The sequence below is a fragment of the Hylobates moloch genome, unplaced genomic scaffold (assembly GCF_009828535.3).
Source record: "Hylobates moloch isolate HMO894 unplaced genomic scaffold, HMol_V3 SCAFFOLD_5, whole genome shotgun sequence".
Taxonomy (NCBI): Eukaryota; Metazoa; Chordata; class Mammalia; order Primates; family Hylobatidae; genus Hylobates; species Hylobates moloch.
This window is the reverse complement of record NW_026652280.1, coordinates 76,650,656-76,713,632: the sequence shown is the minus strand read 5'-3', so window position 1 is coordinate 76,713,632 and position 62,977 is coordinate 76,650,656. Positions and strand designations below refer to the sequence as shown.

Sequence of the window (62,977 nt, the reverse complement as noted above, 5' to 3'; positions counted from 1 at the left end):
GCTTATCCACCATGATCAAGTGGGCTTCATCCCTGGGATGCAAGGCTGGTTCAACATATGCAAATCAATAAATGTAATCCAGCATATAAACAGAACCAAAGACAAAAACCACATGATTATCTCAATAGATGCAGAAAAGGCCTTTGACAAAATTCAACAACCCTTCATGCTAAAAACTCTCAATAAATTAGGTATTGATGGGACGTATCTCAAGATAATAAGAGCTATCTATGACAAACCCACAGCCAATATCATACTGAATGGGCAAAAACTGGAAGCATTCCCTCTGAAAACTGGCACAAGACAGGGATGCCCTCTCTCACCACTCCTATTCAACATAGTGTTGGAAGTTCTGGCCAGGGCAATCAGGCAGGAAAAGGAAATAAAGGGTATTCAATTAGGAAAAGAGGAAGTAAAATTGTCCCTGTTTGCAGATGACATGATTGTATATCTAGAAAACCCCATTGTCTCAGCCCAAAATCTCCTTAAGCTGATTAGCAACTTCAGCAAAGTCTCAGGATACAAAATCAATGTACAAAAATCACAAGCATTCTTGTACACCAATCACAGACAAACAGAGAGCCAAATCATGAGTGAACTCCCATTCACAATTGCTTCAAAGAGAATAAAATACCTAGGAATCCAACTTACAAGGGATGTAAAGGACCTCTTCAGGGAGAACTACAAACCACTGCTCAATGAAATAAAAGAGGATACAAACAAAAGGAAGAACATTCCATGCTCATGGGTAGGAAGAATCAATATTGTGAAAATGGCCATACTGCCCAAGGTAATTCATAGATTCAATGCCATCCCCATCAAGCTACCAATGACTTTCTTCACAGAATTGGAAAAAACTACTTGAAAGTTCATATGGAACCAAAAAAGAGCCTGCATCGCCAAGTTGATCCTAAGCCAAAAGAACAAAGCTGGAGGCATCACCCTACCTGACTTCAAACTATACTACAAGGCTACAGTAACCAAAACAGCATGGTACTGGTACCACAACAGAGACATAGATCAATGGAACAGAACAGAGCCCTCAGAAATGATGTTGCATATCTACAACTATCTGATCTTTGACAAACCTGACAAAAACAAGAAATGGGGAAAGGATTCCCTATTTAATAAATGGTGCTGGGAAAACTGGCTAGCCATATGTAGAAAGCTGAAACTGGATCCCTTCCTTATACCTTATGCAAAAATTAATTCAAGATGGATTAAAGACTTAAATGTTAGACCTAAAACCATTAAAATCCTACAAGAAAACCTAGGCAATACCATTCAGGACATAGGCGTGGGCAAGGACTTCATGTCTAAAACACCAAAAGCAATGGCAACAAAAGCCAAAATTGACAAATGGGATCTAATTAAACTAAAGAGCTTCTGCACAGCAAAAGAAACTACCATCGGAGTGAACAGGCAACCTACACAATGGGAGAAAATTTTTGCAACCTACTCATCTGACAAAGGGCTAATATCCAGAATCTACAATGAGCTCAAACATATTTACAAGAAAAAAACAAACAACCCCATCAAAAAGTGGGCAAAGGACATGAACAGACACTTCTCTAAAGAAGACATTTATGCAGCCAAAAAACACATGAAGAAATGCTCATCATCACTGGCCATCAGAGAAATGCAAATCAAAACCACAGTGAGATACCATCTCACACCAGTTAGAATGGCCATCATTTAAAAAATCAGGAAACAACAGGTGCTGGAGAGGATATGGAGAAGTAGGAACACTTTTACACTGTTGGTGGGACTGTAAACTAGTTCAACCATTGTGGAAGTCAGTGTGGCGATTCCTCAGGGATTTAGAACTAGAAATACCATTTGACCCGCCATCCCATTACTGGGTATATACCCAAAGGACTATAAATCATGCTGCTATAAAGACACATGCACACATATGTTTATTGTGGCACTATTCACAATAGCAAAGAGTTGGAACCAACCCAAATGTCCAACAACGATAGACTGGATTAAGAAAATATGGCACATATACACCATGGAATACTATGCAGCCATAAAAAAGGATGAGTTCATATCCTTTGTAGGGACATGGATGAAACTGGAAAACATCATTCTCAGTAAACTATCGCAAGGACAAAAAACCAAACACCGCATGTTCTCACTCATAGGTGGGAATTGAACAATGAGAACTCATGGACACAGGAAGGGGAACATCACACTCCGGGTACTGTTGTGGGGTGGGGGGAGGGGGGAGGGACAGCATTAGGAGATACACTTAATGCTAAATGACGAGTTAATGGGTGCAGGAAATCAACATGGCACATGGATACATATGTAACAAACCTGCACATTGTGCACATGTACCCTAAAACCCTAAAGTATAATAAAAAAATAAAATAAAATAATAATAAATAAAAAATAAAAATAAATTAAAAAATAAAGGTAATATCTAGAATATGTAAGGAACTCAAACCACTCAATAGCAAAAAATAAATAAATAAATACAATTTTAAAATGGGTAAAAGATCTTAACAGACATTTATCAAAAGAAAACGTACAAATGGCTAACAAGTATTTGAAAAAATGCTCAACGTCACTAATCATCAGGAAAATGCAGATGGAAATCACAAATAGATATCACTCCACTCCAGTCAGAAGGCTACTATTATCAAAAAGATAAAAGATAACAAGTGTTGACAAGAATGTGGAGAAAAGGGGAACAATTACACGCTGTTGGAGGGAATGTAAATTAGTACAACCATTATGGAAAACAGTATGGAGGTTCTTCAAAGAACTAAAAATAGAACTACCATACAATCCAGCAATTCCACTACTGGGTGTATATCCAAAGGAAATGAAATCAGTATGTCTAAGAGATAGCTGCACTCCCATGTCTACTGCAGCATTATTCACAATAGCCAAGATATGAAGTCAACCTAAGTGTCCAACAATAGATGAATAGATAATATAACAGATGAATGGATGAATGTGATATATATATATGTACATATATATATACACACACACACACAATGGAATCTATTAAAAAGTCCTGTCATTTGTGACAACATTGAGAGGACATTATGTTAAGTGAAATAAACCTGACACAGAAAGAAAAATACAGCATGTTCTCACATGAGGAATTTTGAAAAGTTGTTCTCATAGAAGCAGAGAGTAGAACAGTGGTTATCAGAGACTGGAAAGGGTAACAGAAGGGGAGGAATAGGGAAAGGTTGGTCAACAGTCACAATTTGATACTCTATTACATACAGAGTAATTACCATTAGCAATAATGTATTATATATTTCAAAATAGCTAGAACAGTTTGAATGCTCTCACCATAAAGAAATAATAAATGTTTAAGATGATATATGTCCTAATTACTTTTATTTGATAATTATACAATGTATACATGTATCAAAACATTGCATTGTGCACCATAAATATGTGCAATTATTATGTTTTAATTTTTTTTAATTGAGACAGGGTCTCACTCTGTTGCCCAGGCTGGAGTGCAGTTGCACAATCATGGCTCATTGCAATCCCTGCCTCCTGGGCCCAGGTGATCCTCCCACCTCAGCCTCCCGAGTAGCTGGGACTACAGATGCACATCACCACACCCAGATAACTTTTGTTTTTGTTTTTGTTTGTTCATTGGTTTGTAGAGACGAGGTTTCACCTTGTTGCCCAGGCTGGTCTCGAACTTCTGGGCTCAAGCAGTCTGCCCGCCTCTGCCTCCCAAAGTGCTGGGATTACAGGTGTGAACCACTGTGCCCAGCTAAAAAAATTTTTAAGAATTTATGTGTCACTCCAGGAAGGGGAATATCACACTCCGGGGGCGGATGTGGGGGGGGGGGGGGGAGGGGGGAGGGACAGCATTAGGAGATATACCTAATGCTAAATGACGAGTTAGTGGGTGCAGCAAAACAACATGGCACATGGATACATATGTAACAAACCTGCACATTGTGCACATGTACCCTAAAACCTAAAGTATAATAATAAAAAAAAAAGTGTCACTCTTCTCTAATAGGTTCTGGAGGATACTTCAGATTATCTGGAATCTAACCCAGGGCTGGTAACGTTTGTTGTAAACATGAACTCATCCATTAATTATGTCAATAAATAACATATTCCATTGGTATATCTTTTTTTTTTATTGGAGTCTCGCTCTGTCGCCTAGGCTGGAGTGCAGTGGCACGATCTCAGTTCGCTGCAACCTCCGCCTCCTGGGTTCGAGCAATTCTCCTGCCTCAGTCTACTGAGTACCTGGGATTACAGGTGAGCGCCATCACACCCAGCTAATTTTTGTATTTTTAGTAGTGACAGGGTTTCACCATGTTGGCCAGGCTGGTCTCGAACTCCTGACCTCAAGATCTGCCTGCCTTGGCCTCCCAAAGTGCTGGGATTGTAGGAGTGAGCCACCACACCCGGCCTCTGCTATCTCTTTTTAGACATCATGTAGTGCTTTCCCAGTAGGTATTTGACTTTTGTACCCTTACATAAAGGTATAAGTTTTCATACAACTTCATACATTCATGCTTCCAACAAGTATGTATGGAGGGCCCACTATGTCTGCTGGACTTAGTGCAGGAGATATAGTGTGATAATTAAGAAAGTCTCTGCCCTCAGGTAATGTCTAGTCTTGCATTAAAATTCTGTCAGACCATGTGTCCCAAGTTGGCATTCAAAAAACATCTCCGGTGGCTCTGCCTATATCGACCTCTGCAACCTGGGCCTTACTTGCCGAGCATTTCCATTTTCTGGGCACTGGATGGCACATTGCGGCCAAGAGCTCCTGCCTTTGAGGAGTGGCTGTTTTAACAGGAACCAGATGGTGAGAGAAACACAGTTGCCTGAAGTTTAATTTTAATGTTCTGTGAATACTTTTTTTCCCTTTCATGCTGCAGGGGATCTGGGCCAAGGACTGTGAGTGGTGAAGAGGAAGAGAGAAATGAAAAACTAAAAATGACAAACAAGGGAAGCAATGATACATTCTCACTTGAGAAGTAACTGAGAAGACATTGCTGGGGGTTGCTGGGGGTGTATGCAAATGAGATGTAAATGTGACATCCACGCCAGCTCAAAATTTTAGGGCCTTTTTATTTTAAATACTTGGATGTGGGACATTGGAAATATTCTCCTGGAGTCTACTGTGCCAAGTTATTGACTGCTAACCTCTTGCATTCTCACTATGTATTTGATCTTGGCTGAAATGTTTCCCCATTCTGGCCCTTTGTATCTCCTCTCACATGACAGAGTTGGATACATAGTCTTTAAGTTTTCATCCAGCTTTTACATAGGTACTTAGAGAGTAATAATTTCCTTTGCCATCAGTATTTTCAAGAAATCAGCCCCAGAAGTTGAACATTCCTACAAGGCCTAATCATGGTGAAGATTTGGCGGGGGAGGGGGCAGCGGAGGGTGGGGTGGGGGATGGAGGAAACAGAAAAAAAGAATGTTTTGGGAAAGAATTAACTATACAGGTCAGAATAGGAGAGACTGGAAAAGATGGGGCTGGCCAGGTGCAGTGGCTCATGCCTATAATCCCAGCACTTTGGAAGGCTAAGACAGGCAGATCACTTGAGGTCAGGAGTTCAAGACCAGCCTGGCCAACATAGTGAAACCCCGTCTCTACTGAAAATATATATATTAAAAAAAAATTAGCTGGGTGTGGTGGCACATGCCCATAATCCCAGCTACTCAGGAGGCTGAGGAAGGAGAATCACTTCAACCCAGGAGGTGGAAGTTGCAGTGAGCCAAAATCAGGCCACTGCACTCCAGCCTGGGCAATAGAGCAAGACTATGTCTCAAAAAAAAAAAGAAAAAAAGAAAAGAAAAGGTAGGGCTGTGCCCAACACAAAGTTGTGAGAAACTCCCCATGATTTTTTAGGATCCACAGAGATACAGAAACCATAGGTTATCTGTGTCTTCTTGGCAGGTGCACCTAACACAATGCTCCTTACATATTAGGTTATAAAATTTGTTTAATTTTTGAACTGAGAAAATTTCATAGAATTTATTTTCTTTGTAGCTAGTAAATTCTCTAGTATTAAAGGTGTCTGAGCAGAGACTTGATGCCCACCTATGGAGGATGTTGAAAAAGGTGAATCATACATTAGTCAATGCCTTTTAGAGTGGTCCCCAATGTCACTTGAAGCCCTGTGATTCTACATTTCTATAAAGTTTAATCAGATTAGATTGAATTGAATCCCCTCGAACTCTCAAATTTTAGGCCTAGCTGCCCCTAAGTCTAAATTTTTTTTTAAGATGGAGTTTCGCTCTTGTTGCCCAGGCTGGCGTGCAATGGCATGATCTCTGTTCACTGCAACCTCCGCCTCCCGGGTTCAAGCGATTTTCCTGCCTCAGCCTCCCAAGTAGCTAGGATTACAGGCATGTGCCACCACGCCTAGCTAATTTTGTATTTGTAGTAGAGATGGGGTTTCACCATGTTGGCCAGGCTGGTCTCGAACTTCTGACCTCAGGTGATCTGCCCACCTTGGCCTCCCAAAGTGCTGGGATTACAGGCATAAGCCAAAGAGCCTGGCCCTGAGACCTAAGTCTAAGTCCTCTTGTAGCCTTCTCTTGCACCAGCACCAATCAATGTTTGGTTATCCCTCCCATCTCCAATCCCCAATCTTTCATTTGGAGCCTAATCTGGGAAAAAAATAACAACCTATCAGATTCTTTTTTTTTTTTTTTTTTTTGAGACGGAGTCTCGCTCTGTCACCCAGACTGGAGTGCAGTGGCGCAATCTCGGCTCACTGCAAGCTCCGCCTCCCAGGTTCATGCCATTCTCCTGCCTCAGCCTCCCGAGTAGCTGGGACTACAGGCGCCCGCCACCACGCCCAGCTAATTTTTTTTTTTTTTTTGTATTTTTAGTAGAGACGGGGTTTCACCGTGGTCTCGATCTCCTGACCTCGTGATCTGCCCGCCTCGGCCTCCCAAAGTGCTGGGGTTACAAGCGTGAGCCACCACGCTCGGCCTCTATCAGATTCTCTTATCCTGTACTCTTCCTGAGACACCATCAGTCAACTTTCAATTCACTTGTTGGTTCCTTTCATTTCTCCCAAAATCATTTCTTTCAGCCAGTTATTTATTGGTTATCACTTCAGCCACATATTTATTCAACCGATAAAAATTTATTGAGCACCACTGTGTATCCTGTTATGTGTTTGGAGCTATCTAGAATACTGAACATGCAAACAGGCCGGGCACAGTGGCTTACACCTGTAATCCCAGCACTTTGGGAGGCCAAGGCAGGCACATCACTTGAGGTCAGGAGTTCAAGACCAACTTGGCCAACATGGAAGAACCCCATCTCTACTAAAAATACAAAAATTAGCCAGGTGTGGTGGTACACACCTGTAATCCCAGCTACTTGGATGGCTGACGCAGGAGAATCGCTTGAATCCAGGAGGTGGAGGCTGCAATGATCCAAGATCATGCCACTGCACTCCAGCCTGGGTGATGGAGTGAGACTCTCAGAAAAAAAAAAAAAAAAAAAAAAAAGAACATGCAAACACTTTGGTCCCTGCCCTCCATAGAGGCTAAACTGCCACATGTTTAGTAATTTTCAAAATGAGCTTAAGGCAGTTTATTACCAAGAGCTAAGTGGCATACCCAGTGTGAAAATGCTGTAGGATTTCGGAAGAAAGAAATACTACTTTCAGTTAGGGTGGTCTGGAGAAAAGGAAGTTTAAATTAGACATCTAAATATGGGAAAGATAAATCTTGACTGGGAGGAACAAGAAGAAGACAGGAATTAGAGCAGTGTGTTACATGCAAGGGTCTGACTGGATGGAGCACAGGGGAAATCCACGCTGGCAGACATGGGAGATAAGACTGATATTTTTTATACAGAGTAGGAGGCAGCTATAACCATGTTTCTGAAAGCTGTCATCCTCAGCATTACAGTCCTGGAGGCTGTGACCCAGCCACATTAACACTAGGGGCTATTTACGACTGAAGTAGGAAATACGAAGTCATCAACCCTGAAAGCCTCATTCCAGCTACTTCCTACACACAGAACCTTCCCAGGAATGAAGCATGTGTTGGCAGCAGCGAGCATCATTTGCAGAAAGGTCAGCAATCAGCCAGCTGGAAGGGAAGATGGGGTGGGACGTGGAGGCTTGAGTGAGAGGGTAGATGTAGGTGGAAGGTTGAGGTGACAGACTGTGAGAAGGGTGGAGAAGAGGAGATGTACCTGAGATATCGTTAGGAAGCACAGACATGTTGAGATAAAATTACTTGCAACTTCCGTCTGCAGCACTGTGCTATTTCAGCACCCTTGTGACTGGACAGCACTTTCCCCCCTTGGCCACTCTGAGTCTGTTATGTGATATCTTCTTCCAATTCTACTTCTGATTCACCTTTTCCGTATTCTTTCCAATGGCCATCTCCTCTGCCCTTTACCATCCTCAGCAGGCTGCCTGAATGAATTACTGTCATCTCCTTGGAGATGCCTGCATTTAGCAACCCAAGGAAAATCTATTCTACTAGGATGCAATCAAATAGGTTGATTTTTTTGTCTTTGTTTCCTGGAAGACAAAACTACATTTGGCAATTTTAGTGAGTCTAAATTGCAACCCATAATCAGTATAAGCTATCATTCACTGGGAGCTTACTAGGTGCCAGGCACTATGCTGATTTACATACTGTGCATGCTATTTCTTGTTTGGTTCTCACAACATTCCTTGTGAGGTAGGAATTTTCAACTCCTCTTTACATAGATGAGGAACCTGGCAATCACAGATATTATGTAGCTTATCCAATAACTATACCACCAATAAATATCAGAACCAGGATTTATACCTGGTTTAAGTGATTTCCAAGGCCAAAGTGTGGACGACAGGATTTTAGGTGAAACACAAGTTAACAAATTTATTTCAATAGTTATTGTATTAGTCTGTTTTCACACTGCTATAAAGAGGTGCCTGAGACTGGGTAATTTATAAAGGAAAGAGGTTTTAATTGACTCATAGCTCAGCATGACTGAGGAGGCCTCAGGAAACTTACAATCATGGCAGAAGGCAAAGGGGAAGCAAGGCGCCTTCCTCACGAGGCAGCAGGAATGACAACAAATGCAGGAGAAACTACCAAACACTTATAAAACCATTGGATCTTGGCCGGGTGCAGCGGCTTATTCCTGTAATCCCAGTACTTTGGGAGGCCGAGGCAGGTGGATCACTTGAGATCAGGAGTTCAAGACCAGCATGGCCAACCTGGTGAAACCCCCTGTCTACTAAAACCACAAAGATTAGACAGGCTGGTGTGTGCCTTTAGTCCCAGCTACTTGGGAGGCTGAGACAGGAGAATCGCTTGAACCCGGGTTTTAGTGAGCCGAACTCATGCCACTGCACTCCAGCCTGGGCAACAGAGCAAGGTTCTGTCTTAAAAAAAAAAAAAAAAAAAAAAAAGGATCTCATGAGAACTCACTCACTCACCATGGGGGAAATCGCCCTTATGGTTCAATTACCTCCACCTCGTCTCTCTATTGGGGATTATGGGGATTACAATTCAAGATGAGATTTTGGGTGGGGACATAGCCAAACCATATCAGTTATACATTTATTTTAGTATGCATTAAAGATACAATTGTTGCATTGCATCCATGGATTTTAAAGAAATTGGCAGGTCTAGCCTGCCTCCCTCCCTCCCTTCCTTCCTTCCTTCTTGCTTTCTTCTTTCTTTTCTTCCCTCTGTGGCCCAGGCTGGCTTACACTCAGCTCGCTGCAGACTCCCTGCATCCGGCTCCCGTGGTTCTCCTGCCCTGGCCTGTGGGCTGTCTGAGATTGCCGGCGCACGACGCCACCCCTCACTGGTTTTTCTCCTTTGGCTAGAGGCGCGGTTTCGCCAGGTCGCCCGGGCTGGTCTCCAGCTACTCACCTCGAGTGGTCTGCCCACCTCGGCCTCCCGAGGTGCTGGGACTGCAGACGAGTCTCGCTCACAAGGTGCTCCGTGTTGCCTGGGCTGGAGTGCGGTTGCGTGGTCTTGGCTCGCTGCAGCCTCTGCCTCCCAGCCGCCTGCCTTGGCCTCCCAGGGTGCTGGGATTGCAGCCTCTGCCCGGCCGCTGCCCCGTCTGGGAGGTGGGGAGCGTCTCTGCCTGGCCGCCCAACGTCTGGGTTATGAGGAGCTCCTCTGCCCGGCCGCCCCGTCTGGGAGGTGAGGAGCGCCTCTGCCCAGCCGCCACCCCGTCTAGGAAGTGAGGAGCGTCTCTGCCTGGCCGCCCGGTCTGGGAAGTGAGGAGCACCTCTGCCTGGCCACCCCGTCTGTGATGTGGGGAGCGCCTCTGCCCGGCCGCCCCGTCTGGGAGGTCTACCACAGAGGCCAGAAGCAATGTGGGGGCTGGACGTGGTGGCTCACGCCTGAGTCCCAGTACTCTAGGAGGCTGAGGCGGGTTGATCACTTGAGGCTGGGAGTTCGAGACCAGTCTGGCCAACATGGCGAAACATATGAAAAATGCAACTGACAAACCAACCAACCAATCAAGCGACAACAAAACAGGTCTACCCTGGAGTCATACTCTAATTTTTTCTATTTTCCTCCCTTTCTGATCCTTTATCCCACTTTCTTTTTCTTCCTCTTCCTTCGCCTTCTTCTTTGTCAAATAGAGGATTGAGTTATTATCACTGATCCATAAAAAGTCCCTCTCTCATTTATTTTCTTTAATTCCCACCCCCATTTCTATTCCCCGTCTTCCCATGTGCAACCTTCCTAATATGTTTGATATGCATCTTTTTGTTTGTATGTACTTTTAGAAAATGTTTATTGTTTTGTGTGCAAAAAAAAAAATTTTTTTAAATAATAATAATAATAATAATAATGGTGATGAAGGCCAGGCACAGTGGCTAACGCCTGCAATCCCAGCACCCTGGGAGACCGAGGCTGGTAGGTCGCTTGAGCTCAGGAGTTTGAGACCAGTCTGGGGAACATGGTGAAACCCTGTCTCTACTAAAAATACAGAAAATTAACCGGGCATGGTGGTACGTGGCTGTGGTCCCAGCTACTCAGGAGGCTGAGGTGGGAGGATTACTTGAGCCCCAGAGACAGAGGTTGCAGTGAGTCAAGATCATGTCACGGCACTCTAGCCTGGGTGACAGAATGAGACTCAATCTCAAAAAATAAAAACATAAATAATAAATAAAACCATTTTTAAAAAACATGAGAGAGCAGGGAAGGAGTTGAAAAACTATTGCTCACTTATCTCTCATACATTCTTTCTAAAAGAACTGTAGGCTGGGCGCAGTGGCTCACGCCTTTAATCCCAGCACTTTGGGAGGCTGAGGTGGGCGGATCATGAGGTCAGGAGTTTGAGACCAGCTTGACCAACATGGTGAAACCCCGTCTCTACTAAAAATACAAAAATTAGCCAGGCATGGTGGTGCACACCTCTAATCCCAGCTACTTGGGATGAGGCAGAAATTTAAAAATAATAATAATAATAAGTACTGCATTTATTCACTCCAAGAAAATTAAAAGCTAAGGCCCAGAATGTGGCAAGGCAAGGGTTAAAAAGAAAAAAAAAAAAGAACAAGTTTTCCTGTGCCTAGCAAGCTCATTTCAAGGACAGTTATAACGCTGTCCGAATAGCCAAGGCCAAAGGAATGGGCTCCAGACAGCGCCCCCTTCCAGAGCAAGGTTGAAGGAGAAAAAGAGAAAGATGCTTTTACTGTTACTCCTTTCCCAGGCTTCTTAAGCATGATTATGTTTTACAAATGTCTGTATTTAGCGAGTTCTTGTTTTTCTTTCAACGCAGCTACAAGGTCACTAGCTACACAAGGTCACAAGTTATGTTATGCTATAGATTATGTGACCTGTCACTGTATGATTAACTGCTTTTGTTTTGCTTCTGTAAGGCTGCTTATAAAAACCCTGCTCAGTCTTTGTTTAATGCTCAGTTTTTTGGAAGTGAGTCCACAGAGCTGGCGCATGTCTAAAATAAACAATCCTCCTGTTAAAAAAAAAAAAGAAAGAAAGAAATTGGCAGGTCTAGACTTAATTTTTAAATGAGTTGGATTTTTTAAATATTAAGTTAATGTAACAACTAGCATGAAAATTTGGCAAAAAATATGACTTTTGGAAAACACTGTACTAGGCTAGACTTTGCATATTATTGAGTGATATTTCTGAGAATTTACCCAATCCCCAATCTTGCAAATGCCACAAAGGCACACTGATATGCAAATGCCAGGGGTTCAGCTAAATGGACTCACTAGGAAAGTGACTCATTGCAAACGCCAGTGGGGCAGTGCAGGTGGTTCAAATTCATAGCTCAGCAAAATTGCAAGTTTTCTTTCTGAAAAATCCTCAAGGTTAATTCGGTGAGTTCTTAGAGTCCCTTGTAATCAGCTCTCACCAAGTACCTATTCCTACTTCGTCTATATTGATGTCTTCCCAACCTGGAATTTTGGAACTTCTGGAGATCCATAAAGATAATAAGAGAGGTATCTTAGATCTACTCTTAATATCTCCAAAAGCTGATGAAAGTAACACTTCAGTAAAGCAACACAGGCTAATTAAAACATCAAGTGTTGCTGTTTATAGTTGGAATAGCATAATCTCTATGCAGTAATTCTAGTTTTTTTTTTTTTTTTTTCTTTTTTAGAGACGGAGTCTCACTCTGTCGCCCAGGCTGGAGTGCAGTGGGGCGATCTCGGCTCACTGCAAGCTCCACCTCCCGGGTTCACGCCATTCTCCTGCCTCAGCCTCCTGAGTAGCTGGGACTACAGGCGCCTGCCACCATGCTCAGCTAATTTTTGTATTTTTAGTAGAGACGGGGTTTCACTGTGTTAGCCAGGATGGTCTCGATCTCCTGACCTTGTGATCTGCCCGCCTCAGCCTCCCAAAGTGCTGGGATTACAGGTGTGAGCCACCACAGCCAGCCTAGTAATTCTAATTTTTTAATTTTTATTCAAAGCTTGGTTGGTAGTCTTTAATTTATAAAAATGAGAGCTGCTCAGGTAAAGTGGCTCATGCCTGTAATCCCAGCACTTTGGGAGGCCAAGACAGGAGGATCACTTGAGACCAAGAGTTCGAGACCAGCTGGGCAACATGATGAGACCTCATCTCTACAAAAAAAATTTTAAAGTTAGCTGGGCATGGCGATGCATGCCTATAGTCTCAGCTACTGGGAAGGCTGAGGTGGGAAGATCGCTTGAAGCTGGGAGTTAGAGGCGGCAGTGAGTTGTGATTGCATCACTGCACCACAGCCTGGACAACAAAGCGAGACCCTGTCTCAACAACAACAAAAAATGAGAGCTGCATTACATTAATAAGTGTGTTTTCGGAGGCGGCCACAGTATTTCAGTGTATGAAGTTTACAGAATATACTGCTTTGAGGTGAAAGGAGAGGGCCACTCTTGTAAATGATTCCAGGTTTGTTATCTGTTAATGTCCTATTTTGTGCTGCACTTTGCTCTATCCAAGGATTTTTTGTATGTAAGAAACAGAAAACTATCCAAGTTAAGCTCAAATAAAGAGGAGGTGTACTGCAAAGACAGCGCTATCTTTCAGATGCTAAGCACATCAGGCTTCCTGGGACTTGGATCTGGCTTGTATCTGGGAGGCTGTCAGGGATGGAGCCTCCATGCATCTCCCTCTTACTGGAGATGAATGATGTTGTATCTCTGCTTCTTCTTGTGTGCCTTTCCCCATCGCTTCACTGCAGTGTGGCCCCCTCTGCTTAGCCATGGTTTCTGCTCCCCACTAATGCAGCTTACACATGGTTCTGGTTGCCATGGTGCCAGCCCCTAGCCTGATTGAAATGGGCTTCTGAGGTTAGCCACCACAAGCACATTTGTTCCCCAGATTCCTGGGAAAGACCAGTTTGGAGATGTCTATTCCTGGTTCAATAAGCCATGCCCAGAGAGGGAGCCATGACATGGTACCCTAGACTATATCTAAGTGGCAGCCTAGACTATATCTCAAACTGAAATGAAAGAGCAGTTCCCAGAGAAAGGGGCTATGGACAGGCAGGCATCCCAACTCACATTCACTATGTGCTTTTATTTGCAAAAGATATCAAGTCTTCTTGGAAATGGTCACTATATAAATCTTAAAGAATAGTAATTAATATTAACAAGGAACTCATCAGATATTTATTGAGAACCTGTTACAGGCAGCTCTGTGGATGCTACAGTCTGGTTAGGAGGGAAAAGGATATATACACACATAAAGGAAAAGTATGTAATTATTGACGTAAGTGTGGCCCCACCAAAAGGTAAGACAGGAAGTCACTAAAGGGAGGAACCAGAGATCAGAATTGCTTCCCAAGCCCAGCACTTCCCCCTGTCAACCTGTTCTTACTGTTTCACCTGGCGGTGACCACCTTTCCTCTCCACCTCTCTTTAACCTGCATCAATGTAAACCCTACCAAAAAATCTTTCCTGATTAAACCAGCCTGAAGTAATTTCTGCATTCTCCCACCTTTCATAGCACTCTAAGCACTTCTTTTAGGGCACTTAAACCTTTCTGCTGTTCATTATATAATCATTGAAGTACATGTAATATCTCTTCTACCAGACTGTAACCTCCTTGATAATAAAAACCATGATAGTCAAAGGACCTAGGGCAGCTCCTTGCACATGGTAGGCATTTAATTAGTACCTATCACATTAATTAATGCATAAAATACCTGCACATAAGCATGAATAAACAAACAGTAGGTACATGTAGGTAGGATTTGAACATGTGCTAGAGAGAGGATATTCAAAGTAAGGTAAGAGAAAGTTTGTTTATTTATTTATTATTTATGGAGGCAGAGTCTCACTGTTGCCCACGCTGGAGTATGGAGGGCAGTGGTGCGATCTCAGCTCACTGCAGCTTCCGCCTCCTGGGTTCAAGCAATTCTCATGCTTCAGCCTCCTGAGTAGCAGGGATTACAGGCATGCACCACCACCCCCGGCTAATTTTTGTATTTTTAGTAAAGACAGGGTTTCTCCACATTGGCCAGGTAGGTCTCGAACTCCTGGTCTCAAGTGATCCACCTGCCTCGGCCTCCCAAAGTGCTGGGATTACAGGTGTGAGTCACCACGCCCAGCCAGATAAGAGGAAGTTTATGTTTTTCCTTCATAGTGACAGCAGTTTACATATAGACACCAAATTCATACAGGGCACCTTTTTTTGACCCTCACCAGGTATCAGTGGATTAAGTAACCATGCTTGTCCTTCTCACCAATCTAAGCCCACTGTTACAGACTCAACAAAAATGTCTACCCTTTCTCTCAACTGCATCAAACTATAGAGGCTTGATAAGCCAGTTGCTCTTTCCCAGGCCCTTTGTGGCTAGAACTGATCATATGATCTACATGTGGCCAATGAGCTTTAGGAGAAATCAGCCAGCTGGTTCTTGGCTTCTGCAGAAGACATTTCCTGACAAGCCCACTGCAAAACTTCTTGTAAACAAAGAATAAATATTCTTACAGCTTAAGTCATCTTGCTTGAGTTTTCTGTCACTCGTAGCTGGACAAATGTAATAGACCCATCTAACAAATATTCCATTAATTCAGCAAGTTTTTCTTTTAAGCTCCTACTAAAACCTAAGCCCCTATTCTCTTCTCACCTTACACAGGGTTTGCCATCCTCCCAAACACTCTATTCTTTTTTCTCTCTTTATCTATTGGGAAATATTGGTCCTCCCTCTCCTCTATTTTACATTTTGTGGGTCCATAAGAAAACACCTGCTTAATTAATTCATTCTATTCCAAAATAGAGAAGGAAGGCAATTAGAGTTAATCTGTGCTTTATAAACTGACATACCTCTCAGGTGAATCTTTACAACCACACTTTGTGGTATTTTACACTCATTTTGCAAAGGAAAACTTAGGCTAATTGTAACTGAGGTAAACGTGATGAAGCCAGATTGTCTTTACCTGTTTAATTGCAAAAGCCATGCTCTTTCAACCTCCTTGGGCTCTCTCCCACCTACTCTCACTTCCATATAAATTGGTTTCTTTGGGCTTATGCTGTTTAAACAATAACAAAATACACATATTCACCTCCATTTCTATGTCTGTATTTGTCCTTCACAGTCAGCACTTGGTTATCAGCATCCATGGGAAGACAGCAGTTGCACAGACACCCCAAACATAACTCAGTCTCAGAAACCCACAAGGTAATTTGTTTTGATAGCAGATTTTCCTTCTAAGTGCTTGTGAAGGCTAACACTAAGAAAAACTGGAGCTTTCTAAATACTCATCCAACGATGGCAAAGGAAAAAAGCCCAGGCTGAGAAAGGCAGCCACCTGGTAGGGTTAGAAATGACAGCAAGTGGGGGCTGGGCGCAGTGGCTCACACTTGTAATCCTAGCACTTTGGGAGGCCAAGGTGGGAGGATCACCTGAGGTCAGGAGTTCAAGCCAGCCTGGCCAACATGGTGAAACCCCATCTCTACTAAAAATACAAAAATTAGCCAGGCATGGTGGAGCATACCTGTAATCCCAGCTACTTGGGAGGCTGAGCCAGGAGAATTGCTTGAATCCAGGAGGAGGAGGTTGCAGCAAGCCGAGATCACGCCACTGCACTCCAGCCTGGGCAACAGAGGGAGACTGTCTCAAAAAATAAATAAATAAATAAAATAAAATAAAATAACAGAAATGACAGTAGGCGGGGTAGTAGGCCCCATGTAGACAGTGGGAAGTTAGCTACACAATTATATGTTCAGACTCTGAACTCAGAAATTAATACAGATCAAAAGAAAAGCCATGCTCTTTTGACTTTTTCTAAGGAAATGAGGAAGAAGAGGAAGAAACTAGCAGCAGCTACAATTTACTGAGTATCTGCAATGTGTTCCTTTTCTCTCACAAGTAGTCTATCATTTAACTCTTACAGCAAGCCTGGAAGTCAGGAACCATTACATCCTCTCTCTCTTTGAACATAAAGTTTATCACTTTAACCATTCAAATATACAATTTAAGTATATTGCATACAATATACATTGTAAATAATACAATTTAAGTGCATTCACAATACTGTGCAAGCATCAACACTGTCCCTTTTCAGAATCTTTCATCATTTCAAACAGAAACTCTGTACCTATTAACAACTTCCCATTCCCTCCCTTCTTCCCCCAGCCTCTAGTCTACTTTCTGTATCTATGAATTTGCCTCTTCTAGGTATCTTGCATGTATTTGTCTGTTCTTGCACTGCTATGAAGAAATACATGAGACTGGGTAATTTATAAAGAAAAGAGGTTTCATTTGCTTACAGTTCTGAAGGCTGCACAGATAGCATGGCTGAGAAAGCCTCAGGAAACTTTCAATCACGGCAGAAGGTGAAGGGGAAGCAGGGATGTCTTACATAGCTGGAGCAGGAAGAAGAGAGGTGCCACGCACTTTTTTTTTTTTTTTTTTTTTTGAAATGGAGTCTCTAGGCCGGGCGCAGTGGCTCACGCTTGTAATCCCAGCACTTTGGGAGCCCGAGGCGGGCAGATCACGAGGTCAGAAGATCGAGACCACGGTGAAACCCCGTCTCTACTAAAAATACAAAAAAAAAAATTAGCCGGGCGTGGTGGCGGGCGCCTGTAGTCCCAGCTACTCGGAGAGGCTGAGGCAGGAGAATGGCGTGAACCCGGGAGGCGGAGCTTGCAGTGAGCCGAGATTGCGCCACCGCACTGCAGCCTGGGCGGCAGAGCAAGACTCAGTCTCAAAAAAAAAAAAAAAAAAAAAAAGAAATGGAGTCTCTGTCACCCAGAGTGCAGTGGCACTATCTCAGCTCACTGCAACATCTGCCTCCTGGGTGCAAGCGATTCTTATGCTTAAGATTCCCGAGTAGCTGGGATTATAGGCAGGTACCACCACACCCTGCTAATGTTTGTATTTTTAGTAGAGACAGGGTTTCACCATGCTGGCCAGGCTGGCCTCGAACTCCTGACCTCAGGTGATCCACCTGCCTCAGCCTCCCAAAGTGCTGGGATTACAGGTGTGAGCCACTGTGCCCAGCCAGATGCCACACACTTTTAAACAACCAGATCCCATGAGAACTCACTCACTATCACAAGAACAGCAAAGGGGAAGTCCGCCCCCATGATCAAATCACCTCCCACTAGGCCCCTCCTCCAACACTGGGGATTACAATTGGACATGAGATTTGAGTGGGACACAAATCCAAACCATATCATTGTATAAGTGAGATCATGCAACAGTTGTCCTTTTGAGTCTGGTTTACTTCATTTAGCATAAAGTGATGGTTCACCCATGTTGTATGTAACCAGATACATACTATATACAGTGGAACACTCTACAGTAAAATTATAGTTAAAATGAATGATGAACTATAACTAGGTTAGCATTGGCGGGGCATGGTGGCTCATGCCAGTAATCCCAGCACTTTGGGAGGCCAAGGTGAGAGGATTGCTTGAGGCCAGGAGTTTAAGATCATCCTAGGCAACAAAGAGACACCCCATCTCTATTTTTTTAATAACTATATTAACATCCTGAAAAGTTCTTCAAAATATTATGTTGAGAGCAAAACAGCAAATGGCAAACTAATATGTAAACTCCGGGATTAAATCATAGTTCTTCCACTTTCTAACTGTATATAACTGGAATTTACTTCTCTGCATTTCCTGTTTTCCATCTGTAAAATGAGAATAATAATTGAACCTAACATTGATGTCAAGGAACTAAATGGACTTAATATGTGTAAAGGCCTTAAAAGAGTGCTGGCACAAATAAATGCTCTTTAGTATTATTACTTAAAGATTCACATAGGTAGTAAAATATGGAAAGGTAGACTTGCTAAGAAAAATTATTCTAAACATGGAAATAATGGGAAAAGGTGTGGGATGTCCTTTCAATATCATATGGGGACATTATTTAATAGATTTAATAGGTCCACCAAGGGTAATTCAGGAGAATATACTTGATTTGACTCACTGCTTCCTATTGATTAAAAGTCTCAAATTTAGTGAAATTACATGTTAACTTATACATTTTTGTTCAGTAGAGATGCAAATAATTTCTGTCTTATAGAAAAGATAGCCCTGAAGTTTACAGTTTATTGCCATATAGGACAAGAACCACTTGAATATCCAAACCAACATCTTACTGTTTTAATTTTTTTTGAAAATTCTGCTTTCCTGCACTGAAGGATACAAGCCAAATTTATGATAATAGTTGTCTCTCTAGCAAGGGAGAGACATAGGACTCGGGTAGAATACATAGGGATTTCAGTGACCTGTAATGGGTTATCTATCTGATTAAATATTTATGTAGGGCCAGGCACGGTGGCTCGCGCCTGTAATCCCAGCACTTTGAGAGGATGAGGCAGGAGGATCACTTGAGGTCAGGAGTTTGAGACCAGCCTAGACAACATGGTGAAACCCCGTCTCTACTAAAAATACAAAAATTAGCTGGGCATAGTGGCACATGCCTGTAATCCCAGCTACTCGGGAGGTTGAGGCATGAGAATCACTTGAACCTGGGAAGTGAAGATTGCAGTGAGCCAAGATCACACCACTACACTCCAGCCTGGGCAACATAGTGTGACTCCATCTAAAAAAAAACAGAAAAAATCTTGTAAACTGGGCACAGTGGCTCATGCCTATAATCCCAGCACTTTGGGAGACTGAGGTGGATGGATCACCTGAGGTCAGGAGTTTGAGACCAGCCTAGCCAATATGGTGAAACTCTCTCTCTACTAAAAATACAAATATTAGCCAGGCATGGTAGTGGGCACCTGTAATCCCAGCTACTCAGGAGGCTGAGGCAGGAGAATCGCTTGAACCTGGGAGGCGGAGCTTGCAGTGGGCCAAGATCACCCCACTACACTCCGCTTGGGCGATAAAGCGAGACTCTGTCTCAAATAAATAAATATGTATGTAGGCCAGGCATGGTGGAATGTGCATGAAGTCCCAGCTATTCAAGAGGCTGAGGAGGCAGGAGGATCACTTGAGCCCAGGAGTTTGGGGCCAGTCTGGGCAACATAATGAGACCCCATCTCTGAAAACATTTTTTAATACAAATAAAAAATAAACATATTTGAAACATGGATAACAAAAATATTCATGTTAAGTCGAGTGGTAGACACATTTAAATCTTTGTGTTTTCAATTTAAAAAAAATTACCCAAAAAATCAAAGTAGCAAAGTACTGAAGCCTCTTGTTAGGGCAAGACAGAAAGCTCTGTGCATTCATTTATGCCAAATTATTGACCAGGCACTCTTCAAGAGGATGATGGGACCATGTAAAGATTTGTAGACTGGAATCCAGGAGACATGGGCTACAATTTTGAGTCTAGGACTAATTATTTGCATGATCCTGGGTAAGTCACTTCTCTTTGAACACCAGTTTCATTTCCTGTTGAGTGCTGAGCTGGGCATGGTGGCTCATGTCTATAATTCCAGCAGCACTGAAAAATTATACGCATACCACTCCACTTATGAATTTTTTTTTTTTTTTTAGTCAGGGTCTATCTGTGTCGCCCAGACTAGAGTGCAGTGGCACAATCTCAGCTCACTGCAACCTCCACCTCCTGGGTTCAAGAGATTCTCTCACCTCAGACTCCCAAGTAGCTGGGTCTACGGGTGCACACCACCAAGCCAGATTAATTTTTTTGTATTTTTAGTAGAGATGGTGTTTTGCCATGTTGGCTAGGCTGGTCTCGAACTTCTGGCCTCCAGTGATCCACCCACCTTGGCCTCCCAAAGCACTGGGATTACAGGCATGAGCCAGTGAGCCCAGCCTCACTTACGAATTGTCTTTAACCCAGTTCCAAACTGAAAAAAAACTTAAGTATAAGGAATTGCAACAAAGTTTTAATTTTTCTATGATGCGTCAATGTTTTTAAAAATTACCATTAAAAGGTTCAAATATATACCAAAGCAGACAGTATAATAAACTGACCTATCAACTCAGCCTCAACATTTATCATTTTATAATCAGTTCTTGCTTTATCTTTCCACTCTTCCCAGCCAGATTATTTTAAAGCAAATTCCAACGTTCTATCATTTCCTGGTGCTTTTTTAAAAAATGTCCAAATGAGTCTTTTTTTTTTGATTCCTCTACTTTGCTGGTGCCCCAAGCATGTTCTTGGTCTTCCCATGTTCGGGACTCCAATCCTGCCTCAGGCACTGCTGTACCGTCACATCTCAGCTGAGAGCCCACCCGACTGGATATTCTGTAATTCTCTTTAGCTGGAACAATCCATTATTCACAGAACCACAATCACCAGCACTCCAGTAGCCTCAGCTGAGCTCCTCAAGATGCAGTCTCAGGACAGCAGAGTCAGCTGACACAGGGTAGGGAGGAACCCACCCTCCCACCACCTCAGAGAGGGAGGAAAGGAGGAGAGAAGCAACAACTGGGAGATAATCAGTCTGTGTGTTTGCTCCTGGTAACAAATCCCTTGGCTCCTCCTTATGCCCATCAGCATTTCCTGTGCTTAGAAGTTAGCTTCATTTCTGGAAATATCTTTTTTTTTTTTTGTCTTGTTTTTCCCTTGGATTGCTTTTTTTTTTTTTTTTTTGAGATGGAGTTTCGCTCTTGTTGCCCAGGCTGGAGTGCAACAGAGCAATCTCGGCTCACCGCAACCTCTACCTCCTGGGTGCAAATGAGTCTCCTGCCTCAGCCTCCCGAGTAGCTGGGATTACAGGCATGCACCACCACGCCCAGCTAATTTTGTATTTTCAGTAGAGACGGGGTTTCTCCATGTTGGTCAGGCTAGTCTTGAACTCCCAACCTCAGATGATCTGCCCGCCTTGGCATCTCAAAGTGCTGGAACCACAGAAGTGAGCCACTGTACCCAGCAGCATTTTTTTTAAATATCATATTTTTTCATTGCTAATATAAACTACCCATTCCATTAACAAAGCCCCTAGTGCCTCCTCCAATGAGTCCCCAGTGGGTGAAGCCTAGAGAGCTTCCTGGAAGGGCCCCAGAGTCCCTGCCCTAGTGTGCTCCCAGCTACCCTCAATGCTCTGTCACTGCTGGGACCCAGCCTTGGGCAACAGTGATGAAAGTTTATGACGCGAAAAGGGACTTACCTCTAGCCCTGGCCCTAACCCTAGACCACGCTCAGCTCCTCACCAACCTCTGAACTCAGTGTCCCCAATTTGTTTGATCAGTATTGAGGCCCACAACAGACCCTCAATGTTCAGCAAAGAAGGCCCCTTGGGTCATTTAGTCAAAAACCGCATAAACTGTCCCCCAGGTTCCTGTAAGCTCCCAAGGGACAAGATGACTTTTCCTCGTTCAGGTTTCAGAATCCAAAGAGGAGGCAGGAAGTCTCCTACCTGCTGGTGCTAAGCCTTTCTACTGCCAAGAATGGAATGACAATGGCCAGGCATCATGGCTCAAGCCTGTAATCCCAGCACTTTGGGAGAATGAGGCAGGGGAATAGCTTGAGCCCAGGAGTTCGAAACCAGCCTGGGGGGCAACATAGGGAAATCCTGCCTTAAACTAGAATGACAAACTCCATCTCCTCAAGGAGATCCTAACCCCCCTAACCCCCCTGTGCCTCAAGACCAAAACAAATGCCCAAAATCTAGAGGGAGGGATAATCTCTTCTTCCCTGAGGCCTGAACCTCCCAAGTAGGGAGATGGTGTGTTTCAAGGACCTCCCAGAGCTCTAAGCCTCCAGAGCCACCAGGGATCAAGAGGAGATGAAGCCAGCTTTATAAGCTCTGGGCAGGACCAAGATGCATCCGTAGCTTCAGTCCTGAAAGCCACATCCTATTTGCCTGAGCTGTGTGTCTTACCAAGCCTGAATGTGTGGCTACCCCAGGAACAGCTTTAGAGAGGAGAAACTGAAGATACAGGCTGGAGTGGAAGGGAGTCCCAGAACTACCCCCACGTGGTTGGCCTGAGAGAATCTTGAGTCCTCCGCATCTTGAGGTATGTCAGGCTGGGGAGCACCATCTGCTAAGGTTGGTATTTTTCTATTGCAAATCTTACTGAGTTCCGCCAGAGCTGATTCAGAAGGCTGAGGTTGCCTGTTCTCTTCCCCTTCCCTTCAAAATCCACACCCACCCCATCCCTTACTCTGTCAGCCTGTAAGCATTTCCTGAGATCCCATGGTATTCAACAGTCTTGAGCAATGTTTTCCAGCTCCCCATTCATCAGGTACGCATAATCTCACTTGGTGGAAGTTAATGTATATCAAGTACCTACCTTGTTTCCAGAAGTGTGCTGAGTACAACATTGACACGCATTGTCTTTCAATCCTCACAGAAACTGAGGCTCAGAGAGGTTAAGTAACTCTGCCAAGTTTCCTGACCCCTTCCAATGCACACTTTTGCCCGGTAAATGTTTACTGAGGTTAATTCCTAGCTCCAGGTCATCGCACTTCCCCATCTCCTCCACCTAACAACACCTTTCTCATTCCTCAAGGCTCAGCCCCGTGCCTCCTGGTCCTGAAGCCTCCCCAGAGCACCCCAAGCTGCAATCACCCTTCCCTCAATGGGTTCCTGCTGGCAGTGGGCTCCACCCAACTTCACTCGTTTTCATGGAAGCAAGTGTGTCTCTTAACAAAATCTTAAGATCTTAAATGGCCACAGCCGTGTCTCATGCTATTGTTTAAATACCTTGAACAACTATGATGGTTTAAATACTTTGAACAACCATAATTGTTTAAACTCTTTTGAACAACTGCAATTGTTCAAATATTTTCAGATTATAGTAGTTGTTCAAATAGTCACTGACAGCTTGTTATATAGCTTAAAACAGTCTTTGCTCTCAGAAGTTATGTCATAGGGAAGAAAAACAACACCATGCAGGAGGGAAGACAGACTTAGAAACATTGACAGACCCTGTTACACAATTCTAAATATGTGTGTGAGTAAAAATCAACTGCCAGATGACAACAGCACACAAAACAAGGATTCAATGGGGAACGGGAAGTCTTACTAGAGGGACGGAGGGATGGCATTGCAGGATTATAGAGGAAGCCGAAAGGGATGATAGAGGAGACCTGGAGGGATAATAGAGGAGACCTGGAGGGATGATAGAGGAAACCTGGAAATACTCTGCACTTGAGAACCTCAAAGTACACCTGGAAGGCTGTTGCCGAGGTCACAACAATTGAGAATTATTAACAGGTGTGTCTCTGAAGGAATCAAATGGCCATGTGGAAGTTGAGATAGGAGCAGTGGAGGATTAGGAGGGAATGCAGTACTGGGCCATGAGAAGATGGTGGAAGAGAGGGATTGGGAAGGTAAACAAGAAACATTATTTGCTGTATTCCAGGAACTCAGCCTAAAAATATGGCCTGGCATGGTGGCTCATGCCTGCTATCCCAACACTTTGGGAGGCCAAGGTGGGCAGACCACCTGAGGTCAGGAGTTCAAGACCAGACTGACCAACATGGTGAAACCCTGTCTCTACTAAAAGTACAAAAATTAGCCAGGCATAGTGGCGAGTGCCTGTAATTCCAGCTACTCAGGAGGCTGAGGCAGGAGAATTGCTTGAACCCGGGAGGCAAAAGTTGCAGTGAGCCGAGATCATGCCACTGCACTCCAGTCTGGGTGACACAGCGAGACTGTCTGAAAAAAAATTTTTTTTTCAATAATAATAATGCTGAGTATGACTTTGTAAATGTGTGTGCCTAAGGGACTGGTCTGTCATCCTATCAGAGAAAAATGAAAGCAATAATACTCATTGTAGATCAGAGACTCGTGGACATTTAGATTTGAACAGAAGGAAACCCCTAAGAAAGGTAGAAAAAAATAAGCGTAAATGATATATGGGGCATCTGGGTGGAGAAACTGGGGCACAGGCCAGGAGGCTGACTGTGCTAGGTTGAACGTCAAGGCTGAATCACGGATAGGATTCTGCCACACCACCAGGACCCTGACTTTTGAGATCGCATATTCTGACCTTTCCAGTAAATAGACGGTCATTCTGTAAAGAGCATGGAATGTTTCTTGAATTCTCCTACAGTCACATAATCACAAGCCCATCTCTGGAAGGGAGGGAGGAGAGGCAGCAAGGGCGGAGGCAGGGTCTTGGAGGTTTCAGTAGCTGGCTAGTTCTTCTAAGGCCACAGTCTTCAAATGAGGGTTGGTAGCCCTGAGGGTAAGTGAAGACTCTTCAAAAGGTTCACAGGCAAGACCTTCTAAGGGCACCGGTTTCCAGAACCTCAATGTCCATATCTATGTTTTCCTAAAACTGACATGCTTGAGAACACCTCTGTGATGAGAATGCTGGACTCTCTCTCATCTCCCCCTTCACAATTGCCTTTCTCCCACTTTTGAAAAGAAATGCATGCTTTTTTTTTTTTTTTTTTTTTTTGAGATGGAGTCTTGCTCTGTCCCCCAGGCTGGAGAGCAGTGGCTTGCTCTCAGCTCACTGCAACCTTCACCTCCCGGGTTCAAGCAATTCTCCTGCCTCAGTCTCTTGAGTAGCTAGGATTATAGGCACACACCACCACGCCCAGCTAATTTTTGTACTTTTAGTAGAAACAGGGTTTCACTATGTTGGCCAGGCTGGTCTCCAACTCCTGACCTCAAGTCATCCACCCTCCTTGGCCTCTCAAAGTACTGGGATTACAGGCATGAGCCACCACACCAAGCCGAGAAATATATGCTTCTAACCCATGCTGAATCTTATGAGAAGGCATCTCACCAGCATATGCAAATTTCCAGAATACCACACGAAGATATAATTTGATAACTAAGTATTGAAAAAGTAAATAGAGATACTGCTTAGTCTAGAGCCTGTTAGCTAGGCTTGTTCTCTCCTTTCGAATCAGAGGTTTCTGCTGCAGACATGCCCCACCAGACCCTTAGTGAGACAAAGAAGAATCCGAGTTTGATATCCTGCTTCATATTTATTGGAGCTGGGAGTACTGGAGCAGCACGGTATGTCTTGTGTCCGGCATTTTTCAGTCCAGATGTTAGTTGGGCCAGAAACAATAACCCAGAACCCTGGAACAAACTGATTCCCAATGATCAATACAAGTCCTACTCAGTGAATGTGGATTACAGCAAACTGAAGAAAGAAGGCCCAGATTTCTAAATGAAATGCTTCACTGTAAATCTGCTTCGAATTAGGATCTTCTAGACGCCATCCACACACCTTTCCACTTAATCAGGAAATATTTCTCCTCCGCAAACATGAAATCATGCTGGTGTACTTCATTGGACATTACACTGATGAATAAATAAATGAAACGTGAAAAAAAGAAAAGAAAAAGCAACTAACTTTAGAATGCCTATAAAATCCCTTTTTTTGGCTTCTTGTAGAAGGAGTCTTATACTTAACTCGGTGTTTGATATAGTTTGGATGTTTGTCCCCACCAAATCTCATGTTGAAATGTGGTCCCCAGTGTTGGAGGTGGAGGCTGGTGGGAGGTGTTTGGGTCCTAGGGGCTGATCCCGTGAAAGCTTCCTGAATTCCTGACCAGAACAGATGCTGGGGCTATGCTTTTCAACCTGCAGAATCATGAGCCAAATAAACCACTTTTGTTTATAAGTTACCTAGTCTCAGATATTCCTTTATAGCAACGCAAAATAGACTTGCAGAAAGTTGGTACTGAGAAGTGGAGTGCTGCTATAAAGATACCTGAAAATGTGGAAGTGGTTGTGGAACTGGGTAATGAGCAGAGGCTAGAAGAGTTGGCAGGGCTCAGAAGAAGACAGGAAGATGAGGGAGAGTTTGGAACTTCTTAGAGACTGGTTAATGGTTGTAATCAAAATGCTAATAGAAATATGGACAGTAAAGGCCAGACTGACGAGGTCTCAGAGGGAAATGAGAAATTTATTGGAAACTGGAGTAAAGGTCACCCTTGTTATGCCTTTGCAAAGAGCTTGGCTGCCTTGTGTTCATGCCCTAGAGATTTGTGGAAGGTTGAACTTAAGAATGATGACCTAGAGAGCTGGGTGCAGTGGCTCACATCTATAATCCCAGCACTTTGGGAGGCCAAGGCAGGAGGTTTGCTTGAGTCCAAGAGTTTGAGAATAGCCTGGGCAACCTAGTGAGACCCTGTCTCTAGAAAAAATTTAAAAATTAGCCAGGCACGGTGGCACATGCCTGTAGTCCCAACAACTTAGGAGGCTGAGGTGGGAGGATCTCTTGAGCCTAGGAGGTCGAGGCTGCAGTGAGCCATGATCGGTGCCACTGCACTCCAGCCTGAGTAACAGAGTGAGACCCTGTCTCAAAAAAAAAAAAATGATGATGACTTAGGGTATCAGGTAGAAAAAATTTCTAAGTAGCGAAGCATTCAAGATGTGGAATGGCCGCTTCTAACAACCTATGATCACATATGGGGGCAAAGGAATGACTTAAATCTGAAACTTACTAAAATGTTAGTGCAGTGTAAAAATTTGGAAAATCACAACCTGGCCATGTGGCAGAGAAGAAAGTAGCATTTTCCGGAGAATCCAAGAGGGCTGTGGAGCAACCACTTGCTAGAGAGATTTGCATGAGTACAAGGGAGGCAGGTGCTAATATCCAAGACAATGGAGAAAAGGCTTTGAAGCCATTTCAGAAATCTTTGAGGCAGCCTCTTCTATCACAGGCCCAGAGGCCTGGAGGGGTGGGGGAATGGTTTCAGGAGCAAGGCCCCAGTCCATGCTGCCCTGCTCAGCCTCAGGACACTGCTCCCTAATCCCAGATGCTACAGCTACAGCTGTGTTTCAGAGGGCCCCAGATTCAGCTCAGACCACCATTCTAGAGGGCACAAGCCATAAGCCTTGGTGGTTTCCATGTGGTGTTAAGCCTGCAGGTGTGCAGAATGCAAGAGTGAAGGAGGCTTGGAAGCTTCTATCTAGATTTCAAAGGATGTATGGAAAAGCCTAGGTGCCGAGGCAGATGCCCCCTGCAGGGGAAGTGCCCCCACAGAGATTTTTTACTAGGGCAGTGCTGAGGGGAAAGATGGTGTTGGAGCCCCCATACAAAGTCTCCACCAGGGCACTGCCCAGTGGAGCTGCAGGAACAGAGCCACTGCCCTCCAGATCTCAGGATGAGCCACTAGCAGCTTGCAAACTCAGCATGGAAAAGCCACTTTAACCCATGAGAACAGCCATGTGGGCCACACCCAGCAAAGCCACAGGGGTAGAACTTCCCAAGGCCTTGGGAGGCCACCCCTTTCACCAGTGTGCCCAGGATGCAGGACATGGAGTCGAGGATGATTGTGGAGCTTTAAGACTTAATGTTTGCCTTGCTGGGCTTTGGACTTGTGTGAGGCCCGTTGCCCCTTTCTTTTGAACAATTTCTCCCCTGTGGAATGAAATGTTTACCCAATGCCTGTACCACTAATATATCTTAGAAGTAAGTAACATGGTTTTTTATTTTACAGGTTCATAGGTGGAAGGAACTTGCCTGGAGTCTCAGATGAGACTTTGGACTTTGGACTTTTCAGCTGATGCTGGTACAAGTTAAGACTTTGGGGGGCTATTAGGAAGGCATGATTGTGTTTTGCAAGGGGAAAAGAACATGAGATTTGGGGGGCCAGGGGAAGAATGCTATAGTTTAGATGTTTGTCCCCTCCAAATCTTCCCAGTGTTAGAGGTGGGGCCTGGTGGGAGGTGTTTGGGTCATGGGGGAAGATCCCTTGTGAATGTCTTACTGCCCTCTCCATGGTAATGAGTGAGTTCTTGCTCTGTAGTTCATGCAATAGCTGGTTGTTTAAAGGAGGCTGGCACCTCCTGTCCTCTCTTGTGCTCCCTTTCTCACCATGTGACATGCCTGCTCCCTGTTCACCTTCCACCGTGAGTAAAAGCCTGCTGAGTTCCTGACCAGAACAGATGCTGGTGCCATGCTTGCACAGCCTGCAGAACCAAGAGCCAAATAAATCTCTTTTCTTTATAAATTACCCAGTTTCAGATATTCCTTAATGGCAACACAAAACAGATTAAAATTCTTCCTCATTGTACCTTGCACAGACATAGACATGCTCAAGTAATACTGTTTGAGTGATTGCCAATTGTAACCTCTGCAGATGACACCTGGAGAACTAGCCCTTGCCAGTGGCAACCACACCCCAGTCACCAAGTTCATCTTGCAGGGATTCTCCAAATATCCAGACCTCCAGGAGCTTCTCTTCGGAGCCATCCTGCTCATCTATGCCATAATAGTGGTGGGCAACTTGGGAATGATGGCACTCATCTTCACAGACTCCCATCTCCAAAGCCCAATGTATTTCTTCCTCAATGTCCTCTCTTTTCTTGATATTTGTTACTCTTCTGTGGTCACACCTAAGCTCTTGGTCAACTTCCTGGTCTCTGACAAGTCCATCTCTTTCGAGGGCTGTGTGGTCCAGCTCACCTTCTTTGTAGTGCATGTGACAGCTGAGAGCTTCCTGCTGGCCTCCATGGCCTATGACCACTTCCTAGCCATCTGTCAACCCCTCCATTATGGTTCTATCATGACCAGGGGGACCTGTCTCCAGCTGGTAGCTGCGTCCTATGCATTCGGTGGAGCCAACTCCGCTATCCAGACTGGAAATGTCTTTGCCCTGCCTTTCTGTGGGCCCAACCAGCTAACACACTACTACTGTGACATACCACCCCTTCTCCACCTGGCTTGTGCCAACACAGCCACAGCAAGAGTGGTCCTCTATGTCTTTTCTGCTCTGGTCACCCTTCTGCCTGCTGCAATCATTCTCACCTCCTACTGCTTGGTCTTGGTGGCCATTGGGAGGATGCACTCAGTAGCAGGGAGGGAGAAGGCCCTCTCCACTTGTGCCTCCCACTTTCTGGCCATTGCCATTTTCTATGGCACCGTGGTTTTCACCTACGTTCAGCCCCATGGATCTACTAACAATACCAATGGCCAAGTAGTGTCCGTCTTCTATACCATCATAATTCCCATGCTCAATCCCTTCATCTATAGCCTCCGCAACAAGGAGGTGAAGGGCGCCCTGCAGAGGAAGCTTCAGGTCAACATCTTTCCTGGCTGAGCCCTGCAAGGTGACTTGGTGGAATGAGGAAGGTGTAACATCTTCCAAAGCACACTATGAATTAACCTAACCAACCAAGAGCAGCCCTGAAAGATACATGACTCAGAAAAAATAATTACCTAAAGTCATGCCATGAGTGAGAGGGTGAGTATCTAAAATCAGGGGTTTCACATCACGACCAGAGATAGTTCAATTACACCACGACCACAAGTTGAGTCTTTATTGGCAGCTTATTGTAACTTCCAAGAAACATCAGACAAGATGCAACACAGTCATTTCTGTTTTGCCACTGATTTAGAGAACTGGGAATGGGCAACAAGTGACTTAGTTCTTTTTTCCTGCTCTGAAAGGAGAGATAACCAGGATAGAGATGTCCTTATTTCTTATTGCAACCACATTTTGCTGAACTGTTCCATGATAACCTCCGGATCCAGACAGATCTTTTCTTGTACGTCTGTATCTTAGCCAAATGTGTGTGTGTGTGTCTCATAATTCTCAAGGGTTTGGTGGCAGGGGGACGTGTATGATGATTAGGCAGTTACATCATTATATTAGATACTGTGCTTTGGGAAACTGATGTTTTAAATGTTTATATTTGGCCTATCTTTAAGTGTACATGTCATATGGTGTGCATATGTGTTTTATAGAATCACACAAATGATGAAGCTGACCTTGAAGACCTAATTCAGGGTTGAGCACTGGATTAGAAAGCATACTCTTAAACCAATGCAAAGTCCTAATCTGAATGGAATTGGTTTCAGCCTGAGATTTTTGGATTACTAAAAAGCTTTTTTTTTTCAGATATACCTCAAGACAATTATTCTAAATACAGAAAATCTTACTATACAAATAGGTCTATCATAGCAGCTTACGTGAAAATCAAAAATTGGTAATGACCTAAATGTTCAAAAGAGAAAAGGATTAAATGCCTTATTCCCTAGATGTATTATAACATCAACCATTACAAATTATGCTTGTGAAGACTATGTAATAACATAGAAAACAGCAGGCCAGAACATCTAGAGTGCAATCGCAATAATCTAACAGAAACAAGAAGCCTAAAAATACAAAAAATGTACATTATAGTTTTAGAAGAGGAAAAATGTTTTTCTATTTTTCTCATTTTCCAAAACTTTTTTAATGAGTTTTTTGTTTTTTTGTTTGTTTGTTTGTTTGTTTGTTTGTGACAGAGTTTTGCTCTTTTTGCCCAGACTGAAGTGTGATCTCAGTTCACTGCAGCCTCCGCCTCCTAGGTTCAAGTGATTCACCTGCATCAGCCTCCCAAGTAGCTGAGATTACAGGTGCACGCCACCACACCTGGCTAATTTTGTATTTTTAGTAGAGACAGGGTTTCACCATGTTGGCCAGGCTGGTCTTGAACTCCTGACCTCAGATTATCCACCCACCTCGGCCTCCCAAAGTGCTGGGATTACAGGCATGAGCCATGGCGCCCAGCCTAATAAGCATGTTTAATTTTGATACTTTGTTCTTGTTACTAGTGGTGAATCCATACAGGTCTGTGGCAAATTTGATCCATGCCTCCTTGGAGAGAAAATTCAGCTGAGGGGCAGATGTAGGTTTAAGGAAGAGGGAGAGACTGAGGCAAGTTTTAGAGCAGGAGTGAAAGTTTATGAAAAACTTTTAGAGCAGGAGTGAAAGGAAGTAAACTTCGAAGAGGGCCAAGTGGGCAACTTGAGAGATCCAGGTGCCTTGATCAACTCTTGACTTGGGGTTTTATACATTGGCATGGTTCTGGGCCTTCTTTTCTCCTCCTTTGATTCTTCCCTTGGGGTGGGTCGTGCACATGCTCAGTGGGTTGCCAGCACTTGGGAGGGGCCACATGCGCAGTGTGTTTACTGAAGTTGTAGGCATGCTCACTTGAGGCATTTTTCCCTTGCCAGTTTAGTGTTCCTAGAAGAAGACCACACAGGCCGGGCACAGGGGCTCACGCCTGTAATCCCAGCACTTTGGGAGGCCAAGGCAGGCAGATCACAAGGTCAGGAAATCGAGACCATCCTGGCTAACACAGTGAAACCCCGTCTCTACTAAAAATGCAAAAAAATTAGCCAGGTGCGGTGGCGGGGGCCTGTAGTCCCAGCTACTCCAGAGGCTGAGGCAGGAGAATGGTGTGAACCTGGGAGGCGGAGCTTGCAGTGAGCCGAGATAACACCACTGCAGTCCCACCTGGGCCAAAGAGCAAGACTCTGTCTCAAAAAAAAAAAAAAAACAGAAGACCACACAGCAATTAAACTTCACCATTTTACCTCTTAGCATGCATGCATGAGCCCACTCACCCAACTTCACCCAACTCCTGAAATCTTATGGGGAAGCTGCTGATCATCAGCTTCAGGTGTTTTTTGGGGGGGCAGGAGTTTAGGTTATTTTGTTTTGTTTTGAGATGGAGACTCACTCTGTCACCCAGGCTGGAGTGCAGTGGCACAATCTCGGCTCACTGCAACCTCCACCTCCTGGATTCAGGCGATTCTTTTGCCTCAGCATCCTGAGTGGCTGAGATTACAAGTGCACACCACCACACCTAGCTAATTTTTGTATTTTTAGTAGAGAAGGTGTTTCGCCATGTTGGCCAGGCTGGTCTCAGACTCCTGACCTCAAATGATCAACCCACCTTGGCCTCCCACAATGTTGGGACTATAGGTGTGAACTACGGTGCTGGGCCCACGTGTTTTCTATCTATTGGAAGACTGTCTCTCCCTGGCATTGGCTGCAACCAGTTATTACTTTAGAGAGACAGTTTAACAACCATCACTTGATGGTTGCCTGACATTCCTGGAGGGGGGAACCTGTCTTGCCCTGATCATGTCTGCCTAACTACCTACCTACCTACTACCTACATTCTAAAAATGAACAATTTAAAAATCCCTTCCAGGAAGCTGAGTGTGAAAATTTCTCATTTTTGTCTTCTTTCATTCAGCAAATCTTTACTAAATTCCTCCTATGCTCCACCTACTTTTAACTTATAAACTAAATTTTTAGTATTCAGTTGAAATCAGGACTAGAATCTTATGGAAAAGAGATTTAGTAAAAATTAATCTAATTCATTCATCTCGAAAATATTTATGTGGCAATTAGGTGTAACACAATGTGGTAGGCCCTAGCTTGACAGTCAGAACATCTATTAGACAGATTGCTTATGCCATAGTAACAAACAAACCCCAAATGTCAGTGACTTCATACCACAAAGCTTTCCACCTATGCTAAATTTGAGACATATCAGGTGACTCTCGGGGAAATTTATCCATCCAGTGTCTCCATATCTGAACCCTTCTCATCTTGCAATCCTGCCATCTCACCCTTTGCCCTCCAAGATCTTAATGGTGGGGCAAATGGTCAAGGTCACACAGCATTTTTAAGCACCTGGCCTGAAGCTGGCTCACATCACTTTGACCCATGTATCAGTGGCCTAAAACCAGTCTTACGGCTAATATATGGCAAAGGAGGCTGGGAAATGCAGTCCTTTTTTCACCCAGAGGAGGAAAAAGAAATGAGATTTAGTAAACACATAGCTTTGTGTGTCACTGGCCAATTGGACATTTGATTAGACCATCATCTGTAAGAAGTAGTAAAACATCACTGGAATAAATCAGAAATAAGGTACTGGTTAACTCATGTTTCTACATAATTGAGGTAGACTGTTTCTTTGGGTGGACATTTTAAAACACTCCTTGCCTGGACTGACCTATCTCTGTTCAGCATTTTTTTAATCACATGCCTAAGTTGTATGGTGCCACTACAAGCAGTAAAACTAATGATGAGACCAGTCATTTGATGGCTGCCTGAAGCTTCAGGCCACAGTTACCTCCTTGAATTCTAAAACTAAATAATGTACAACATAGTGGTATCTACTAAGAGTGATTTTATCTAAGTTTAACCCCATAATCTATCACCCAAGAAGTGGCACACACACAAACACATACTCTCATGAAGAAAGAAGAAACTACAAAACAAAAACGCGTTGGAAAGCATGAAAGTCAGATAAAAATACAAAAGTTGAATGTGCATATCATGTGGCTCAACTGTACAATTTTAACTAGTAGACTATAAGCTGCTATCCACCTCAACTATATAAATATTGAATAAGTACTTACAGGCTTTCAATCTGAGAGTGATAAATTATTATCCTGCCCCATCCACTGTTATATCTTCTATGTCTAGAATAATACCTGGCACATGGCAGGCACTCAATAAACATCTGTTCAATAAATGAGTGAATGGGTATCCACATGCTTGTTTTCCTTGGACTAGCAGCACTGTCATCACCTGGGAACTTTCAGATGTAGAATCTGGGGCCCCACTCCTGACCTGCTAAATAAGAATCTGCATTTCGGCTGGGCGCAGTGGCTCACGCCTGTTATCCCAGCACTTTGGGAGGCCGTGGAGGGCGGATCACCAGAGGTCAAGAGTTCAGCCTGTCCAACATGATGAAAGCCCGTCTCTACTAAAAATACAAAAAAAAAATAATAATAATAATCCAGGCATGGTGGCAGGTGCCTGTAATCTCAGCTACTCAGAAGTCTGAAGAAGGAGAATAGCTTGAACCCGGGAGGCGGAGGTTGCAGTGAGCCAAGATCTCGCCACTGCACTCCAGTCTGGACAACAGAGTGAGACTCTGCCTCAGAAAAAGAAAAAAAAAAAAAGAATTTGCATTTTAACATGATCCCCATATAATTCGCATGCATGTGAAACTTTGAGAATCACTGAAACATATGACTCAATCTAGCCCTAAATTTGTGAACAAAGTACGCAATTCTTCTCCTTCCAGAGCTCACAGTTTAGGCTGGGAGAGTGTTCTTAGCAGAGGGAAAAGCATAGCAAAGACCAAGAAGTGAGAAAAGAACAATGTGTCCTCTTCCCTGATCCTCTTTCACCATTGCATGTGATCTACATTAAAATGAGCATTAGGAGGAGAATCAGCATTAACAAAGTCATCATGTTACCTAATATGGGAAGTGGGATGACCTATCCCATAGTGACCTATCCCCAGCAAAACTGGCCAAAGTGATATCTAAAAGTAAACTAAGTAATTTTGATAATGGCAAAAAAGTTAAGCAGTTCATATGAGTTCTCACAGCTAGTAAAGATATGAAGGACCTGGTTAGCTAATAAACATGAAAATCTCATTTTTTGAAGTAACAATTAAAAATCTCAAGATACACTTTCTTGGCTTTTGGTAAGCAATGTGGTTTGTTTTTGTTTAATTTTTTAATTGATGAATAACAATTGTACATATTAATGGGGGCACATAGTGATGTTTTGATACACATAATGTACAGTGATCAGATCAGGGTAATTAGCTTATCCATCACCTCAAACATTTATCAATTCTTTGTGTTGAGAATATTCAATATCCTCCCTCTAGCTATTTGAAACTATATATTATTGTTAACTATAGTCATCCTATAGTGGTATAGGATACTAGAATTTATTCCTCCTAGCTGTAATTTTGTAGCCTTTAATCTCTCCCTATTCCTCCCTTTCCCCTACCCATCCCAGCCTCTAGTACCCTCTGTTCTACTTTTTACTCTTATGAGATCAACTTTTTTTAGCTTCTACATCTGAGTGAGAACATATGGTGTTTAACTCTCTGTGCCTGGCTTATTTCACTTAACATAATGTCCTCCAGTTCCATCCATGTTGCCAGGAATAACAGGGTTTCATTCTTTTTTTATGGCTGAATAATATTCCATTGTGTATACATACCAATTTTCTTTATCCATTCACCTGTTGTAGAACACCCAGGTTGATTCCATACCAAGATACACTTTACAGCCACCTAATCTCCAAAAAAATCTGACCAGCCCAGTGTTAGTAGATGTGGAATGGGGAGTCAGGTGTGAATTGGATTGACCACTTTCAACAACAATTTAGCATCAAAATAAACATTGAAGATATATATACGCTATGATCCTGCAGTTCTATTAGTAGGCATATAATCTAGAGAAATTCTGGCACATTTGCACTGTAAAACATGTACCAGAAATTTGTTTGTCATAGCAAAAAAGTGAAAGTAACCAAATGTCCATCAACAATAGAAATTCATGCATAAGATAGGGCTTATTCATGGCCGGGTGCGGCGGCTCATGCCTGTAATCTCAGCACTTTGGGAGGCCAAGGCGGGTGGATCACCTGAGGTCAGGAGTTCAAGACCAGCCTGGCCAACATGGCAAAACCCCATCTCTACTAAAAATACAAAAATTAGCCAGGCATGGTGGCGGGTGCCTGTAATCTCGGCTACTTGGGGGGTGCTGAGACAGGAGAATTGCTCGAACCTGGGAGGCAGAGGTTGCTGTGAGCCAAGATCGCGCCACTGCACTCCAGCCTGGGCAATAGCGTGAGACTCAGTCTCAAAAAAAAAAAGAGGCTATTCATACATCAGAAACTAACAAGTGGCAAAAATTAATGAACTACAGGCCTCTGCATCAACATGAATGTGGCTGTAAAACACAAGATTGAATAAAATAAGCAAGTCACAGAGAATGTACACTTATTATTTCATTTGTATAAAATTTTAAAATAGGCAAAACTAAACAGTTATAATGTTTAAAAATGTATTACAGATAAACTATTTAAAATAAAACAAGGAATAGTTGATGCAAAATTTAAGAAAGTGTCTACCTCTTATGGAAAGAAAAGGGATAGAATTAGGAGAAGCACACAGGAGCCATCTCAGATCATGCTACTCCACGCGTGATCCTTGGCCCACTGGTATCTGGGTCACCTGGTAGCCTGTTAGAAATACAGAATCTCAGACTCTTTCACACACCTACTGAATCAGAATCCACACTTTAAAATGATCCCCAGGTGATTCATAAGCTATTAAAGATATTTGTAAAGTTCTATTTCTAAGGTGGATGGTACAAAAATGGGTGTTTATTTTAGCAATATTCTTTAAATGCCAGAGGTTTTAATACACTTTTGTATGTATCATATATTTTATAATTTAATAATATTTTGAGGCCAGGCACCGTGGCTCACGCCTGTAATCCCAACACTTTGGGAGACCAAGGCAAGTGGATCGCTTGAGCCCAGGAGTTCAAGACCAGCCTGGGCAACATGGTGAAACCCCATCTCTATTACAAATTCTTTTGAAAGAAAAATAATATTTTTGAAATATATAGTTTTAATGATGTTTTATTTTAAAATATATATAAAGACAGAAAGAAAAATGAAGACCACAAAGATGACAAAGAACTGAAACCAAACCCAGATATTTAGACTCAAAATCCAGGGCTATTCTCACTATAATGATATAATAAGGCCCACTATCTTCTTTTTTTTTTTTTTTTTTTTTTACAGCTCTTGTGCTGCATCAGTAAACAGAACTTTGGTTAGTTTTATGAAATGCAACATCTAACTCCTTGTTTTCTGGGAAAAAGAAACTGTAATGACTTGGAGTTAAGAATGGCCGGGCGCGGTGGTGGTTCAGGCGGGGCACGGTGGTGGCTCATGCCTGTAATCCCAGCACTTTGGGAGGCCGAGGCAGGTGGATCACCTGAGGTCAGGAGATCGAGACCAGCCTGGCCAAAATGGTGAAACCCCGTCTCCACTAAAAATACAAAAACTAGCCGGGGGTGGTGGCAGGCACCTGTAATCCCAGCTACTCAGGAGGCCGAGGCAGGAGAATTGCTTGAACCTGCGAGGTGGAGGTTGCGGTGAGTGGATATCGCGCCGCTGCACTCCAGCCTGGGCAACAGAGTGAGACTCTGTCTCAAAAACAAAACAAAACAAAAAAAGAATGTAAGAATGTGGATACCACCTCACTCACACACACTCATTTCCAGGCTGTAAAAAAATCCCTCACCCTCCTTCTAGCCAGCAAGCATACAGTACCATGTGGCAAAGGTACAGCAAAGGTGGGCTTGAGACCCAGGCTCCATCTTTCTCCTCAGTAGCAAAGGAATAAGGCCCACTATCTGAGTATTTGCCCCAAGACAGTAAATGAACTGACTCCAATGAATTTATCCATTTCTTTTCTTTTCTTTTTTGAGATGGAGTTGCACTCTTGTCACCCAAGCTGAAGTGCAATGGCACGATCTTGGCTCCTTACAACCTCCACCTCCCAGGTTCAAGCAATTCTCCTGTCTCAGCCTCCAGAGTAGCTGAGACTACAGGTGCCTGCCACCACGTCTGGCTAATTTTTGTATTTTTTTAGTAGAGGTGGGGTTTCACCAAGTTGGCCAGGCTAGTTTTGAACTCCTGACGTCAGGTGATCTGCCCACCTCAGCCTCCCAAAGTGCTAGGATTACAAGTGTAAGCCACCGGGCGCCTGGCCGAATTTATCTATTTCTAATGGTCATGCTGCAACTGGATGGACAAAAGCCCATGATAAAAATCGATAAACTACTAGAAGCTTCAGTGGTTTGATCATTTTCATTGCAATATTCTGGAATGGGGGGTGGGTAGGAAAGCTATTTTCCCATTCAGACAGTCCCTGCCTTTAATAATACATATGCTTTCCTGGAAAATGTTTTGGAAAGTAGAATGCCTGAAATTTGAACTTTATACTTAAATGTTTTATTTGGTGGGGGAAGGAGGAGGAAGGGAGGAAAGGAAGGAATTCAATCCATAGAGCTAAAGAAAAAAATTATGAACTCTCAAACATGATATAAATGCTTAACTTGATTTTACATCTGAATGTTATACACTGTATGCAGATATTTAAACTATTAAAAACAGATTATATTTTATTTAATGTATTTATTTATTTATTTATTTATTTATTTATTGAGACTGGGTCTCGCTCTGTTACCCAGGCTGGAATGTAGTGGTGCAATCTTGGCTCACTGCAACCTCTGCCTCCTGGGTTCAAGCGATTCTCCTGCCTCAGCCTCCTGAGTAGCTGGGACTACAGGTGTGTGCCACTACACCCAACTAATTTTTGTCTTTTTAGTAGAGACGGAGTTTCACCACGTTAGTTGGGCAGGGTGGTCTCCATCTCTTGACCTCGTGATCCGCTGGCCTCGGCCTCCCAAAGTGTTGGGATTACAGGCGTGAGCCACCACACCCAGCAAAAACAGATTATATTTTAAATATTGGCAATAAAATTTAATTTTCTGGTGTATCCTTGCAACTCAAAATCCTTGTTCATTCAGTTTACTTGAAATGATATTTGGCATATTCCTTCTCTCAGGGTTCATAAAGTACCAAGGAATTAGAATGGGACAGAGAGGGATACCTGCATATTGGCATTTACCATAACATCTTTATTCCCATTTGGTTTCCAACTGCCAAACCATGTTGATCATATTTATGACTCCATGTCCCAAAAGGAAAGCCTCTCCAGGCTCTCAGCTACTCCTTTTTCCCTCTCAGAGGGCAGTGGACACATCCATCCACTCTCCCATGCCACTCTGGGTTCATAGGAACATTGTCTCAGATCCTCTCTGCCAGGCCCTGCCACACAAACATTTCTTCTCAATGTCTACACTTCAAAAGGTGCACTTCAAAAGCAGCCGAACGTGGTGGCTCACGACTGTAATCCCAACAGTTTGGAAGGCCGAGGCAGGCAGATCACAAGGTCAAGAGATCGAGACCATCCTGGCCAACATGGTGAAACCCCGTCTCTACTAAAAATACAAAAAAAATTAGCTGGGCATGGTGGTGCATGCCTGTAGTCTCAGCTACTGGGGAGGCTGAGGCAGGAGAATCACTTGAACCCGGGAGGCAGAGGTTGCAGTAAGCCGAGATCGCGCCACTGCACTCGAGCCTGGGTGACAGAGCGAGACTCCATCTCAAAAAAAAAAGAAAAACGAAAAAAGGTGCAGAAGCTCTAGCAAGTTGGGCCACTGGATAGATTCCTCCTTAAAGATTCAGCAGACTTAGAGCTCACTTCTCCTCTGACTGTCTTCACTTTACAAGTCTCAGGAATTTTTTTCTAGTCTTTAAGAGAAAAGAAGGCACTGGAAAAACCGGCTCTGACTGATCACATACTCTTATGTGCCTGTGGTTAAGGCCTGAGTTTATTCTCTGGGTTATTCTTTGAATTTATTCTCAGGGTGGTTCTAGCTTTTGAAGTTCAAAAGCTTTTTAATCACGAAGGTTTTATCTCTACCTTGAGTTTCCAAAACATATTTTAAACCTCAAAGGCCAAGGATTGACTTCTTTGGTATCTGCACTATGCTTCAACAACCCTATTCCGAGGCATGGCTGCCAAGAGGTCAAGTTTGCACTGGGAAGGACCCCCAGGTTAAAAAATATATATATTATCTGAAAAAAAACCTGATATATCAAAATAATATTCTGTACACGTAGTTGTAAAGATCCACACATTTGTTCCATGACTGCACCTTATTTTTAGCCACAAGCTTTGCCAACGTACTTATAACATTTTGTACATGTGTTTGAAGTTTGATTGTTTTCTTTTATAATTGAACACAGTTGTCAGATCTGCTTAAATTCGATAAGCATCAAAATTTACTGTTTTTGGCATACTAGATGATAGCTTCCTTTGACACAATTGGAAAATCATTAACATCAGCACTTTATTTTTCCAGTTCCACTATACTTTTATAAATAAGGGCAAATATGCAACAAAATGTTCAAGTCACTGCGCAGACATTGCCATATTTAGATGGCAACACTGCTAAAATGAAACTATTGGCTGGCAGACAACAGTAACATAATGTAACTTGAAATAGTTATTTGTCTACTAAAATAAGAAAGTCAAAATTTGGTATAGAAAAGTTTAGAAGTGTTTATGTGTAATATACGGAAATGATAGTCATGTAAAAGCTAATGACTACCTGAATTTTGATTCATTAATTTTTGTTCATCTTCACCTAGCTCCATATCTCTTAAATATAAACAATTATTTTAAAAAATTATTTGTAACAGTTTTATTTAGATACAATTCACATACCATACAATTCACCCATTTAAAGTATGTAATTCAGAGGCCAAGGTAGGTGGATGACTTGAGGTCAGGAGGTCGAGACCAGCCTAGCCAACATGGTGAAACCTCATCTCTACTAAAAATACAAAAATTAGCTTGGCGTGTAGGCAGGTGCCTGTAATCCCAGCTACTTAGGAGGCTGAGCCATGAGAATCGCTTGAACCCGGGAGGTGGAGGTTGCCGTGAGCCGAGATCATGCCATTGCACTGCAGCCTGGGCAACAAGAGTGAAACTCTGTCTCAAAAAATAAAATAAAATAAAACTAAAGCATACAATTCAATGAATTTTAGTGTATTTACGGAACTGTACAACCATCACCACAATCAATTTTAGAAAATTTTCATTATCCCAAAAAGAAGCCCTGTACTATTTAGCCACCATCTGCCAATCCCTCTATACCCTGCAGTTCTTTGCAATCACTAGTCTACTTTCTGCCACAATAATTTGCCTATTTTGACATTTTATATAAATGGAATCACAAAAAAATGTGTTAGAGATGGGTTTCTTTCACTTAACAAAATGTTTCTAAGTTTATCCATGAAGTACCTTGTATCAGTACTTCATTCCTTTTTATGGCTGAATAATATTCCATTGTATGGATATATGGCTAGACTACTCTTTATTTATTTATTTATCAGTTAATAGATATTTGGATCATTTCTACCTTTCAGCGATTGTGAACAATACTGCTATTAACATTCATGTACAATTTTTGCAAGAACATATATTTTCAACTCTCTTGGTTATGTATCTAGGAGAGGAATTGCTAGGCTATAGGGAAACCCTATGTTTAACCTTTTGAGGAATTGTCAGACTTTTCCAAAGTGGCTGCATCATTTTACATTTTCACCAACAGTGCATGAAGGTTTCAATTTCCCCACATCCTCACCAACTCTTATTATTTGTCTTTTATTATTATAGCCATCCTAATGAATATGAAGCAGTAGCTCATTGTGGTTTTGATTTGCATGTTCCTGATAACTAAAATCTTGAGCACCTTTTCATGTGCTTATTGGCCATTTTGATATCTTCTTTGGGAACAACTGTCTATTCAGATCCTGTGCTCATTATTAGTTGGGTTATTTGTCTTTTTATTATTGACTTGTAAGAGTTCTTATACAATCTAGATAAAAATCCTTTAACAAACAAGTGATTTTCAAATATTTCTCCCATTGAATAGCTTTTCTTTTCATTCTCTTGTAATGTCCTTTTCTAGATTTTTTTTATTATTATTATACTTTAAGTTATAGGGTACATGTGCACAACCTGCAGGTTTGTTACGTATGTATACATGTGTCGTGTTGGTTTGCTGCACCCATTAACTCATCATTTACATTAGGTATTTCTCCTAATGCTATCCCTCCCCCATCCCCCGACCCCACGACAGACCCCGGTGTGTGATGTTCTCTGCCCCGTGTCCAAGTGTTCTCATTGTTCAATTCCCACCTATGAGTGAGAACATGCAGTGTTTGGTTGTCTGTCCTTGCGATAGTTTGCTCAGAATTATGGTTTCCAGCTTCATCCGTGTCCCTACAAAGGACATGAACTCATCCTTTTTAATGGCTGCATAGTATTCCATGGTGTATATATGCCACATTTTCTTAATCCAGTCTATCATTGATGGACATTTGGGTTGGTTCCAAGTCTTTGCTATTGTGAATATTGCTGCAATAAACATACATGTGCATGTGTCTTTATAGTAGCATGATTTATAATCCTTTGGGTATATACCCAGTAATGGGATCACTGGATCAAATGATATTTCTAGTTCTAGATCCTTGAGGAATAGCCACACTGTCTTCCACAATGGTTGAACTAGTTTACACTCCCACCAAGCGTGTAACAGCATTCCTATTTCTCCACATCCTCTCCAGCACCTGTTTCCTGACTTTTTAATAATCACCATTCTAACTGGCGTGAGATGGTATCTCATTGTGGTTTTGATTTGCATTTCTCTGATGACCAGTGATGATGAGCATTTTTTCATGTGTCTTTTGGCTGCCTAAATGACTTCTTTTGAGAAGTGTCTGTTCATATCCTTTGCCCACTTTTTGATGGGGTTGTTTGATTTTTTCTTGTATATTTGTTTAAGTTCTTTGTAGATTCTGGATATTAGCCCTTTGTCAGATGAGTAGATTGCAAAATTTTTCTCCCATTCTGTAGGTTGCCTGTTCACTCTGATGGTAGTTTCTTTTGCTGTGCAGAAGCTCTTTAGTTTAATTAGACCCCATTTGTCAATTTTGGCTTTTGTTGCCATTGCTTTTGGTGTTTTAGTCATGAAGTCCTTGCCCATGCCTGTGTCCTGAATGTTATTGCCTAGGTTTTCTTCTAGGGTTTTTATGGTTTTAAGTCTAATGTTTAAGTCTTTAATCCATCTTGAATTAGTTTTTGTATAAGGTGTAAAGAAGGGATCCAGTTTCAGCTTTCTACAAATGGCTAGCCAGTTTTCCCAGCACCAATTATTAAATAGGGAATCCTTTCCCCATTGCTTGTTTTTGTCAAGTTTGTCAAAAATCAGATGGTTGTAGATGTGTGGTGTTATTTCTGAGGCCTCTGTTATGTTCCGTTGGTCTACGTCTCTGTTTTTGGTACCAGTACCATGCTGTTTTGATTACTGTAGCCTTTAGTATATTTGAAGTCAGGTAGCATGATGCCTCCAGCTTTGTTCTTTTTGCTAAGGATTGTCTTGGCACTGCGGGCTCTTTTTTGGTTCCATATGAACTTTCAAGTAGTTTTTTCCAATTCTGTGAAGAAAGTCTTTGGTAGCTTGATGGAGATGGCATTGAATCTATAAATTACCTTGGGCCATATGGCCATTTTCGTGATATTGATTTTTCCTGTCCATGAGTATGGAATGTTCTTCCATTTGTTTGTGTCCTCTTTTATTTCGTTGAGCAGTGGTTTGTAGTTCTCCTTGAAGAGGTCCTTCGCATCCCTTGTAAGTTGGATTCCTAGGTATTTTATTCCCTTTGTAGCTATTGTGAATGGGAGTTCACTCATGATTTGGCTCTCTGTTTGTCTGTTATTGGTGTATAAGAATGCTTGTGATTTTTGCACATTGATTTTGTATCCTGAGACTTTGCTGAAGTTGCTTATCAGCTTAAGGAGATTTGGGGCTGAGATGATGGGGTCTTCTAAATATACAATCATGTCATCTGCAAACAGGGACAATTTTACTTCCTCTTTTCCTAATTGAATACCCTTTATTTCTTTCTCTTGCTTGATTGCCCTGGCCAAAATTTCCAACACTATGTTGAACAGGAGTGGTGAGAGAGGGCATCCCTGTCTTGTGCCAGTTTTCAAAGGGAATGCTTCCAGTTTTTGCCCATTTGGTATGATACTGGCTGTGGGTTTGTCATAAATAGCTCTTATTATTTCGTGGTACGTTCCATCAATACCTAGTTTATTGAGAGTTTTTAGCATGAAGGGCTGTTGAATTTTGTCAAAGGCCTCTTCAGCATCTATTGAGATAATCATGTGGTTTTTCTCTTTGGTTTTGTTTATGTGATGGACTACATTTATTGATTTGCATATGTTGAACCAGCCTTGCATCCCAGGGATGAAGCCAATTTGATCTTGGTGGATAAGCTTTTTGATGTGCTGCTGGATTCGGTTTGCCAGTATTTTACTGAGGATTTTCGCATCGATGTTCATCAGGGATATGGGTCTAAAATTCTCTTTTTTTGCTGTGTCTCTGCCAGCGTTTGGTATCAGGATGATGCTGGCCTCATAAAATGAGTTAGGGAGGATTCCCTCTTTTTCTATTGATTGGAATAGTTTCAGAAGGAATGGTACCATCTCCTCTTTGTACCTCCAGTAGAATTCGGCTGTGAATCCATCTGGCCCTGGATTTTTTTTTATTGGTAGGCTATTAAGTATTGCCTCAATTTCAGAACTTGTTACTGGTCTATTCAGGGATTTGACTTCTTCCTGGTTTAGTCTTGGGAGGGTGTATGTGTCCAGGAATTATCCGTTTCTTCTAGATTTTCTAGTTTATTTGCATAGAGGTGTTCATAGGATTCTTATGATATTTTGTATTTCTGTGGGATCAGTGGTGATATCCCCTTTATCATTTTTTATTGCATCTGTTTGATTCTTCTCTTCTTCTCTCTTTTCTTCTTTATTAGTCTTGCTAGCGGTCTATCAATTTTGTTGATCTTTTCAGAAAACCAGCTCCTGGATTCGTTGATTTTTTGAAGGGTTTTTTGTGTCTCTATTACCTTCCGTTCTGCTCTGATCTTAGTTATTTCTTGCCTTCTGATAGCTTTTGAATTTGTTTGCTCTTGCTTCTCTAATTCTTTTAATTGTGATGTTAGAGTGTCTATTTTAGATCTTTCCTGCTTTCTCTTGTGGGCATTTAGTGCTATAAATTTCCCTCTACAGACTGCTTTAAATGTGTCCCAGAGATTCTGGTATGTTGTGTCTTTGTTGTCATTGGTTTCAAAGAACATCTTTATTTCTGCCTTCATTTCATTATTTACCCAGTAGTCATTCAGGAGCAGGTTGTTCAGTTTCCATGTAGTTGAGTGGTTTTGAGTGAGTTTCTTAATCTTGAGTTCTAATTTGATTGCACTGTGGTCTGAGAGACAGTTTGTTGTGATTTCTGTTCTTTCACATTTGCTGAGGAGTGCCTTACTTCCAATTATGTGGTCAATTTTGGAATAAGTGCAATGTGGTGCTGAGAAGAATGTATATTCTGTTGATTTGGGGGTTGAGTCCTGTAGATGTCTCTTAGGTCTGCTTGGTGCAGAGATGAGTTCAATTCCTGGATATCCTTGTTAACCTTCTTTCTCATTGATCTGTCTAATATTGCCAGTGGGGTGTTAAAGTCTCCCATTATTATTGTGCGGGAGTCTAAGTCTGTTTGTAGGTCTCTAAGGACTTGCTTTATGAATCTGGGTGCTCCTGTATTGGGTGTATATATATTTAGGATAGTTGGCTCTTCTTGTTGAATTGATCCCTTTACCATCATATAATGGCCTTCTTTGTCTCTTTTGATCTTTGTTGGTTTAAAGTCTGTTTTATCAGAGACTAGGATTGCAACCCCTGCTTTTTTTTGCTTTCCATTTGCTTGGTAGATCTTCCTCCATCCCTTTATTTTGAGTCTATGTGTGTCTCTGCACGTGAGATGGGTCTGCTGAATACAGCACACTGATGGGTCTTGACTCTTTATCAAATTTGCCAGTCTGTGTCTTTTAATTGGGGCATTTAGCCCATTTACATTTAAGGTTAATATTGTATGTGTGAATTTGATCCTGTCATTATGATGTTAGCTGGTTATTTTGCCCGTTATTTGATGCAGTTTCTTCCTAGCCTCGATGGTCTTTACAATTTGGCATGTTTTTGCAGTGGCTGGTACCAGTTTTTCCTTTCCAAGTTTAGTGCTTCCTTCAGAAGCTCTTTTAGGGCAGGCCTGCTGGTGACAAAATCTGTCAGCATTTGCTTGTCTGTGAAGGATTTTATGTCTCCTTCACTTATGAAGCTTAGTTTGGCTGGATATGAAATTCGGGGTTGAAAATTCTTTTCCTTAAGAATGTTGAATATTGGCCCCCACTCTCTTCTGGCTTGCAGAGTTTATTCCGAGAGATCCGCTGTTAGTCTGATGGGCTTCCCTATGTGGGTAACCTGACCTTTCTCTCTGGCTGCCCTTAACATTTTTTCCTTCATTTCAATCTTGGTGAATCTGACAGTTATGTGTCTTGGGATTGCTCTTCTTGAGGAGTATCTTTGTGGTGTTCTCTGTATTTCCTGAATTTGAATGTTGGCCTACTTTGCTAAGTTGGGGAAGTTCTCCTGGATAATATCCTGAAGAGTGTTTTCCAGCTTGGTTCCATTCTCTCCATCACTTTCAGGTACACCAACCAAACGTAGATTTGGTCTTTTCACATAGTCCCATATTTCTTGGAGGCTTTGTTTGTTTTTTTCTTTTTTCTCTAAACTTCTCTTCTCGCTTTATTTCATTAATTTGATCTTCAGTCTCTGATACCCTTTCTGCCACTTGATTGAATCAGCTACTGAAGCTTGTGCATGCATCACGTAGTTCTTGTGCCATGGTTTTCAGCTCCATTGGGTCATTTAAGGTCTTCTCTACGCTGTTTATTCTAGTTAGCTAATTCATCTAATCTTTTTTCAATGTTTTTAGCTTCCTTGTGATGGGTTCGAACATCCTCCTTTGGCTCGGAGTAGTTTGTTATTACTGACCTTCTGAAGCCTACTTCTGTTAGCTCATCAAAGGCATTCTCCATCCAGCTTCGTTCTATTGCTGGCGAGGAACTGCAATCCTTTGGAGGAGAATAGGCTCTCTGGTTTTTAGAATTTTCAGCTTTTCTGGTCTGGTTTCTCCCCATCTTTGTGGTTTTATCTACCTTTGGTCTTTGATGGTGGTGATCTACAGATGGGGTTTTGGTATGGATGTCCTTTTAGTTGATGTTGATGCTATTCCTTTCTGTTTGTTAGTTTTTCTTCTAACAGTCAGGTCCCTCAGCTGCAGGTCTGTTGGAGTTTGCTGGAGGTCCACTCCAGACCCTGTTTGCCTGGGTATCACCAGTGGAAGCTGCAGAACAGCAAATACTGCTGCCTGATCCTTCCTCTGGAAGCTTCATCTCAGAGGGGCACCCGTATGTATGAGGTGTCAGTCAGCCCCTACTGGGAGGTGTCTCCAAGTTAGTCTACACGGGGGTCAGGGACCCACTTGAGGAGGCAGTCTGTCCATTCTCAGAGCTCAAACACCATGCTGGGAGAACCACTGCTCTCTTCAGAGCTGTCAGACAGGGACATTTAAGTCTGCAGAAGTTTCTGCTGCCTTTTGTTCAGCTATGCCCTGCCCCCAGAGGTGGAGTCTACAGAGGCAGGGGTCCTCATTGAGCTGGGATGGGATCCACCCAGTTCAAGCTTCCTGGCCACTTTGTTTACCTACTCCAGCCTCAGCAGTGGTGGACGCCCCTCCCCCAGCCAGGCTTGCCATCTCGCAGTTCGATCCTGGACTGCTGCATTAGCAGTGAGCAAGGTTCCGTGGGGATGGGACCTGCTGAGCCAGGTGCAGGATATAATCTCTTGGTGTGCCGTTTGCTAAGACAATTGGAAAAGTGCAGTATTTGGGCGGGAGTGTCCCAATTTTCCTGGTACAGTCTATCACAGCTTCCCTTGGCTAGGAAAGGGAAATCACCCGACCCCTTGAGCTTCCCCAGTGAGGCAATTCCCCACCCTGTTTCAGCTTGCTCTCCATGGGCTGCACCCACTGTCCAACCAGTCCCACTTAGATGAACCAGGTACCTCAGTTGGAAATGCCGCAATCATCCATCTTCTGCGTCAATCACACTAGGAGCTACAGACCGGAGCTGTTCCTACTCCGCCATATTGGAATGCTGCAATGTCCTTTAATTTTTATCTATAAAAATCATTGCAATTTATCTACTGCCATGGACTGAATTGTGTCCTCTGCCTCCAAAATGCATATGTTGAAACCCTAATCCCCAATGTAATGGTATTTGGGGATGGGGCCTTGGGAGATAATTAGATTTAGATGAGGTCATGAGGGTGGAGCCCTCATGATGGAATTAGTGCCTTTATAAGAAGAGACACCAGAGAACTTGCTAGCTCACTCTCACTCTCTTCACTGTGTGAGGACACAGTGAGAACGTAGCTGTTTGCAAGCCAAGAAGAAAGCCTTCACAAGAACACAATCATGCTGGCACCTGATCTCAGATTTCTAGCCTCCAGAACTAGAAGCCAATACATTTCTGTTATTTAGGCCACCCAGCCTATGGTATTTTGTCATAGCAGCTCACACTAAGACATCTGTTTTTTTCTTTTGTTTCTAATGCTTTTGATGTCATATCCAAAAATCCGTTGCCAAATCTAAGGTCATAAAGATTTACCCCCTATATTTTCTTCTAACAGTTGTATGGTTTCAGGTCTTACATTTAAGTCTTTGATCCATTTTGAGTTAATGTTTATATACAGTGTGAGGTAGGAATCAAATTTCATTATTTTGCATGTGGATATCCAGGTGTCTCAACACAGTTTGTGGAAGAGATTGTTCTCTCTTCATATCAAAAATCAGTTGGGGCCCGGTGTGGTGGCTGCCACCTGTAACCCCAGCACTTTGGGAGGCTGAGGCAGGTGGATCACTTGAGGGCAGGAGTCTGAGACCAGCCTGGCCAATATGGTGAAACCCTGTCTCTACAAAAAATGCAAAAATTAGCTAGGTGTCATGGAACGTGCCTGTAATCCCAACTACTTGGAAGGCTGAAGCAGGAGAATCACTTGAACCTGGGAGGTGAAGATTGCAGTGAGCTGAGGTCATGCCACTGCACTCCAGCCTGGGAGACAGAACAAGACTCCATCTCAAAAAAAAAAAGTGAAGAAAAGAAAAGAAAAAAAATCAATTGGCTGTAAATATATGGGCTTATTTTTTGACTCTTAATTTTATTCCATTCTATATATCTATTCTTATGCCACTTCCAAATTGTCCTAATTACTGTAGCTTTGTAGTAAGTTCTGAAATTGGGAAGCATGAGTCCTCCAACTTTGTTTTTCTTTTTCAAGAATGTTGTGGTTACTCTAGATCCTTTGAATTCCCATAAGATTTTAGGATAAACTTCTCCATTTCTGCTAAGAAGCCAGCTTGAATTTTGACAGGGACTGTGTTGATTTGAAGATCAGTTTGGGGAGTATTGCCATCTTAAAAATATTAAGCCAGGCATGGTGGCTCACACCTGTAATCCCAGCACTTTGGGAGGCCAAGGCAGGTGGATTGCCTGAGCTCAGGAGTTCAAGACCAGCCTGGGCAACACAGTGAAACCCTGTCTCTACTAAAATACAAAAAATTAGCCAGGCACCTCAGCGTGGTGGCATGTGCCTGTAATCCCAGCTACTTGGGAGCCTGAGGCAGTAGAATCTCTTGAAACTGGGAGCGGAGGTTACAGTGAGCCGAGATGATGTATGATGTTAGCTGTGGCTTTTTTTGTAGATGTCCTTTATCAGGTTAAGAAAATTATCTTCTCTTTCTAGTTTGTTGAGTGTTTTTATCATGAAAGCATGTTAGATTTCTGCAAATTTTGTTTCCTGCATCTATGGAAACACACCTATTATTTTTTGTCCTATTGGTTGATTTTTGGATGTTAAACCAATCTTATAATAGATCGCTAGGGCCAGGTGTGGTGGCTCATGCCTGTAATCCCAGCACTTTGGGAGGCCGAGGTAGGCAGATGACCTGAGGTCAGGAGTTTGAGACCAGCCTGGCAAACATGGCAAAACCTGGTCTCTACTAAAAATACAAAACTTAGCTGGGCGCCTGTAATCCCAGCTACTCAGGAGGCTGAGGCATGAGAATCGCTTGAACCCAAGAGGCAGAGGTTGCAGCAAGCCAAGATCGCGCCACTGACCTCCAGACTTGGGGATAGAGCGAGGCTTTGTCTCCAAATAAATAAATCACTGGGATACGTTTAACATGCTCATGATGTACAAGCATTTTTATATGTTGATATACCCTGTTTGCTAGTATTTTTTTGAGGATTTGGGAGTCTGTCTTCTCATTTGGGTTTTCTTGTTTTTCTGTCTTGGAGAGGGTCTTAAGACAGGGTCTTGCTCTGTCACCCAGGCTGGAGTGCAGTGGTGTGATAACAACTCACTGCAGCCCCTACCTCCCAGGCTCAAAAGATCTTCCCACTTCAGCCTCCCAAGTAGCTGGGACTACTGGCATGCACCACCACACCCAGCTAATTTTTAATTTTTTTTGTAGAGATGGGGTCTCACTATGTTGTGCGGGCTGGCCTTGAATTCCTAGGCTCAAAGCCGTTCTCTCAACTTCTAAAAGGGCTGGGATTATAGGTGTGAGCCACCATACCCAGCCAGGGTCTATATTCATAAAGACATTGGTCTGCAGTTTTATTTTTATGTCTTTGTCTGGTTTTGGTATCAGGATAATACTGACCTCATAGAATAAACTGAAAAGTATTCATCCTTCTTTTTTTTTTTTTGGATAAGTTTGTAAATATTTCTATTAATTCTTCTTTAAATGTTTGCTACAATTTGCCAGAGAAGAAATCTAGGCCTGAATTTTTGTTGTTGTTGTTGTTGGCAATTTTATATTACTTGTCCAATATTTTTACTTGATAAAGATCTATTCAAACTTTCTATATCTTCTTGCGTCACCTTTGGTAATTTGTCTCTTTCCAGGGATTTATTCACTTTATCTAAATCATCTAATTTATTGGCATACTATTGTTCATAGTATTATTTTATAATCCTTTTTATTTCTATTAGGTCAGTAGTGATGTCCCTTTTTTATTTCTGATTTTAGCAATTTGAGTCTTCTCTTTTTCTCTTGTTCAGTCTAGCTAAAATGTTTCTTGATTTTGTTGATCTTTTCAAGGAATTGGCTTTTGGGTTTGATTTTTTTTCTCTATTTTTTAAATTATCTATTTCATTAATTTTTACTCTAGCCTTTATTACTTCCTTTATTCTACTTGCCTGAGGTTTGGTTTGCTCTTCTTTTTCCTTAAGTGTCCTAGGGTGGAAGTTTAGTTTATTGATTTGAGATTATTCTTCTTTTATAATATAGATGTTTATAGCTAAAAATTTCCTTTAAGTACAGCTTTAGTTGTATCCCATAAGTTATGTCTTTTTTTATTCTTTTTTTTTTTTCAGACAGGGTCTTCCTCTGTTGCCCAGGCTGGAGTGCAGTGGCACAATCATAGCTGCAGCCTCAATCTCCTGGGCTCAAGCAATTCTCCCACCTCAGCCCCCTGAGTAGCTGGGACTACAGGCATGCCCCACCACTGCCCAGCTAAATTTTTTTTTTATTTTTGGTAGAAATAAGGTCTTGCTATGTTGCCTAGGCTGGTCTTAAACTCCTGAACTCAAGCAATTCTCCCACCTTGGCTTCCCAAAGTGCTGGGATTACAGGCATGAGCCACCACACCTGGCTATTTTTTCTTAGTTTTTATTCATCTCAGTGAATTTTCTCTTCTATTTTGTGTGTTTTTTTGTTGTTGTTTGTTTTTTGTTTGTTTTTAAGACAGGATCTCATTATGTTACCCTGGCTGACCTCAAACTCCTCAGCTCCAGTGATTCTCTCAACTCAGCCCCCCGAGTAGCTGGGACTACAGGCACACACTGCACTCAGCTTCTCTTGATACTCTTCTTTAACCCATTGGTTTTCAGTGTGTTAATTTCCATGTATTTGTGAATTTCTCTTATTCAGTTGTTGATTTCTCATTTCATTCCATGTAGTTGAAGAACATACTTTGAAGCATTTCAATCCTTTTAAATGTATTGAGGTTTATTTTATGGTCTAGCATATGGTCTATCCTGAAGAATGTTTCATATGCACTTGAGAAGAATTTATATCCTGCTACTCCTGGAGTATCTGTTAGGATTACTTTGTTTATAATGGTCAAGCCTTCTGTTTCCTACCGATCTTCTGCCTATTTGTTCTATCTATTGCTGAAGGTATTGAAGTCTCCAAGGACTATTATCAAATTGTCATCTCTCCTTTCATTTCTGTCAGTTTTTGTTTCATGTATTTTGGGATGCTGTTAATAGGTGCATATATGTTTATAATTGTTATGTCTTCCTGATAGATTGGCCCCTTTATTATTATAAAATATCCTTCTTTATCTCTAGTAACATTTTTATTTTAAATTTTATTTTGTCTGACATTGTTATAGCCACTTCAGATACCTCTGAGGCTCTGTTCATTTTTCTTCATTCTTCTGTCTTTGGATTTCATAATCTCTGCTGATCTATCTTCAAGTTCAATTCTCTCTTCTGCCAGTTCAAATCTACTGTTGAGCCTCTCTAGTGACTTTATTTCAGTTACTGAACTTTTTAACTCCACAACGTCTACTTGATTCTTTTTTATAGTTTCTACCACTTTATTGATATCCTCTACATAATAAAATATTGTCATCCTATCTTCTTTTACTTCCTTAAGCATGGGTTCCTTACTTTCATAATGGCTACTTTGAAGTCTTTGTTAAGTCTGACATCTGTCCCTCTCACAAGTAGTTTCTGTTGACTGATTTTTATCCTGTGTATAGGTCACACTTTCCTGTTTCCTTGACGTTAGCATAATTTCTGTTGAAAACAGATGCTTCAGATGATATATTGTAGAATTTCTGGATATCAGTCCCCTCCCTCTGATGCCAAGGCTTGTTATTGTTGTATGCCTGTTTGTATATTGTCTGGGTGGATTATTTTAGTGAAGTCTATTTCCTTCACACTGTAAAGCCTCTGATGTTGTTCCTCAGAGAGTGCAACATTGGGCATATGCACGGCCGCCCTAGGATGTCAGTAATGTTATTTTAGCAGGGCTCTCTTCTACTGCCTCTTCCCTTGATCACTCCCAGCTCTTACGCTTCACTAATTGTCAGCTGATTGCTCTATTGTTTGTGACAATGTCCTGGGACATAAATTGCTCCACAGCTAATCCAATTAAATTAGGACTCCCTTGCAGGGTTCATTTTTGAGATGCATGTTTAAGGTTTGCTCTGTCCCCAGGAGGGCTCTTCTTAGCAATCCTTTTCCCTGATTCTCTCTGGTAAACTAGTTGGTCAATGGGTTAGCTTCTATCTATCATAAAGCCACCAGCTGCTTCTTAATTGCTTTCTAATGAAACTGCCATTGTTTGAGAGAACCCTTAGACTTGAACTTCCCTACATCCTGTATCAAACTCCGTTCCTTATGGGAAGACTTTAGATTTATTTGTTTAGAGCCCACCTCTCCCCCTAGGAAAAATACCAGAGCCACAGTTCCAGAGCTGAGGGGTGGGGATAGAAATGACTGGTGTGCTTCTCTCTAGGTAACAGCTCTGCTTTAGGCAAACTAATTTTTCCATCCTCTGACTTCCCCTCACTCTGCTCCTTGACTATAAGTCCCCATTTGTCCTTGTTGTATTCAGAATTGAGCTCAGTTCTACACTGAAGTCTCTTTCCCCTATTGCAATAGTACTGAATACAATCTGTCCTTACTACCTCTAGTGTCCTGCTCCATTTAACACTCCTCACATTAATATTCCTCACACAGAAGTGAAACCCCACAAAACAATTTTTTGAACACTGTCATATATAGTTTCTAAGTTTGTAAATCATGGAATTAAAAATTTAGAAATTGTCAAATGTGTTACTTATCACATTGTATTACTAGTATACTTCTAGGGCATTACATAATGTATTACATTCATTCCAAATCCCCATCCTGAGCCCATCTCTCACAAAAGCTTTTCCCTGCGAGTTTTGTTTTTGGGTTTTTTTTTTTTTTGAGATGGAGTCTCACTCTGTTGCCCAGGCTGGAGTGCAGTGAAACAATCTCAGCTCACTGCAACATCTGCCTCCCAGGTTCAAGCAATTCTCTTGCCTCAGACTCCCAAGTAGCTGGGAGCAATTTATGTCCCAGGACATTGTCACAATGCACCACCATGCCTGGTTAATTTTTTGTATTTTTTTTAGTAGAGACAGGGTTTCACCATGTTGGCCAGGGTAGTCTAGAACTCCTGACCTCAAGTGATCTGTCTGCCTTGGCCTCCCAAAGTGCTGAGATTAGAGGCATGAGCCGCTGTGCCTGGCCGTGATTTTAAAGTCTCTAGAATTTTACATGTCTGCTATTATTATCTCTAAAACTTTTCTGTGGGTCTCTTACCTCTCTTCTCAGCATACTATCAGCTATCAGAGGCATAGACATGCAGTTCAACTCATGTTAGTGGTTGGCTCAGCAGCACAACAGTGTCAAGTAAATGAAAATACAACAAGTATCTCAGACTTACTAATGTACATGGCATAATCCTGCTCAAAGACAACAGTCTAGACCCCCTAAGTGAGCTCTGCATTCTTCAATAAATACTAATAATCCTAGGTAGCCACAGAGAATAAAAACGGAAGCATTACCCCATATAACTCATCACAACTAAAAAAAATGCTACTGTGCTTCTCCCACATATATGCAAAATATAGGCAAAATGATTTTCAATGAAACATTATTTGATGGAGCAGAAATCGGAAACAACAAAAACATCCATCAATAGGGGAAAGATCAAATAAATTTAGTGCGGCCATATAACAGAATGCTCTGCATAGGGACTGATATGGGCAGATGTTCAAATCATACTATTGAGTTGCAGAACAATGCACACAGAATCATCATTATTTATTTAAAGAAAGAATGAAAGGAGGGAGGAAGGGATGGAGGCAGGGAGGAAGGAAGAAAGGGAGGGAATGAGGAAAGAAAGAAGAGAGAAAGGGAAGAAGGGAACTGTGCATGTAAAAGTATCTATTTTTATGCCTATAAATATATAGGAGGGGTTTTGAATAAAACTCTTAACAGCAAATATTCTTCTGTGAAAAGTGAAAATGGAAGTGGAGATGCAGAGGGAAAGGGAAGGCTTTGATGCTTTATTTACTTCTATGTTGTTTGAATTTCCTATTCATTAAAAAAAGACTAAATAGCAAAGAAAAAGCACTGATATCAGGAAGAACTGTGTTGGAAATTCAGCTCTGCCACTTACTGGGTGACCCTGTACAACTCTGTCCTCTCCACCTGTTTCATTGTCGCTACAGTAGAGATTGCCATCAACCTCCTAGAAAGTTGTGTCATTAAATAAGGTATGAGAAGGCTTCTATCAGTCTTTGGCATACAGTTGGTACTCAATAAATCTTAGTAAATATTCCCTTCTCTTCTGAGTAAGATTGCACATTGGGATTTGAGGAGCACGGGGAACACCTCCTCCTACCATTGGCACTACAACAAATACTACTAATAATAATAACAAAATCTAATATTTATTGAGTTCTCACCATGTGTCCATTACTCTTACAAGTGCTTTACAGGCTTTCTCTCATTTAAACCAGACAATAACCTTATGAGATAGGCAGCATTATTATGCCTATATTATGGATAAAAATAGAGTCAGAATTTATAATCAAGTTTTCTTCTTTTTCTTTTTTTTTTTTTTTTTTTTTTTTTTTGAGACAAAGTTTCACTCTGTCACCCAGGCTGGAGTGTACTGGTGTGATCTTGGCTCACTGCAACCTCTGCCACCCAGGTTCAAGTGATTCTCATGCCTCAGCCTCCCCAGTAGCTGGGATTATAGGTATGTGCCACCATGCCCAGCTAATTTTTGTATTTTTAGTAGAGACGAGGTTTCACCATGTTGGCCAGGCTGGTTCGAACTCCTGACCTCAAGTGATCTGCCCTCCTCGGCCTCCCAAAGTGTTGGGATTACAGGTGTAAGCCACTGTGCCTGGCCTATAATAAAGTTTTCATGACTCCAAAGTTTGCATTCTTAACAACTATGCTTCATTCATTGACATTTGTAAAGACCTTGGCTGGGCACAGTTGTTCACGCCTGTGATCCCAGAACTTTGGGAGGCAGAGGTGGAAGGTTCACTTGAGCTGAGGAGTTCAAGACCAGCCTGGGCAACATAGTGAGACCTATTTCTACAAATATAAAAATTAAAAAAAATTAGCTGGGCATGTTGGCTCCCACCTGTGGTCTCAGATACTCAGAAGACTGAAGCAGAAAGATTGCTTGGGCCCATGAGGTTGAGGCGGCAGTGAGACACGATTGCACCACTGCTCTCCAGCCTGGGTGACACAGCGAGACCCTTTCTCAAAAAATTTAAAAAATAAATAAAAATAATTTAAAAGACCTCCTATATCAGCGAATTGTTTTACCAATTTAGACTCCTCTCAGCCATGTATCAGTAGCTTTTCCAACATATTATTAGACAATAGCATTGAAAATTTTTTGGCTAACTTGGTAAGCCCAAAAAGTGGAAATACGTTATTGTTTTATTTGCACTTATTACTAGCAAGAGTAAACAATTTTCCATATATTTATTTGTTGTATAACCACTTTTATTAATTATCTGTTCAAGTCTTCTGGCTATATAGGTATATATATGACATGTATATGTATATATCAGCTTTTCATATAATGAACACATTTAATGATTTGTCATATCTGCTGAAAATATTTTGCCATTTTTTGAATATCTCATTTTGTTTATGTAGGTAACTTTTAATGCCTGTGCACGCTATCTTTTCCTTCTTGATTTACTCAATTATTTAGAAGTTTGTAAGTTACAAAAATGGAAATACAAGCCACAGACTGAAAGAAATATTTGCAGAACACTTATCTGATAGGCCAGGTGCTATAGCTCATGCCCATAATCCTGGCACTTTGTGTGTTTTTTTGTTTTTTGGTTTTTTTTGTTTTTTTTTCTAAATGAACATTGAGTTTATTTATTTATTGACATTTTTCCCTTTCCAACTTTTATTTTAGGTTTAGGGGATACATGTGCAGGTTTGTGACATGGGTAAATTGTGTGTTGCGGGGGTTTGGTATATAAATAATCTTGTCACCCATTTAATGAGCATAGTACCCAATAGGTAGTTTTTCAGTCCTCACCCTCCTCTCACTCTCCACCCTTAAGTAGGCTCTGGTGTCTATTGTTCCCTTCTTTGTGTCCATGTGTACTCAGTGTTTAGCTTCCACTTGTAAGTAAGGACATGCAGTATTTGGTTTTCTGTTCCTGCATTAATTCTCTCAGGATAATGGCCTCTAGCTCCAGCCATGTTGTCGCAAAAGAAATGATTTTGTTCTTTTTTATGGCTGTGTAGTATTCCACAGTGTATATGTACCACATTTTCTTTTTCAAGTCTGCTGTTGATGGGCATCTAGATTGATTGCGGCACTATTCACAATAGCAAAGACTTGGAACCAACCCAAATGTCCAACAATGATAGACTAGATTAAGAAAATGTGGCACATATACACCATGGAATACTATGCAGCCATAAAAAATGATGAGTTCATGTCCTTCGTAGGGACATGGATGAAGCTGGAAACCATCATTCTCAGCAAACTATCGCAAGGACAAAAAACCAAACACTGCATGTTCTCACTCATAGGTGGGAATTGAACAATGAGAACACATGGACACAGGAAGGGGAACATCACACACCGGGGACTGTTGTGGGGTCGGGGGAGGGGGGAGGGACAGCATTAGGAGATATACCTAATACTAAATGACGAGTTAATGGGTGCAGCACACCAACATGGCACATGTATACATATGTAACAAACCTGCACGTTGTGCACATGTACCCTAAAACTTAAAGTATAATAAAAATAAAATAAAATAAAATGAAATGAAAAGAACTATCATTCAATCCAGCAATCCCGTTACTGGGTACATACCCAAAGGAATAAAAATCATTCTATCATAAAGACACATGCACATGTAAGTTCATCTCAGCACTATTCACAATAGCAAAGACATGGAATCCTAGCACTTTGAGAAGCTGAGGCAGGACGATCACTCAAGCCCAGGAATTCAAGACCAGCCTGGGCAATATAGTGAGACTATAGTCCCAGCTACTCAGGAGGCTGAGACAAGAGGATCCCTTAAGCCCAGGAGGTCAAGGCTGCACTCCAGACTGGTTGACAGAGTGAGACCCTGTCTGGAAAACAGCCAGCCTCAGTGGCTCACGCCTGTAATCCCAGCACTTTGGGAGGCCGAGGCAGGCAAATCACCTGAGGTCAGGAGTTTGAGACCAGCCTGGACAACATGGTGAAATCCCATCTCTACTACAAATACAAGTTAGCCAGTCATGATGGCACATGCCTGTAATCCCAGCTATTCAGGAGGCTGAGGCATGAGAATCGCTTGAACCTGGGAGGCAGAGGTTGCAGTGAGCCAAGATCACACCACTGCACTCCAGCCTGGGCGACAGAGCGAGACTCCATTAAAAAAAAAAAGAAAATCCACTTATCTGATAAAGGATTGGTATCCAAAATATATGAACTTTTAAAACTTAATAAAAAATTTAAAAAGGGCAAAAGATCTGAAAACTTTACTAAAGAAGATATAAAGATGATAGATATGCAGATGAAAAGATGCTCAGCACCATACATAATTAGGAGACTGCAAATCAAGGCAATGATGAGAGAGAAAACAACAGGAACGAGATACCACTACACATCTATTAGAACGACTGAAATCCAAAACACAAATATTTACACCAAGTGCTAGAGAGGATGGGGAACGGCAGGAACTCTCCCTCACTGCTGGAGGAAAAGGCAATTTCAGTTTACAAAGCTAAGCACAGGCTTACCATATGACTCAGGAATTGTGCTCTGTACTAGTCTGTTCTCACACTGCTATAAAGAAATACCTGAAACTGGGTAGTTTATAAAGAAAAGAGGTTTAATTGTCTCATGGTTCTGCAGGCTGTACAGGTTTCTGCTTCTGGGAGGCCTCGGGCAACTTAGAATCATGGCAGACGGCAAAGGGGAAGCTGGCACATCTTACATGGCTGGAGCAGAAGGAAGACAGTGAAGGAAGTGGTGCTACACATTTTTAAACAATGAGATCTCATGAGAACTCACTCATTTTCATGAGAACAGCAAGAGGGAAATCTACCCCCATGATCCAATCACCTTCCACCAAGCCCCTCCTCCAACACTGGGGATTACAATTCGAGATGAGATTTGGGTGGGACACAAATCCATACCATATCATGCTCCTTGGTATTTACTCAAATTAATTGAAAACTTACATCCTCACAAAATCCTGCACATGAATGTTTACAGCAGTTTTATTCATAATTGCTAAAATTTAGAAGCACCCAAGATGTTTTTGGTTTTGTTTATCCAGGTAAATGGATAAACTGTGGTACAGCCATACAATGGAATATTATTGAGCAATAAGAAGAAATGAGCTATCAAACCATAACATGACAGGAAAGAGCCTCAAATGCTATTTCTAAGTAAAAGAACCCGATCTGAAAAGACTACATAGTCTAATCTTTCTGGAAAATAATTTAGTACTGTATATCAAGAGTCTTAAAAATGTTCATAATTTCTATCCCAGCAATTCCTCTTCTAAGGAAAAAATCCAGAAGAAGAAGTTTAGGCACAAAGATGTTTATTACAGCATATTTATAATACTATACATAGGTATTACACTTAAGTATCCAACAATTGAGCAAAAGTTACATAATAGTATATTCATTTAATTAAATATCATGCAGCCACGAAAAGAAAATACGATTTTGAAGAATTGGGAAATGTTATAAAACAAGGTTAGGCAAAGAAAAGCAGGTAACTGTGTTGTATATATTGTATAATTTCTATTTTTTAAAAAATAGAAAAACACTAGATGAAAGGATGCCAGAATGTTAACAATGGTTGCCTCTGGATGGCAGGAACTAGGATTATAATTAACTTAGCCTCTACTTAAAAAAAAAACACTTGCTGTACTTTCTTATTTATTTATTTAAAGATGGGGTCTCACTCTGTCACCCTGGCTGTGCAGTGGTGTGATCATGGCTCACAGCAGGTTCAACCTTCTGGGTTCAAGGGATCCTCCTGCCTCAGTCTGCCAAGTAGCTGGGAGTACAGGTACATGCCACCACACCTGACTAATTTATTTTTTTGTAGAGACAGGGATCTCACTATGTTGCCCAGGCTGGTCTTGAACTCCTAGGCTCAAGTAATCCTCCCACCTCGGCCTCCCGAAGTGCTGAGATAACAGACATGACCCACTGTGCTTGGCCCTTTCTGAACTCTCTAAATTATTTTCAATTATTACATTTTTTAAATTGTTTATAGCTAGTAAAAATAATAAGTTACTCAATATGACCTTCTCTGCTCTGTCATCAGTTTGTTGTTTGTTTGTTTGTTTTTGAGACAGAGTCTCACTCACTCTGTCACTCAAGTTGGAGTGCAGTGATACAATCTTGGCTCACTGCAACCTCCACCTCCTGAGCCATTCTTCTGCCTCAGCCTCCCAAGTAGCTGGGAATACAAGAATGCACCACCACACCCAGCTAATTTTTTGTATTTTTAGTAGAGACAGGATTTCACCATGTTGGCCAGGCTGGTCTCAAACTCCTAACTTCAAGTAATCTGCTCACCTCGGCCTCCCAAAGTGCTAGAATTGTAGGCGTGAGCCACTGCGCCCAGCCCTGTCATCAGTTTTGTACCTCAAAGAAGTACCTGGACTTGCTGGGATGTAAGCTTAACTCTGCAAAGCTTTTTACTATATCCTAATTAGAGGCACTTACAAGGCACTCTAAGTCTGGACCGCTGGCTACCACACAGGAATAATAACACACCTGGATGCAAACATGCAGAAGCACGAGACATCTTGTATGGTGGAAAGCCACAACTCCAGAAGAGGGAAAGTTCCAGTCTGAACTGGGGGAAGATGAGTACAGAAATAATTGATTAGAGATGGACAGAAAGAAGGAGGGAAGTGCAGCTCTCTGGGACATGACTTGGCTTTCTGAATTCAGAACTATACCTGAAAATGAAGGAGACCTGGGCCCACTGTCAGACTCTAGTGCTTCTCCATGAAGGGGCTTCACTTTAGCCCTAGAGGAACGCAGTTGTTCTCTTTAGATAACAACCAGGACTCCAGAGTTTGAACCCCTGTAGCAGGAGTTAAGTGGCTGAGAGCGGAAGATGAGATAGACTATGAAGATAAGCTGAGTCTTTAGGGCAGAACTTCTCAAATCTTAGTGAACTTTAGAATTACCAGAGAGATTGTTTAAATTGGTGACACTGGCACCAGAAATTCTAGGGTAGGACAAGAAGTATCGTATATTTTTAAACTAACCAAACAAGCAGCAATAAAGGAATACTGCATTTTTATCAAGAAACTCTCTGCCGTCAAGTCTTCCTGATGCATTTAAATTGCAACAGCTTTAAAATTCTAGAGACTCTCAAACTGTAGGCAAAATACTATGTGTGTGCATTTCTCTGGAGCAGGTGCATAACAATCATCGGATTCGCAAGGTGTTCTGTAATTCAAGAAGGCTAAGATCTTAATGAGCACAAAAAGTAAGAATTAAAGAGGCTTCACTCAAGCATCGAGTCAGAGGGGCAAAGGCAAGGTTAAGAAACATGTGTCCCGCCCACCAGGACATTGTAGACTGAAAGCCAGAGGGATAGAGACACATAAAGATGTACCTAAATGATTTTCACCAAGTCTGGAATGTTTTTTATTTTTAGACAAGATCTAAATGTTATTTTTATTTTTAGACAAGGTCTCACTTTGTCACCCAGGCTGGAGTGCAGTGGCATGATCATAGCTCACTGCAGCTTCAACCTTCCATGTTCAAATGATCCTCCTCCCTCAGCCTCCTGAGTAGCTGGGACTACAGGCACGTGATCCCACACCAGCTAATTTTTGGGTTTTTTGTAGAGATGGGGCCTCACTATATTGTCCAGGCTGGTCTCAAACTCCTGGGCTCAAGTGATCCTCCCACCTCAGCTTCCCAAAGTGTTAGGATTACAGGCACCTAGCAAAGTCTGGAATGTTAATAGTTAGGTTTTTTTAGCTGTAAGCAGCTTGATGCATGAGTATGTGTCCATGAGTTTTAAAGGCACAGGGCTCAGTGAGACATTACATTTGAGGGAGATTACTAGGAGGGAAAGTCAGTGGATTTGCCTAGTCAGACAGACTCTAAGACTTCACAGAAAAGGGAAGAAGAGATGGCTAATTGCTGGGGTCTTACAGTCTGGAGTTTAAGCTGCTATAAGAAGGTAGAGTACTGTCAAGTAGATGTGGTGGTGCATACTGAAAGCAGCTATAGTTGAGACAGGAGCAACAACAATAGAAGTGGTCACTGTGAACCCAAACAGCTGGTATCACTCCCTACCTCACCAAATTATCAGTTATGGTGCACAGGAGGACAGACTGGAGACTCTGATCAAAGAAGATGCTGAGACAGTTGTAAGGGAGACATGAGTTCTCCATGTGCTCTGTCAAGAGCCAGATAGAAGAGAAAGGAGCAGGGAGCCTATTCCCCAGTGGGTGCTAAGAAGGACTGGCTTTCTTGTTACAAGGAGTAAGCATATTTCCACACCCTCTTTGTTGTCTTCCCTACGAGTATGGCCTGGGAAACAATAATTACAAATATTGTCTTAAAAGGTTTACCTCCTGGGACCAAATCTTCATTGGCTAAATTCCTCTCAAAACAAATGCTTTATTCATTTGCCTCCCAGCTATATTAAAATAGCCTCCCAGCTGATTTCCCTACCTCCAATCTTCTGCACTATGGCTTAAGTGACAGTCTTTAAAATATTCAACTCTTCTCTCAATGGCTACAGAGAAATTTTTTGAAGCCTCAGAATCCCGTTTTTAAATAAAATATTACCTGGAAGCTCAATTTAATAAAAGTTAGAAGCAAAGCTGTTCTTGTTAAAATATCCTAGTATCCCCTCTGTTCAGCTCCTGTCCCCCATC

At 42.1% G+C, this 62,977-nt stretch overlaps 2 protein-coding genes across 2 annotated transcripts; both read left to right on the top strand.

Moving 5' to 3' along the window:
- Positions 1-25,680: 25,680 nt before the first annotated feature.
- LOC116468192 (cytochrome c oxidase subunit NDUFA4) lies at positions 25,681-25,929 on the top strand. Its single transcript, XM_032755267.1, has one exon. It carries the CDS (start codon positions 25,681-25,683, stop codon positions 25,927-25,929), a length of 249 nt encoding a protein of 82 aa, XP_032611158.1.
- Positions 25,930-28,852: 2,923 nt separating this feature from the next.
- Positions 28,853-29,812, top strand: LOC116468413 (olfactory receptor 5B21-like). The gene has a single exon (XM_032151994.1). It carries the CDS (start codon positions 28,853-28,855, stop codon positions 29,810-29,812), a length of 960 nt encoding a protein of 319 aa, XP_032007885.1.
- Positions 29,813-62,977: the final 33,165 nt, after the last annotated feature.

Bases quoted from the DNA above. Each gene is read 5' to 3' on its own strand.
- LOC116468413 (XM_032151994.1), top strand. From the start codon at position 28,853: ATGACACCTGGAGAACTAGCCCTTGCCAGTGGCAACCACACCCCAGTC.
- LOC116468192 (XM_032755267.1), top strand. From the start codon at position 25,681: ATGCCCCACCAGACCCTTAGTGAGACAAAGAAGAATCCGAGTTTGATA.